This window comes from Rhodamnia argentea, chromosome 1 (assembly GCF_020921035.1).
Source record: "Rhodamnia argentea isolate NSW1041297 chromosome 1, ASM2092103v1, whole genome shotgun sequence".
In the NCBI taxonomy this organism is placed as follows: Eukaryota; Viridiplantae; Streptophyta; class Magnoliopsida; order Myrtales; family Myrtaceae; genus Rhodamnia; species Rhodamnia argentea.
The window spans coordinates 8,352,855-8,419,728 of record NC_063150.1 but is presented as its reverse complement, the minus strand read 5'-3'; the positions used below and the strand labels follow the sequence as shown (position 1 = coordinate 8,419,728).

Below are 66,874 nucleotides of genomic sequence, written 5' to 3'. Positions count from 1 at the left end.
GCGATCTCTTCCTTTTTTTGCAGCCGTTGTGTGTCCGAAGGTTTTGCAATTGCGATGGTTGTCTTGTCGCTAATGACTTGGGAGGGATGATCTTGATTGGTTCCTTTGAGAACATGTTCCGCGGAAATCTCGACGCTGACATTGAAGGGCAGCGAAGCGAAGTAATTGCAGCAGGATTGACGGGACAGGTGGCATTCGTGATGTCGTCGCGGCCACTAACGAATCTTCACCGTACGGTGTGGAGCCCTGCTGTCCTCGTCCTACTCCGATTATGGAAAAATTCCAAATAACGCTCGAAATGCAATTACTTTTTTGAATAAAAATTTGAAATGAAATTTCATTTCAATAGAAGAATGAAGTGCCCTCATTATTTTAAATGGAAGTCTGAAGTGGCCATTCTCATTAGTTGAGTAGGGGCATTTTCGTCATTTAAATTTTTTTCTTTGTTTTCACCTTTTTCTATTTTCTAAAATTTTAAAAAATAAATAAAGAAAATGTGAACACGGGCGGGAGTCTTTGAACCTCATTTTCAGATATTTTATTTCGTATTTGATTGGATTCCCATAAATAATTATAAATCTATGTAATAGTATTGGTAGAAAGTAATTCGTGCATCCATATTCTATTCCCATAATTAAAGAAACTATGCGTAAAATGAGGAAATGCTTAATACATTATTGTCGTTCTATTTCGGTTTAAACGTTTTTTGGTTTTTTGAAAAATATTTTTGATCTGTCAATTTGAAACATTATATATTGAATATTCATAATTTAATCCAATAATAATTGTTCAGTCTATCTAATAGAGGGAATTCTTTTTTTTTTTTATGATTGTTTTCTTAGTATGAAATGAAAAAAAATGAGCCTAAATCTTCCGTCGGGGTCGCCGAAACCTTGGCAAGGGCTGGCAACCAACAATGAGAGGCTTGCCGTCTCGCCTGTGTTTTCCCTTTTTTTGTATTTTAATTTTTAGTTTTTATTTTTTTAATTTCATTTCATTAAGAATTGAATTAAAATTGTATTTTGCCAAAAATGCCCTTGATCACTGGAATATTTAGCTTTGCCGGCAAGGTGAAGCCCTTATTTGAAATAGGTATAATCTCTTTATGTCCTTATTTGAAACAATGGGCAATTCATACCCTTATTTGAAACAATGATTAATTTAGGCTCTTATTTGAGAAAATAAGTACACTCCGAGCCTTTAATTGGAATTTTCTCTATGATTAATACGAGATTCTATTTATTTTTCGAAAAATGAATGATCTGAAAAATGATTTTTAAAAAATAGTTAATGAAAAAATTATTTTCATTACTAATAGCAATATATGTTTAGACATTTTGTTGTATGACGACAATATTTTTTGCCCATTCAACCTCGGCTTTGCGACCATTTGTCACGGGATGATTCTGTCGATTGTGAACCGTGCGGCACTTAAAATTCAAATCACTCGACTCGGCCTGAGTAAACCTTACTCTCGCTCGCCCTCTCACACTCTCGAAATGAAATTCTTTAGAGAGAGAAGCTATGAAGAATGCTTTATTGCTCGAAATGAAAGTGGATAATCTAAACGAGGGAGAGCTATCTTGTCTATGCAAGAATCTCTCAATTATAACCATTGATCTCTACATGATGTAGTAGCGGTAGCGGATTTTAATACTTGTCTAATTGATTTGACAATAGAGATCCACTTGATCCGACGTGGTGGATATTGATTCTCGACACATTAATCCAACGATGGAGATCAAGTATATCCAACATTTGTGGTCATCGATCCCTGTCAATTAAGTCTAATGATAGAGCCCCTTCATAATTTAACGGTGTTAAGGAATCCTTTGGATCGATGATGCAGCGATTCTCTATAAATGATACAACCAACTATTTTCAGGATCACTATTTTTCCTCCAAACAAACGGAGCCCGAGAATTATTGTTTTTTTTGTTGTTGTTATCTCTGTTTTTTACTACAAACACAGTCGAAGCTGGAGGTGGACGCCACACTTGTAGGTTCTTGCCTCTTTCTTTGAAGTGCAAGATTAAGAACATGTTATGTGTTTTGATCTTGTGGATTTTTTTTTTCTTTTTGCAATATACTTTTATGACCCTCGCTGGCGACCAATGAGGATCACCACCCCTATGGCCAGACATTGGGCTAATCCTAGCGAGGGTCGCTGAGCCCTTGCTGGCATTTGGACAACATCGACACAATAACCCATAATTTTTTTAGCCTTTTTCTTTTTCTTATCCAAATTTCACCACATAAGCGATGTCATATCAACGACTGGAGAATGTTACTACTAAAAGTATTGAGATATGTATATTAGAAATACTAAAACTTATCATGAAAGTGCAATCAAATCTTTAAAATTTGTAAAAAGTACAATTGAATGTTAAAATTTGTCAAATTGATGCAATCGAGGCCTTCCGTTAACTCCGTCCAATTTGGCTAGCAGAAATTGTTGATATGATTTTTTTAATATTTTCTCTCTCGAACATGGCAATGTGGTTTTTGTTCAAATCTAATTTTTAATATAATTTTATTTAAATTAATTTAAACGATAAGGTAAAAAAAAAAAACTAGAATCGGCGGCAAGGGTTTTGTAGCTGTCGTCGCGGCTACCCCACTACCGTTGAGAAGGATCGGCGGCAATGGTGGGGAAGTGGTCGGCTGGACTCGTTAGCCCTCTCTTGCTATTGGCAATTAATAACGACCTATGTCTCAGTATTTTTATCAATAACGACCTTTTTTTTTAGTTCATTTTTCTCAAGTGATAGAGAGCTGAACCGGAAAAGATCTTTTCCAAATTGTCGCAAACCCATGGAAATAATCCGACGGAAACTGCAGCAACTCCAAGGCCAGATCAAGTCAAGAGCCACGATCAATCCTAAAGTCATTTAGGCTGATTTTCCTGACACAATTTATACTTTATATTAAATTAAAGAACTTACTTTACCTTTATCTCAATTAGACAGCTTAACAATCCATATAAATAACATATCATAATCATCGGCGCGGTGGAACAGACTGATCAGTGAGCAAAACTATGTCACGCCGCTCACCATCTTTTTCTTTATTTTATTTCACGGGGGAGATTAATGATTTATTTGTCCCTTCTAATTATCATGCTAAACCAGTAACGGAACTTATTTTGAGTTCAATGTGCAATGTCGTTCATGAACCTTTTAACTGCTCAATGTGGTCCGTGAATTTTTTATGCATGTTCAATTTGTATGAAAATGTAAGTTTATGGACGATATTAATATGTTAATATAGTTTAGAGACTAAAGTGACACGTGGCAAAAGTTTAGGGAATACATTGAACAAATCAAAAGTTCAGGGGACCACATTGCACATTGAGGTAAAGTTTATGGACCCTATCAAACAAATTAAAAGTTCATGAATCACGTTGCACATTAAATCAAAGTTCAGAAATCATTTGTTTCATTATCCTCCTCTCTTTTGTTTTCTTTGGTGAATAACCACTTACATGTGCATGGAATGTTTCTTACGGTGATTGAATTGGGAATCCATCACTCTCTTTTGATTGTTTGCGTTCGAAAGTCTGACCCCAAAGTTTAAGCCAAATAAATGGAGGAAAATTGCAAGTATAGAGCATATAAACCCCACAGTCAAGCGACGTGAGATATTTTGACACCATTCTCACGTGCAAGCCAAATTAAGAACGACGCGTGAAATTTGATGAACGGGGTGGAGGCACACACAAAACAAGCAGAGACAAGATCCAACTACAATACCGGGTTAGATATTGTGAGACCAATACTAACTATTCTGTAGACTTAAATTTTTCGGTTGGATTATTTTAACATATTCAACCTTCGTTCGATGTCTGAGGAGTTCCATGGACTCGATTGAGAGCCAGCACAAAGCAATTGAGTTTTGGAAAACAATATGTCGATTCAACACCCGCGTTCTTTTAATAATAAAAGAAGGATGGTAGGCAAGATGTAGGTAGGCAAAGTTCCAATAGGATGAAATGATGACGTCCGGTGAAAGGTAGTGTAAGCCGGAGACATCAAATAGTGGGTGAAACCACATAATGCTAGGAGTCATCACAAATTCCAATTTAATGATTCTACTCGAGAGATGCCTTTTTTGTGTCATTTGAACTTTTTTACCACACATGTTGAAAACATCTCTACTTATAATCAAGCAAACCTATGTGAAATTTTATTCCCCGTTTAAAGCAAAATCGTTGAAAAGCCCATGCTAGATATCCGGTTGGAATAGATACATGAATTCGAAATTAATATCACTATCGTTAAAAGAGTCGGATAATGATGTTCTCATGATTGGTTTATGAGGACCTGGAGGCATAGGGAAGATAACTATTAAGAGATAGTTTCAGGGATCAATTTTACGGCGTGACTTAGAGAAATTTCAAACGAAAGCAATGGTATAGTTGCTTTCCAAGAAAATCTTCTATGTGAGGTCTTTCTCCTAGACATCTAACTGTCTATAGTGCCGACGAAGGAATTAATTTAATAAGGGAAAGACTTCGTGCAAGAAGGTTTTCCTAGTTCTTAATGATGTTGACCAGTTACATCAACTGAATGTGTTAGTTGGAGAAGGCAATTGGTCTGGCAAATGAAGTAGAATCTTTGTAACATCAAGATATAAACATTTGCTAACTTCTTCCTTACCCAAACAAAAAAAAAAAAAATGCATTTGCTAACTTCTCATTGCATAAATTATGTGTATGAAGTTAAAACTTTAGAAGACGATGAAGCACTAGAACTATTTGGTTTGCATGCCTTTGAAAAATTGCCAGGAAGTTGAAATAAGAGGGGGATCTCATAAATAGAGATCCTTGAAGTGTTGGGCTCATTCTTATGTGTAAGAAAAGTATTGCATGGGAAAGTCACTCTGCATAAACTCTCCAAAAGTCCTGACCAAATTATCAATCAAGCTCCGAAGAGGTCTTTGATAGAAAAAAAAAATGAGTATGTGACCCTACAAATGCAGGATTTGGTTTAGTCAATGGGTAAGGATATTGGTAATGGAGAATGTCAAATGATCGTGGGAAACGTAGTAGATTATGGCCTTTTGAAGATATTTTGAACATTCTATGTGAACCTCAGGGGAAAATTTGAGCATCTCAATTTTTATATTACTCTAATTTGAACAGTAGCATGTAAATCTCAGGGGAAATTCTCTATAACAACTGCATTTGCTTTATTATGGACAGGGAACAAATGAAGTCAAAGCCATAGTAGCGCACTTGCCTCCTAGAATATTTTTATCTCGACTATATCCCATTTATATCCCTTTTATCCTATCATGAACATCTAACAAACACAGGATAGTATAAAACACATCATATCCTGATTTTTATCCCGACGATCAAACGCAGTCTTAATGTCTTCGGTTGCGCTAAATTTGAGAAGTTCTCTAATATATAGGGAAAGATGGAACATCTAGAAGAACTTGATCTAGAAAGGACGGCTATTAAGGAACTCTCAACAACAGTTGAAAATATTATTTATGCTAAGAAGATATATTTAAGAAATTGTAAAAACCTCACAAGACTTCCATCAAGCGTTTGTAAGTTGCAAAATCTCGAGCATCTGAGTCTTCAAGGATGCTCAAAGTTTGTCATGTTTCCAATGAACTTGGAGGATTCAACTGATCCTAATGGAAATCCAGAATTCCCAAATTTTGAAAGGGTAGAACTTAATGGCTACAATCTATAAGAAGTAGAGTTCTCCTAGGCAGCGTTTGATCGACCGGATAAAACTCGGCATATGATATATTTTATTATATCCTGTTTTTGGTTGTTGTCTAGGATAAGATATAAGGGAGATACATGGGGATTTAGGGTGGATAAAATAATCACTGGGAGGGGGTGGGATAAAATCGGATATGATTTTTTTTAGGGCCTGCAAGGCAACAATTCGGGTTTTCTGATTTTGTTCCCCAGGATAAAAAAGGATGAGAATTATTTTTTGTAACGTAAATGATTCCGATTCTATTTTTAAAAACAACTTTGAAGTAAAAACAAGAACAAAAAAAAAGTTGATTCTGAAAAAAAGAATCACTTTTGAGTATCACCAAATAAAATAAAGTTTTTACAGTTCTCTTATCACTTTTTCCTTGACTTAAAATGGAACGAAGTCTTATTTTCAAAGAAAAATATATAAGATAATAAAAAATAAAATAAAAATAAAAAAATTCTAAAAAAATTCTAAAAAAAATAGAAAAATTTCAGAAAATCTCTAAAAATAGAAGAAGCTTAGATTAGGGTAGTTTGACCGTATTTTCATAAATTTGGGCCTAAATTTCATAGATTTTGTTCTTTTTTAGGAAAATCATAAACACATTTGAAATTAAACATGAACCACATTTCTCTAAACCCTTAGGACTTCATTAGGATTTTATGACGCGATTTACCAATGACATGATTCCTTGATTGTGCACTTCATTTCATTAGTTGTGATTTGGAGTAGGTTTAGGTACATTAGACTTAGTCTAGTCTTAGAAAATTTGAAAAAAGACAAAAACAACCTGCGTAAATATTTAGCATTGGCTTACCTCATATATTTATAAATGAATTGAAAATTTGCATGAAACACATTTAGAAAATACTTAACTTCGGTGGCGAAAGAACGCCAGTGGAAATACCGACGTAACCAAGTCCTTAGACTCTATAATCAAATGGTTTCTCTCGACCGTTTGATGAGGTTTCTAGTCTACCTTCCTCAAAAAGTGGTGGTGACTCCATTTGCATGTTTATATACACATGCCACCGATCACACCAAGATCGAATTTGATATTCCCTCATTGCGATTTGGTATAAGCTTGAGAGAGCCCGAGCTAATATGAAATCACACTTTAACCCAACATAACCCAACATGGTCTCTCATTTTTTAAGCTTAAAATGACTCGTTATGACATGACAATTAGATGGAATAGCACGAAAAAAATATTATATGCAATATTTTATATAAGAGAATAAATATTAATCAATCTTCAATTAATTCGAAATATATGATGAAATCTCACAAGTGTGTTTCTGTTCCAAGAGCAGAAACACGTTTTGATTTTCTAAAACTTATTTAGGAACAGAATAAGAAAAATCAATTCCAATCAGAATCGCTTTTTCGAATCAAAATCATTGTCATATAGACCCTTATCCATCACTCAAGCCACCCCTTCTTCATCCCCCCATCCGTCTTTCCGCCACGCCCAGCCTCTTCTCTAGTGGTGGGCCGCCACTCCGGTTATGGGGGTCGCCTCTCCGGCAACAACAAGCAACTTCTCCGGCAAATATTTCAAGCCGTAGATAAAAGCATGGATCGATGATACTGAGAATGAATATCATGCTACGCAGTGCCACTTAAACCGAACCAACATTGAACCAAAATCACGATAAGCGATTGGGTCGAACTTGCTTTGTGATCATTTATTGAAAACCAAATGGACCGAAATGTTGGCCAACATCTGCTTCTTGACCTAAGACAACTACGCTATTACCAAAACTAGGCAGTCTTTCGAGTTCCCAATTGATGACAGCATTTTTGCTTCCTCCAAGCAAATCAAATGGCGAGATAGCCTCATGTGATACAAAAAGCTTTCCCTTCAGAGAAATTGCTCCACAACTCCATTTGAAGAACCCGCTAGCCAGCTCAAATTAAGTTCTTAAGCACTGTAGAGGAGCTCCGGAGATTCAAGCTCAATCCGAAGTAGAAAGTGCCACAACGCAAGCTTCCCTTCTTGAAACTCGAATCCTGGACAAAAACTAAGGACCATGCATCCAATAAAACTCCGAACTCAAAACTCAAGGCATCAGTAAAAGGGAACAAAAATCAAGATACTTCCCTCGAAACCCATGTGAATCCAATCTTGGAGTAAACCTGGTTCATACTCCACGAACTACACTTGATGGAAGGGAAAACAAGGGGAAATTCAAGAGAAGCAGATGAGAGCAAGAGCTGCTATTCTATTACATTATGCTTGTTTAACTTCTTTCTTGAGCTCTTCCGAAAGTGAGAATACATGGGCCTCATATCTCGAGGTGAAGTTCATGTGGGAGAACCCGAGGCAGATGGTTGTCCCCTCGAACTCCGACCCGATAAGCAGCCAAAGATCCATTGCACCGACTCCGAAGAAGAGTCTCCGGATGGTACAAGTCAAGAATCATTATATTGATACCCAGTTTCTACCAAACAATTGATAGGATAGGTTATAAAGATATCCGACTTTAAATTCGCAAATCATCAAATGAGAGATAAGATGTGATCAAATCCCTGAATTTCTTATTATATCCTATTCAATCCTATTATGCCTAGAAATTCAAACGACCAAACGCAGCCTTAGCATTCTTCCATTTCTCCCAAAATGGAAATTTCCCAAAATTGGTGCACCTAAACTTATCTGCGGACGTGCATCAACAAACATGATGATTTGGAATACTTGTTCGCAAATAAATGCAAACAGCTACGAGAGATTACTCAGCTTGGGCCAAATATGCATATGCTAAGGGCAAATAGTTGCAAATCTCTTAAGACGGATCCATATGTTGCGGGGTTCCCCGGGACTTGTATGACAGGTTCTGAGAACTGGGACTCTGTCTTGTTCTTGGCCCGAAGGAAAAGCGGTCGATGCTACACGCGACGTCAAAATATTTGTTTCTGGTCACTGACTGTATTCAAGGGAATCCGATCACATGTGCCTTGAACATCTCCCTCGCTGTAGGCTGCACGACGTAAGGAAAGCTTCTGCGACACGACTGGAGCCATTTCCAAGTTTTTGTTCAGAGTCATCAGAAGGAAGATTCAGAGAAGTGTGGATTCCGTCTAATATGCGAGCGACGCGAGGGACGCGCTCCAACACCATCGGCGCCGACAGAAAACAAATTGGTCTTGCAGATACGAATGATCATGAAATGTCTCACCCCCAATCCCTCTAGTGAGACCAGCTATTCTGTCCGACCAAGCCGACTTCCTCAGGATCTTCATCCCGGTTCTCATCCGATCTCTATCGCCGTTCTCTCTATCTCTCTCCAGCATCGCCCCGGGATTCCATCATCTCCGTGCCAGTCGGAACCGAAGAGTTAGAGAGATGCGGATGATCATGAAATCAAGCCGTCGACCAGCATGATGGTGAGCAGCATAATTAATGCTGTAAGAGAGGAGTATATTCACAGGGCCTAAACAGATTCTGTTACTGTTCAGTCTTTTCTAAGTTAATATTGGCTATGGAAGCAATAAAATTTCATAGAATTACCAAGAATAAGAAAATATACAAACCGAAAAAAAAAATATTATCCATTTCAGAAAAAAAAAAAAGGGACATTATCCAGTCAAAATTGCAATGTCACGTCATCTCCACGTCAGATGCAAATCCGAACTCTTCTATTCTGTCAGACGACGTCGCATAAAGGCATCGCCCTCACCACTACTAGTCCCAAGCCAAGACCCCATTGACTTATCACTCTCTCTCTCTCTCTCTCATGCCTTCTTCAATGGCGTCGTTGATCCTCCGTCGCAACCTCCACAGTCGAGCCTCCTCGCTCCTCCAGGCGAGACTCTTCTCCCATTCGCCGGAGGCGGCGGCGGCTGCTGCGAAGCAACGGACCTTGAGGTCGAAGCCCATCGAGAAAATACTGGTCGCGAACCGAGGCGAGATAGCTTGCAGGATCATGAGGACGGCGAAGAGGCTGGGGATCCGGACCGTCGCCGTCTACAGCGACGCGGACGCCGGTTCTCTCCACGTCAGGTCGGCAGACGAGGCCGTCCGCATCGGTCCCGCTCCGGCTCGACTTAGTTACCTCAGTGGGTCGTCCATCGTCGAGGCCGCTCTTCGCGACGGGGCTCAGGTGAGTTTGAGAACTATCGGTTTGAAGTACGTGCGACCGCTGCGATTGGGTGGATGCGTGATTTCGCATGTGGAATGGCTGCTTGTTTGGTTGTGGTTGTGAGAAATGATCGTGTCCGTTACAGCAATCGTTGTTAGCTTGGAGTGCGCGGATTTGGTTATAGAGCTCAGTAATTCCCATCCAGTGTCTCAGTGAACTCACTACTACTCTACGACTTTGTGAGCTTTAGATGGATGATGAAATTATGCGCACTATCCTGATAGATGACGAGGGAGGATTTCTCTGTCTCAAATTGTTTCCGTGTGTCTGGACGATCTATCATTTCCCAATTGCTTCTTTGCCTTTATGCGTGCTGCTTTAAATCCCAAGTTAGGTGGCCTTCTGTTGGCTGAAAGAGCGGTTGAAGGGTTATGAATGTCCGCTCTATATTTAACTTAATTTCTGTTAATTCAGTAGATTGGAATTGCCTAATTTGTTAGTATGTGCGGGGCATGCTTTCAGCACGGCTATCTTTTTTGATAACTAGGCTATCCATCCAGGATATGGTTTTTTGTCGGAGTCGGCTGAATTTGCTCAGCTCTGTGAAGACAATGGCCTCACTTTCATTGGTCCTCCTGCATCAGCTATTAGAGACATGGGTGACAAAAGGTATGAATGAGGAACTTTCAACCATTGTATGTTCCCTGTCTTGTAAATAATTGGGTCTGTTTAATTGGTTCCATGTGGGAGACAAGAATTCTGTCTTTATTCTTTGACTGATAATATATGTTTATCTAGCGCATCAAAGAAGATAATGGGTGCTGCTGGGGTTCCGCTTGTGCCTGGGTATCATGGGGATGAACAGGACATTGACATTATGAGGTCAGAAGCGGGAAAGATCGGCTATCCCGTTTTGATAAAACCAACACATGGAGGTGGAGGTAAGGTATGTTTTTCTCTGTCAAATAGATCACTGATGAATCTAATGTTCCTGGAGATCTAGAGTTTGGCATGGTATGCAAATGGATTTAGCTTTCCTTTTCTTTTCTTATTACTCGAGGCTGTTACTATCTCACAACTTATTGTTGTTTTTGTCATGCACACAGGGTATGAGGATTGTTCAGAGTGAAAATGAATTCGTTGAGTCTTTCTTAGGAGCACAACGTGAGGCTGCTGCTTCTTTTGGCATAGACAAGATCTTACTGGAGAAATATATCACAAGGCCAAGACATATAGAAGTCCAGGTATCTATAATGCTGTTAAACCATGTTGACTACGAGAATTTAAACGAAAAAGTATTCAATCTATTTGTTGGTCATGTCCTTTAGGCCAAGTGGTCTCTTGCTGTAAACGGCTAAATTGTTTTGCTTATTGTTTTAGATATTTGGAGACAAGTACGGGAACATAGTCCACTTAAATGAGAGAGATTGCAGTGTGCAAAGAAGACATCAGAAGATTATTGAAGAAGCTCCTGCTGTAAGAATTGCATTTTGATTCTAATCTTGATTTCACGATTTGTAACAGCTAGACTGGACTGAGAATGCCATTGATGCAGCCGAATGTTACTTCCGACTTCCGCACCCACTTGGGTCAAGCTGCTGTTTCTGCTGCCAAGGTACTGTATCCAAATTAAAAAGAGACCTGCACTGTTGGTTGACTATATTAGGTTTGCAAGCTGTTTTCTCTCAATGCCTTTTTGCAAGCAAAGGACTACAATTGAGATAACTATCAAGTATAAAATATAGTCTATAAAATATCTGTTTCTCATATTGTCAGAAGAACCACAAGTTGAATAAAATGGCAAGATATGGCGTATATGTGTCAGCAACGACATATACTTGCAAAGTATGCAAAATTTATACAGGGAAGTAGTAGAACAAAGAAAAGGACCAGGTGCCAATGAGGACCTAGGCACCAGGATCTGCACCATATTGTAAAATTCTGTCTTCGTGGCTTTGGTGTCAGCTCAGTATAAAAATGGTCTTGTATGGACTTACGAGATTGACCTTTGCCGTCATTCTTTGTTTGAGTACCATTGCCTTCTGTCTAGTACATCTAGTCGCTACTACAATGGCTCTTGCCCATCTCTTACCAGGCTTCATGTGTACGCCATGAACTTCGAGGAAGTATCCTAACCTTAGGAGCAAATTGTCACTGTTGTTATCACTTACTTCAATTAGCTTTACCAAAGTCTATGGATCGTCTTTTGCTTTCATGACAGTATGGACTAGTGGCTCCTGAAATCAGGGTCCAACTAAATGATAGTGGATAAATAGTTTCCATTTTGACAAATGTCCCCTATGACAAGGGATTTTCTGTTTACTGCAAGTGAGATTTGTTGCTGCCATCATTTTGAGTCATGCAAGTAAGTCAAGAGTTTGATTCCTTGTGTTTGTTTGGAAGAAAATAATTGTTTTTTGAATGTACGAGTTTATTGGTGAACTTTTGTCCTTTGGATCCACCAAAGCCAAAGTTCCATTTTCTTGTTTACGAAGAACATAAGGCTGATGGATTTCTCATATGGGCGCTGAACGCTGATCTTTGTCAGTTATCAGTTTTCTTTCACTATGATTCGAATGAACCGCTTAGTGTTTCATGTTTCCTCTTGGAATACTAAGGCAAAGTTCCTTTACAATATGCGAAGGCAGTAAATTATCATAATGCTGGCACTGTGGAGTTCATAGTTGATACTGCTTCTGGCCAATTTTACTTCATGGAGATGAATACCCGTCTACAGGTGCTTTGATGCTTCTATCTGTCTATTTCTTGAGCTTATGTCTTGATGGAACCTTTCTGAAGTTTCTTTTGTACCCTCTGCCAGGTTGAGCATCCTGTCACCGAGATGATTGTTGGTCAAGACCTTGTTGAGTGGCAAATCCGTGTTGCAAATGATGAACCCCTTCCCATTGATCAGTCAGAGGTTCCATTGTTAGGTCTGTGAAACATTCCGTAAACTCATAACGAAGTACTTCCAATTCGTTCTCTGGATTGTGTTCATAATCAGACTTGTGATGATGTAAGTTGAACACTAGATGACCTGTGCAATGCAGTATTGATAGTGTTCGCCAGTGCACATGTGTGAGCGCGTGCATGCACAGTACACGTGTCCAGAGATGTTATTATGTAGATACATGTAAACATACGTCCATTTTCTGCTTTTTTGTTTGGAGGGGTGGCAATAGTAAGGGTTGCAGGTGGCAGGGAATAAAGAGTAGTTTATTTCTAAGTGAAATCTTCATTTTTCTTTTTTGCGTGGCCTAGTGTGTGGCAGCATATTGCTATTCGGTTGTTGGCAAGTAGAGGTACATAGCTTGGGTAAATAGTTTAGGTGTTCTCTATAAATAGTTGTCCTTGTGAAAAACCTTTGGTTAAGGAAAATATATTCAGAAAACAATAGAGTTAAAAGTACATGCTATCTTCTTACTCATATTCATGATGACAGGTCATGCATTTGAAGCCAGAATATATGCTGAAAATGTTTCTAAAGGATTCCTTCCAGCAACTGGAGTCCTTCATCACTATCGTCCTGTTCAAGGCACATCAAGTGGTCAGTTCCATTGGAGATCTAGCTAAATTGTCATCAGATAATTTGACATTGTTTGAAGATTTCTCTTCTTCTTTTGAAATAAAGAATGTTATCCATATATGGATTTTCCTTAAGAAACTCTTCCCTGTTTTGTGCTTTTGAAAAGCTTTAAAAGTGATGAATTCTCCATAATGTGCTCGATGTGTCATCTAGCAGTGAGGGTCGACACTGGTGTTGAGGAAGGAGACACTGTTAGCATGCATTATGATCCTATGATTGCGAAGCTTGTTGCATGGGGAGAAAGCCGCAATGCAGCACTGGTTAAACTGAAGGATAGCTTGTCAAAGTTTCAGGTATCTGTTATGAGGATATTAGTTCTTAGCTTAGAGCGAAGTACTGATAATGATTCTTTTAAACTATCACATTTATTTGCATGAATTGCTAGTTGGATAGGCCTTGGGTCTGGACTAAATTTCCTTCTCGAGGCTTATCCCATGGCATTGCAAAATGCAATGAAGGACAATAATGAGACAGATGCATGACATGATGAGTGCCATCCTTCTGATGATGACTGCTTGAGAATTTAGTTTGAACTTTATATAGTTGCTAATTTTACATTGTTTCCTCCTTTAGAAGTTTATTTTGCTTTCGCCTCAGATGATAAACTTTGACAGGTTGCAGGCCTTCCAACCAATATAAATTTTCTCAGAAAGCTTGCTAATCATTGGGCATTTGAAGAAGGAAATGTGGAAACTCATTTTATCGAACACTTTAAAGATGACCTCTTTGATGGCTCCTGTCATGAAAAAGAGGCATATGAGGAGGCTAAACATGGTGCAGCACTGGTTGCTGCATGCATTTGCAATGAGGAAAATTCAAATTTTAGAGAAGGTTAGCCTGGAGAATTCAATGCACTACATGATTGATGGTCTTTCGTTTTTTTTTTGTAATTTCTTATAATGTGAAATTTCTCTATTTTCAGGAGGCAATGGGTTAAAGTCCATATGGTATGCTAATCCCCCTTTCCGAGTCAATCACTGCGCGAAGCGTGTCTTTGAACTTCAGTGGGATAACGATTATGATAGCACTGGCTCAAAACTGCTGGTGCTTTCTCTTGCTTATCAGCCTGATGGGCAGTATGATATCGAGGTACTTTCCTATGTGCAGGGAGTAAATGTTAGTATTGATTGCAAAATCACTCCAAAAGATTTTAGGTTCTTTGTACTGTTGTTCTATATTCTTTATTCATTTTCAATTGTTCACAAGGAATTGCATTATGAAACTCCTAAATCTCTTCATCTTCTCACAGGTCGAAGGAGAAGGTGATTCCTTGGGCTTTAAAGTGAAAGTGACATACCTAGGCAACCATGATTTTAGAGTTGAAGTCAATGGTGTTAGTACTCAAGTTAGTTTAGCAACCTACAAGAAGGTAATCCCTTTTTCTCTTTCGCACGTTGTGCTATCTTGTGTAGTTGTATATTCAAATTCAAAACAATAATATGCCCCAAAATTCGGGTGGTTATAGTGTGTTCCTGTGAGTACTTTATCTGTCGAGATTGCACTAAACCCGTTGTTAAGTCTCCACTGAAAATAATTGGTTCTCCTTACTTTTCTTAACCTTCGTATTCCAAATTCACATGTAGTATTGTTTTTCCTTTTTTTTATGCTGGTGCAAACTAAAAGCAAGGTCCACAGTTTATCAACAAACATTTTTGCCACATGAAATTACAAAAGTGAAAGGATTAACAAACAATAGTAAGCAAAAAAAAAAAACAATAGTAAGCAAGAAAATGTCATTCACTTGCAAACGAAAATTATTAGTACCTCAGAAAATAACAATAGTAAAGATGAAGAAAATCCTCAACTAATCTTAACTTTTCTGTCTGAGTAGTTTTGAGTAGGGTGGGTAAACGTAGTCCCAATTTTTTTCTGCAGTTTAGACCATTATTGAATGCTTTACCATATGTCTAGCAAGTATATTTGCTTACGGCAGATTGAGTTGAGTGACACTTATACTCAACTAAAAACCATAAATCAGGGTGTCACGCCTTTTATATTATTGGAGGATTTACTGTTTTAAAATTTTTTATCAGCTCGACTTGTCACAATATTGTGTGCTCAAGATTGAGCTTAATTCTGGTTGATTATTCACTATGTTTTGATTGAAGTACGATTTAAGCTCGAATCAAGCTCAAGTTCTGGAGATTTATACGCTCCATCCTCTTCTTTTGATGAAGAAAATTTGTTTTGGCAGGATTTGGATAAGCATATACATATATGGCACGGGTCTAAACATCAACATTTCAGACACAAATTGGGACAACCACTGTTTGACGACGACGACAGCCAGCACAAGCCCAGTTTTGAGATGGCATCACATCCACAGGGAACTGTGGTGGCACCAATGGCAGGGTTAGTGGTTAAGGTCCTGGCGAAGGATGGGATGCGAGTGGAGGAAGGTCAACCTATATTGGTTTTAGAAGCAATGAAAATGGAGGTATGCGTCAATGCTACTTTCATCTCCTACATTTCATCTTTATCCTCCCCCGTATGGAAGAACTGAACGGTTATGTCGGTCACAGCATGTTGTCAAAGCACCATCTGCTGGGTATGTTCATGGGCTTGCCGTAACTGCTGGTCACCAGGTTCCTGACAGTAGTGTTCTCTTCAGCATCAAGGTAAGCAATTTCTTTACGACAAACATTTTCCACGAATCAACAGATCTAAATGAAGACAGGTTGACAATTTATCCTGATATTATTCACAGGAAGATTGTTCGGAGCAGAAAGAATAATTCAAGAAATGAACACGTCAGTGCACGCGACAACTTGTGACGACGACGGTGATCGTCTGTGGCTTAGTGTTATCGCTGCTGGTTCAATTAGGAGATGGGTGGTGCTCATTGTGACGAGGACGGAACGGGAGAGGTTAAGAGGGTGTTCACTCCATGCCGCCGGCGACGAAAGCCTGTCGACTAAATGTATTAAAAGTTTTTGGTTAATTCGTAAATTTAAAGAGCCAAATGCGGCTCTGGTTTATTGGTGGAGTTGATGGGACCTGTAAAACATGTACAGTGTTCGGGGTTCATTGGCTGATTGTTTCGTACATCGGATGGCTTTGAACTTATGTCTTGGTTTTTTCGGCCATTTATATGACAAGACGAACGGGTTAAACGGAAGTTCCAATGTTGGTAAAAAAAAAAAAAATGGTAGCTCAGACTGGTTATTCTAAATCTAACTAAGTTTACGCAATAGTTAAGCTAAGCCACCGATCAGAGTTCAGAGTGGTGTAACGAATACGTCGTCGCTTTAATCTGATTAATAAGAATCAAATGGATGAAACAAAGATAAAAGGGAGAGGATCGTCCCACTTGCATTTTAGATCAATCGAAGCTGTCAAGAACAACCCGCAAAGATAAAAGGGTGTTCTAATGGTAAAAAATAAAAATAATAAAATGGTGGTTCTAGTGCAGATTGGTTATTCTAAACCTAACTAATTTACGCAATTGGCTCCACACACACACACACACCAAAAAAAACCCCCTTAGTTTACCCAATGGTTAAGCTACGTCACTGATCAGAGTGGTATCTGTCCTGTCGAGAACGGACCTGTCCTGTCGAGAACAACCCACATAGATTCCCCCCGCTCTCTCTCATGGACAAATCACTATTCCTCGTCCACGTCAAGCTCCTAGCCTTCGACCTCCTCTCCCTGGCCCAATCCCCGACCAACCCCCCGACCTTCTCCCTCGACCACCGCTTCTCCATCTCGCGTGCCGAGGCCCTCGGCGTCGTCGTCTCCCGCGAGCACAAGCCCGGCCGCTTCCTCAAGTTCGCCGTCGACGACGGCACCGGCTGCGTCCCCTGCGTCCTCTGGCTCAACCACGCCACCTCTCCCTACTTCGCCCGCCAGCGCCCGCAAGGCGTTCGACAGATTGCCGAAGTGGCGAATGGCCAGGCTTCGCTGGTGAAGCTGGGCTCGGTCGCTCGAGTGCGCGGCAGGATCACGAGCTACCGGGGCGAGGTGCAGATCACGGTGTCGAGAGTCGTGGTCGAGAGGGACCCGAACGCGGAGGTCCTGCATTGGTTGGACTGCTTGAAGCTGGCTCGAAGGGTCTACGGTAAGCCCACGACCATGAGAAACACATTGCACGGTCTGTGCCCCATGGACAAGATGACATAGAATGCCCGCAATGTCGATTTGATTTGGACAGGTTTCCTCCATCTCGCAAAGTGCTCTGATCGGCGCTCCCAATTTATTTGCACAGCCTTTGATTGCAAATGCCAGTGATTGAGATAGATCGAGACCCTTATGAATCCGCTATTCAATTCCATTATGTGTCAACTAGATTTCACTGCACTAGCTGTCGAACAGTAACATGTAATGATCATGCATTTGTTACAAAACGTAAGAGGTCATGTCAAGTCGTGAAAACCGCCCGATCCTAGGGACTATTCGGTGAATTTGTACTTCCGATGTTTGATTCTACTATCTTGAAGTTCAACCTTGCTCCCCGACATATTCCAGGCACCACTCTTCTCGTCCTGGGTTCCTCACGACAATCAAGCGCGACTTGCAGTCTGAAGGCACCAGCACGCTGTAGTGGTCCGTGAATTTGCCATCGTAGTTATAGTTGTTGTCCGCTTTACGTGCCACTACCTCGGAAGAGATTGCATGGATCGTAGGTGTCGCCGTCGCATATTTTGTACACTTGATAAACATTTGGTGTGGCACTAATCAAAAGAAATGATAGGTTTGTGCAAATCAACCATGTAGAATCGTCTCTGGTTGCTCCCTCTGTGTATGTCCCAAGTTGCACTATTTATTTTGTGTTTCTTTTTTTTCCTGCACTTTGTCTTTCATTGTTTATCACTTGCTATGGCCAAACCTTTGGAGGACGATCTCTTTAATTGGAAATGGAATTCTCTCTCTCTCTCTCTCTCTCTCTCTCTCAACTTTGGTCTTGAGCAAACACAAATATGTGAAATTTGCCAAAAAGCCCTGAACCTATTACAATTGTGCCAATTCAAACGAAGATGAGGAAAAAAAAAATACGAAAAGACCAATTACAATGCAAAATACATAAGTAGATGATATATCAAGATCTCGTAAAAGTTTCATTATATTTTTTTCTGTTGAGATAGGTTGTTTCTTGAAAAATAAAAAATACGTATTGAAAAATTTGTTTAGACTTTTTCAAGCCAAATGGTACTTATTTTCTTCCCAATCAAAATGCAATATATATTCTAGAAAAAAATTAGATGGCGGCGAAAAAATAAATCATTGCACGAGCATGGTTTAAACGTCCACGCGCATAAGTAATTTTTATCATTGGGAAAGGAATTCCTTTCATTAGTAGATAAAGAGTTTCCATTTCAGAAATCATTTGTACAGTCTTACACCCTCGGTAATGCGTCGCTAGGGTCGTGCAACCTTAGGCGATGCCCGGCGGGTGTCGTGTCGCCCGGCAGGTGTTGTGTCGCCCTACCCCAATGGACCTGAGCTAGATCTGGTCTTCGTTCGGGTCATGGCACCACCCGTGATGCCTCGCCTTTACCAAAAAAAAAAAAAAGTTGGACTATTGCTCCAAGATCTGGATTTCATCGAGAAAAAAGTTGGACTATACAACAGATGTTTTCAGATACCTCTGTACTTCTATCACTTGCCATGCAAGATTTTCCATTTCATCAGAATCAATATACTAATTCGTTTGATCAATTTACAAATCGGCAAAACTTGGGATGTAAGTAAGTCCCAACCACTTCGAGAAACAAAAGGTCCATAAGAAAAATGGACTGAAGTACATTGTCATGGAGGAGTTGCCAGTTAAAACTCTAGCATTCCCATCCTCTAAACTCAAACTGGGAGCGAGCATACCAAAAGACAGGCAGTCACGTTTCTTTGAGGCCCGGGGCCTTCTTGCAGACTTGTCTTCACCCAAGCAACGGCGTATCGATTTACCGTACCCCCACAATATCTGCACATGGTTTAAGAAATTAAAATGTGTATGAGCAAACGAGCCTGCGTTGCTAATACAGCATGCTGCGTATGAAACATCTGATGCAAAAGATAATGCAATAGTTTCTTTAACAGGCGCTGTGCATGTGGACGTGTCAGTTGGCTTACCTAGAGTCCGCGCTCTGAAAATGCTCCAGCGTAATGTGTATAGCATCCCAACCGATTTTCCTGGCGGGTCTCGTGGTATGTCTAATTTATGGTCATGCATGTGAATTGGAGGTTGATTCGGTATCTTTCTTCCCCCTCCAGAGGATGATCTGCTCGTCCTTAAATAATATTGGAACGCAAGGTACCAAATCCTGCATGGATGTAGAACAGACATAATTTGATCTAAGCTCTCAATTAAAAAAAATACAGACCAAGATGTTAGTCAAAAAGTTAACATCCCAGTCAGAAAAGGAAGAAAAAGAAGAAGAAATTTAAAGAGCATACTCTAAGTTTCACGCCAATCAGCTTGCAGTCACTTGTACCCACATGTTTGCAGTCTAACCTCACAACCTCTTCAGTCTTGAATGCTTCCCTCACTTTCTCCACCACATTGACATACACGCCATTCCTCGCTGATATACAAGGAAAAGTTCATCACATCGTATTGAGATCGTTAATAGCAAGTAAGAAACAAGTAGACCTAAGTAAAAGGCTAAGCCATCGGGAATGAGTTTACTCACTAAGTTTCCCTACAGCAGGAGAGTTCAGTCCTCTGTTTCTCATTTCTTTTGTTTCTTCAAATGTCAACCCCTCCACAACATTCTTCACAAGCTTCGGGTAAATTGGCGCATAGGGCTTCCACAGCATGAGAGGTATAACTGGTCTATGCTTCGGATCATAATGTCGACCTCGATACAAGAGGAGGATGTTGACATTGCGGTAAATTACCTTCCCACCAGATTTGTCCTTTGAGAAACTGGTAACCCGTCAAATAATAGACCATGAAAGAGCAAAAGGGTCTTATCGATTCTCAATCAGTTTATTCAGTTAATACCTCAAGGTGAAAGCAAACATTGTCCATGTCAAGTGTCGGCACTCCCAGGCACTTTATCCTAACTGCTTCGGCTCTCTTCCAGTGATTGTGGATATCATCCAACATGTTGTGAGTAACTCCTCCTTTGCCTGTGCCAAAATAATGACATCAATCAGAGTGTAGTCAGACGTAAAAGAAAATTCTACAAAGCGCAAAAAGGAGATAATAACTGGAAATATCACTCGTTGACTCTTCTCAACATAACTTCCATGTTTCTGCCCACATCCCAAAACTGGGTATCTCAAACTAAGTCTCTAAATTCAGCTCCATGGAAGAGTATAGTTTGCATCCAAATCACTAGTTAGAATGTCAATCTGGTGCTGACTCCGCCACGTGTGAAGGATTCGCAAGATTCCTCATATCGCCCAAATGCATTCATATCAATATAAAAATATTCACAAGCAGCATTGGTACAGATCTCAAGTACAGCAAATATACTAACGCAAAAACTGCTAACCCAATTGATTAAGGCTCCTCCAATGAGTAGCCAAGCCAATCAAGAAAAATCACAACTTACTAAAAAGATCCAAAAACGGGTTAATTTCATTCATCAACACAGAAATTTTCACAGAAATTCTACGATCTACACTAGGCCGTAGTTCATCTCATCATTTGCCGCCTCAGGGACCATCAGAATTACGACTACAAAGAAAGGACGAAAAACACACACTTACCCAGATTAATCTGGCGATTGCAATCGCTATGCCGGTATCGCTCCACGAGCTCCGCGATTTCCTCCTCCGAAAGCGGAGCTCCTAGAACCCGATCCCTCTCCCCCGCCGCCTTATCCGGGTCCACCGCTTCCCGGGCCGGCGCGGAAGTCCCAGTCCAAGTCCTATCGATCCGGCCAGGCCCGAACGGAGAGAACCGCGGTGGCTCGCGGAACCCAATGGGCGCGACGGCGGCATTCGTCTCCGAGTACGAGTATCTGAAATCGAAGGGAAGGTCCGGCTCGGCTGGGCGTTTCGGGTCGCCCGGGCTTGATTTGGGGGGTTTCTTCCGGGCTTTGCTCTTCTGGGGTTGCGGGGTCCTGTCAAGGGGTTTGGGAGAGAACGGAGGGTCGTAAGCGGCGTCGGAGAGAGACCTTCGGAGGAGGGCGAACGAGTTTCCGGGGCGTAAAGCTAGGGTTTTGAGAGCGACGCGGCGCAGAGAAGGGAGGTTCGCCATCGAAGAAGATGGTTCGGAGATCTCTTTCAGTCTCTGTTATGTCTCCTACGCCTGCCAACGGGTGTATCGAGCGAGAGAGATGGTCAAGCCTGCTCAAAGTTCGTGTTTTTATCCTTAATCTAAACAAGCCCATTCGTAAGACCCCCACAAAAAAAAAAAAACAAGTCTTTTCGGGAAAAAAAAGTATTCTTATACTTTTTATGATTACATTTGGTCGCCAGACTACAAGACAAAATATATTATATGTTATTTCATGTTTGATAGCTGTCTAGAGTATGATAAAAGAGATATAACCAGGATAAAAAAAAAAATCACAAGAGATGGGGTGGAATAGATCAAGATAGGATTTTTCAAAAGAGCGGATACAAGGAGGATCGGGTTCTTTCTACAATAACCGTCTCTCCTCCTCGTTGGGTTGCCTCCGTGTCACGCCGAGTATCCTCTTTGGCGAGAGTCCATCTCTCCCGCGGTGACCACTATCAAGTATGGCCACCTCTCCAACGATGTCGGGTTAGGGTCTCCGGCCGCAAAGCCGGATATTTTCACGACTTTGTCTTTTAATATATATTGTTACGTTCCTCGTTCTTCAATTGTTCGATCCTTTCTAACATTTGCAATAGAGTCTATCTCAGCTGCACTTTGCCTTTGCTTATCCGACTTTAAATTCGCAATTCACCATACAAGAAATAGGATACAACAAAATCATTTGATTTATTATCATATCCTATCCAGTTATATCATAATTATAAATTCGAACGACCAAATGCAGTTTATAATGAAATCCCTCCGATGCCAAATCCGGCTAAATCCAACCAATGTGCCTATCAAAACAACGTCGCAGATTGACGGGATAAAATTTTCCAAAGTGCATGTTCACTTGAATGTCGATATTGGCTAAGTTTTATTCAAATCATACTCTTGTGTTATATACATTTACTAAATTTTTTCCACACATGCCCGCATGGGCATTGATATGTTTTATTCGCCTCGTCATAACTTTGACGGTCATGCAACTATTACATCAAATTTCGTCGGATTAATCTCGGAGAAATTTGATTAGAGAGTTTGTGAACCATTTGATAAGATAAATTAAAAGTATAGTAGATTTGGCCATCTCTAACGAGCCTCATTCCAAGTCCATCAAATAAAGAACCTCTGAATGACAAGAATAAGGCAGGCTATGTCACATATCCGAAGTCATTCTTGCATGGAGCAAACCTCGAGTGAAATAAACCTACGTTAAATCTGTGATGATAACATTTATCAATAAATTCAGAAAATCGTACCGGTGTATAATGCGTACGCTTTTCATAAATATGAACAGAGAAAACTATGCATCAACGATAATAAGGGGCAAAGACTTGGCGGCGAGACTTCTCAAGGTATCTTTCTTATCGACTAACTATATGTCTATAAAGAAAAAGTTAAATGCGCGTTTTAATATTGAAGTAGTTTAAGTTTTCCAAATTTAAATTGGAGAATCGGAATGACATTTTCTTTTTACTCCTTGACGGCTTTAAAATCTTAGATCTCGCGCAATTCGACTTTTATTTTGGAGTTTTCCTTTTGATAATGACAACAGATCTAAACAACTGTCCTGCTCCCGTGTCACTTGAACTTAGCAATTAACGTATAAGGATCAAAGAATCCGAGTGATGAAAGTGCTTTTTGTTTGCCTAATGGACAAGTGATAATTACAAGGAGAATCGGAGCAAAAAAACACTAATATAGATTAATAAAATGAAATAGAGGATTTGTTCTAAAAAAAAAAGATTAATAAAATAGAGGGTAGAAGCATATGACAGCCAACTTCGTGGTTGTGTGTGTGTATATAATGTTTGTGTCTGTAGTAAAGTGTAGAAACTTACTAAAACTCGATTCTTGTCAAGCTAAGTTAGACGATTTCTTAAGCTCCCAATCATCTTTTGTTTCGATTTTCCTTTTTATTTGTAATTATGCACAAGGCTTTCCGGACATGATTGTAGCAACATAAATATGCGATGGGGGAAGCAGGCGGTCTGCTCGGCGGCTTTCAATGGTTTAAAGATTAGGTGATAGAGGAGCTGATTGTCGAGATGATTCACGTCGGTTATAATATTTAATTGAATAAAGGTATGTCTTATTCATCAATGCCTTGCTGTGGTCATGCAGCAGGTGATGGAGCTTGGAGAGATTCAAATTGCATCATGTGTCTTGGCGTGGAAGAAAATGATCTACAATGAATGTCGATTAGCCCTCGGAGTCCAAGTGCAGCTTCAAGATTGCAGAATCGGATGTAAAGATGTCCATTTCATCGAAGGTTAAGTCTCCGTGTTTAACAAAGAGTTTCCACATGATTTGCACGCGATGCACATGTTTGCTCATTTTATAAGGAGAAAGACCAATGGTCACTTGTAAGAATTGAATACGAATATTGAGAAACGTTATAGCACAACACTTCGACATATGTTTCGCCTAGAAAGTGAAAGATTTTTCACCAAAAAGGATTGATTTGTTTTTTTTTTTTCATTTGTAAAGCAGAGGGGGGGTTTTTGGGTCAAAATCGATGCACCTTGTTTGTCCGCAAGCTCCAGCAGTCGGCAAAATCAGCAATAATGGACCGTCGATGCGATTTGTCGATCGGTGAGGGCCTTCTTTGTCAATAACTTTCACCGTATCAGTTGTCGATCGATCATATGGATGATTTATCGACTTCTTCAAGTAGATTTTTCTTTTTTGGGTCCAAAATTTCTTCAAGTAGATTACCATGTTCATTGATGACTTCTCCGACCTCACTCTGTTATGGCTGATCGAGATCACTACTTGTCGATGTCAACAACATGATTTGACCTCACTGGCAAGACATGTACCCTAAATATAAAAATATACTCTCATTGAATTTGGGAAATTGGAATGACTTGCTTTTTACTCCTTGATGGCTTTAGAATCTTCGATCTCGCGCATCTAAACATCTGTCCTATGTCACTTGAACTTAGCAAATCAACGTCCAAGCATCGATCAATCCGAGCGATGAAAGTGCTTTGTGGTTTGCCTAATGGACAAGTGATGATCACAAGAAGAAGGGGAGCAGATAATTCAACTACAGATTAATTAAATAGAGCCAAGAAGCAATATCACAGCCGGCTTCTAGTGTGTGTATATGTTTGTGTCCTGGGCATGGGCATGCATGGCTTCCTCTCTTGAGCTTGCGATCATCTTTTGTTACGCTTCTCTTGCTTGTAATGGCGCAGAAGGCATTCTGGACATGACGGTGGTGATGAAGATATGCAACGGGGACACCTTTAGTGAGTTCCGACGAATTTCATTCTCTCAGGGATCAGGTAGTGCAGGAGTTGGATGCCGAGGCATCCCGTCCGGATCATAATCTTCACGCAGCTCGTGACGGAGCTCTGGTGGAGTCGAACTGCGCTATGTGTCTAGCCATGGCAAAGGGCAGGATCATCGAACTATATCAGTCAGCTGTCAGAACCCAACTGCAGCTTCGAGATTGCAGTATCAGATACGAAGTGTATCCATTCGCCAAAAGTCGAATCTCCGTGTTCGGCAGAGCAAAGTGTTCTCCACTTGTTTTTGCTCGTGGTAAGTTCGCTTGCTTATTTCTTAAACAAAGATGTCCAACAGTCATTTGTAAGAATTGAATAAGAACGTTATGATGTAATCAAGTCATCGAAATCTAGAACTGCGTCCATGCTAATTGACTATAGTTTTATTTTTGTGTCATTATACACTTAGATTTTATTTATTATTCTAGTAACTTGTACAAAATACAGCGACAAGAAAAAAAATGTGGAGGTCATGTTGCTAAATCTCCTATTGTAGAAGAGTTATGGTAAATAACGTATCCTTAGGCTGCGTTTGGTCATTCGTATAAAACTCGGGATAAGATATATTTTATCATATCCCGTATTTGGTAGGTGTCCCGGATAGTATAATATCGGATATATAGGGATATAACCCGGATAAAAAAATCCTAGGGGAGGGGGTAGGATAAGGTCGGATAGGATTTCTCTTATCCGTCATATAAAAGCTAACTTTCTTGTCTTATTTGTTTCTATTTTCATTTTATTTATTTTTTTTGCAAAGAGGGTTGAAAATTTAATAAAATGTGTACATTTTCAAGGTTTTTTTTTTTGTGTGTATGAGAACATTATTTTTATAGTAATAAGATCGGAATATTTCATAGCATCACATAGGGCATATATGTCATTTATATTGATATACGCTTTCTACCAAATGCAGGATATGATAGGATATGAGAATATTCGACTTTAAATCCGTAGTTCACCAAATGATGGATGGTATATGGCCAAATCTCTAGATTTCTTTTCTTATCATATCATATCAAATCCTATCCTAACCGGAAATCCCGACGACCAAACGTAGCCTTAGTGTTTTTGAACAACTAGGCCGTGAAAATACGGGCCCAATTTATTGCAAAAGATTGACCTAATACTTAGTTGATACTATTGCAATAATTTTCAAGATATTTCAAATTTTAATTAAGGCTTCGTTCATTTTGTGAAAAATGAAGTGCTTTTGAAAAATATTTTCCAGAAAGTCATTTTTAAGGAAAATGACAATATTCCGGTGTTCAGCTAAAATTTGAAAATGACTTGAAATTTTTTTTCTGCCATTTAGTATGAAAAATTGAATTTTATTTTCCTCTATGCACTCATTTTAATGAATTTTACTTTTATTTTTATTTTTATTCTATTTTATATTTTTAAATATAACATTTAGTTTTTAACTTTTTTCTCTCATTATTTTCTTTTTATTTTTCCCCTCTTCTTCGGCCTGCGGTAGGCAAGTAGGCGAGGCCAAGCCTCGCTAGACCTGGCGAACTCGAGCTTGCCGACCTCGCGAACTCGAGCTTGCCGACCTCAAGCAAGGCTTGGCCTTGCTCGCCCGTGTTGGCGTCTGACCTAAGAAGAAAGGAACAAAAAAGAAAAGGAGAAAATAAAAAAAGGAAAAAGATAAGATAAAGTTTTAAAAATAAATTATTTTTTAAAAAAAAGTGAGCATAAGATAACAAATAATTAAAAAGAAAAAAATGTGAAAGAGTGGAGGAAGGAAAGATGAGGAAAAATGTTTTCCTCTTATCAAAAAGAGGAAATCATTTTCTCTGTTTTAAAAGTGTTTTTTATATGAGAGAAAAATGTTTTCCTTAACTTGTTTATTTTCGCTAAAATGAATGTCAAAAATTCAGAAAATATTTTTTTAAAAATTATTTTACGTAAAATGAACGGAGCCTAACTTGTGCTTGCTGATATAACGATTTTGTGCAACTTAAGAGTTGCTCAAACTTAGTTTGATGGTAACCAAAGTTTCTGGCCCTTGCTATAATTGTCTTCCATTTTTCTCATCTTTCTCCCCGTCAAATTATGATCATTGCACGGTCAATTTCGAACTCATTTCAATCCTTTTCCATGATATTCGAGCGTCGCGTTATGATCAGGGGTGTGCAACTAGACTGGATTTACCCGGTACCTGGATCGGCCCACTTGAAAAATAAAGTCGGGAATCGGTTCCTGTTCAAATCGGTTTGGAAACTGGTTCCAATTTTTGGAAATCGGTTGAAACTGGTCCGATTTCCGGTTCTAGATGAAGACCCACCTAGACCTATTCTAGAACCGGTTTTTGTAGCTTCAGTTTTGAAAAAAAAATATATATGTCGCTTGCCATCCTTACCTCACATCCTCTGTTTTGTGTTTCCCGAGGCCATCAAGTTGAGCTTTCTCTCTTGTTGTTGCCACAGTTGACTCTCTCTCTCGTTGTCGCCACAATCGGATCATTTCATCGATACTCATATTATTTTGATGGAAAAAATGAAATAAAAAAAGAAACCAAAGGAAAATAGGTTCTCTAGTAGATCTTGGAACAGGATCGAAAAACAGGGTCGGTTCCAAAACAGATTCCAGGACAATGGGATAGGTTCTCGGTTCCAAAAACTAAGAACTGGTTATAACGGGGTCGGTTTCAAAATTTAGGTTTGGACTCTACTCTCCCGGCCTATGCTCGCCCATAGTTATGATATGCTTTTATTCCCGTTTCCAAGTTCGAAAATGGCCTTATATGTTCACCGTTGGATCATAGTATTTATTCAACAAGAATTAATTTTAGCTTACACCAAATTATAGATGTCTAATTGCTAACTTTTTTTTAATTCCGTTGGATATACTTTCGGTGCAGCAAAATGGATATTAACATTATCAACTAATTTTTCTTTTTTCTTTTTTGGTCAGAACATTATCGACTAGTTAAGTACTAACAAAAGCTCCGCAACAGACACGTCCCTCAATGAAAAAAATAATGATAAGAGCAGCAATGTCATTTCTTGATGAAATAGCTATATTATTATTTTTTAATCAAGAAAGATGCCATCACAGTCGATTTTGCATTTGATAAAAGGAAAAATTACCAAAAAAGTTCTAAACTTATTGTAATGGTGTCAATTCAGTCATAAATAATGTTTGTCCAAATTTAACCATAAACCTTTTGCAATTATGTCATTTTAATACATCCGGTGACAAAATAATTTAATATTCTTTTCGGATTTTTTTGATTTTTTTGATTTTCTTTTTGATTTGTGCTCCATCCGATATCAGACAAGGCCATGTGATCCATCAGAAGCCCGAGAAGAAGTCGTGTGTTTACCTACTCTCCTGCTCCACTTTGTAAAAAAGGTCAAAGGAGGCAGCAGAGCTTGTGTGTGTTTGTCTGCAATAATGGCTTCCTCGGAAGTAATATTTGTCGCGTGTGCTTGTCGGACCTCTATTATAGAGGAGCCTTTGTGAGTTCGCCTTTATAAGGCTTGTTTTCCCCTTGTAAAAGCCAAGTCTTGGCTTCCTCTGTGAAATCCAAGTAAGAGTTTGCTTCATGAGTTTCTAAAAACCTTCTCTTTTCTCTTCGAGCGGATCCTTCTGTGCTAAAATGTTTCTACTTCTCTATTACAGTGGTTGGTTCAGTATGCTCTCCACTTGCCACAAATTCTGTGATCATCCAGAAAGTTTATTAGATCTAGTATTGGGTTAAAGCACGTGTAGAGTCCGGCGGAGCCTCTCTCCACTTGTTGATTAACTTCGCAAGTGAGTGCTGGATCTATCCAAGATTTGGTCGGGATAAGCCTATGGTGGTAATGGATAGTGGATTATGTGGATCAGAAATCGATGTCTTAAAGGATTAGTTCCAAGAGCGAGATCTAGAAACTAACAGGCGGTCCCTTGAGTGGCCAGAGAGCCCGTGTGGGATAGCATACTTGTTTCAGATCAAGTTCTTGCTTCCGCTCCTTGGAGGAAGAAGAGGGAAGAAAAAAAATAAAGAAAAATAAAATAAAATAGGAAAAATAAAATAAAGAATAATTTTTTTTAAAAATTATGTTGCCGGATGGCCGTCGCCGGCTTGTGTCCACTTCGGCGTTAGTCGATCAAAATTGGCCGAACGAACTAAATTGAGACAACTACAAAAGGTCTAAGACTAAATTGGTAAAAAATATTATAATTGAATTGATAGAATTACAGTAGGTTTAAAATTTTCCTGGTAATCAACTATCTATGAAAACTTGTGTCAATTTTATATTAGAGGGACATGAATTAATTCCGTGCCAGCCACCAGGTTTTCCTCCGATTTTATGCAATTTCAGATAAACAAGTATTTTAATAATTGATGTTAGCTTTTCCCATAAAAATATTTTTTATTTTTAAATAATAGACAAAACATTATACCCTGTAACTCAATAACTAGATGTTTGTATTTTTGTTAAAAAAATTGGATTTTTATGATTAATGTAATTTAAAAATCTAAATAAAAATTATAGTTGACCGTGCTTTTTCGTGCGTGAGACTTGGCCCCGTTTGATTCAGCATTGGAAATGAGCATTGGGGCTCTAAAGTCCCTTGGCCAAATACAAATGGTATGTGGTTCATTTTTTGGCTCACTTTGGGGATATGCAATTGCATCTTAAATGCTATCCAAAGCCCTTTACGCCAAAGTATAAGTACTTTGGGCTAAAAGACTTTTGCGAAATGCAATTTTTTTTTACTTTAACTTTGTCACATTTGTTTGTCGCCACCCGCCTGCCCACCGCCGCCGACGCCCACTTGCCCCGTCGTCGCCGCCCGTCGCTTGCCTCCCGCCCCCCGTCGCCCGCCGTCAAGCCATTGCCCGCCGTCGCCCGTAGTCCACCGCCCACCGTTGCCCGTTCATCGCCCGCCCACCAGCCCCCTGCCGTCAAGCCACTGCCCACCGTCGCCCGTAGTCCACCGCCCACCGCTGCCCGTCCGTCGCCCGCCGCAGCGTCCCCCCCGGGTTGTCGCACGCCGGCCGCCTCCTGTCGACCGCCGGGCGCCGCCGCTTTTTTTTTTCTTTCAAAAAGTAAAAATACTTTATAAAGTTCATTTTTCACCAAACAATATTTACGTCAAAATTGCTTTCTAAATGTGTTTTTAAAATATACTCTATCAAACACTATTTGTATTTTGAAAAAGACTTTTAACCCAAAGATATTTATATTTTCTCAAAGTTTTTTGGTCAAATACTGAGCCAAACATGACTTATATTTATATTTTCCTCGCTGCTTCTCGCAAGTCAGTCCAGTCACTCCCTTTTCTGATTCGTTTGGAAAGCGAAAAGGGATAGAGAGAAAGTGAAGGGGAAAAGCAGCGAGAAAGTGAGAGAAAAGGCGAGAAAATTCGTTTGAAAAAATCATTCCGCCTCTCAAAATTTCAGCTCAATTGTTCGGTCTCCTAGGGCGAAAACCCCAGCTGAAGGAAAAAAAGCCATGAGCATTCCTTTGCCTGCGAGGCACTTGCTGCCTCTCACCACCACCGCTATTGATTGTCCCTCCAAGCCCTTAAGGTCCTTTCACAGCACTGCGGTTGCTGCTGATTTGAGCGTCTCCTCGCTGGGTTGCTTCAATCCTTCGAGGAAGAGACCCTCGCTCTCCCAACAGACGGTAATATTTCTCTCTTTGTCTTCCCTTACTTTGATGGAGTTTCCCGGATTTTGGAGTGTCGGGTTTCGTTCGTTTGGGATGTGGGTTTTGCGGGCTCGAGCTTGTTTTTTGGGCGCCTTAAGTCTTAGGTTTTGAAATGTGATTGCTGGGGATGGGACTGAATCTTGGTTTTGATTGATTGTAATGATTTGCTGGTAGAGTGTTAGCTCGTATTTCGTATGTCAGCAGTTAAGGTTGGCAAAAGAGTGGCTGTGTTTTTTCCTACGAGGTATTCTGTTGTTAATCGCTAGGCTGCTAAAAGAATCATCTTGAGGGGGGGGGGCTATTTGGGTGAGGTTGTTTAATATGGAGTGACTTGTGTTTCCACACAGTTGAAATTGAGTCACCAGAGAAGATGTTTTTTTTTTTTTTTGGGCCACCCCTTATCTCTTTACCAAGTAATAGAATCTAATGTGCTGTCATCTTTGGTGGTTGCTCTATATCTAAGATTCTTTTGTGCTTGAGATGGTATGAGTCATGATACGGTCACACAAGGTATGCGGTACGCCCATGTGTAGGATTGTGCTTCTTGTTGCTAGCAAATGGAAGTTCTAAGAACTTTAAAAGGAAGGACGGCACGGTTCTTGCAACTTAATTATTCTCAATGGATACTGGTTTAATTACTGGGTTACTATCTGCAGTTTTCGGGCAGGGGCTTCTAACTGAACTGTGTAAACTGTGATGACTTTGCAACTTTCTCATGTCTTCATCCTTCGAAGTTGAGCTTCTTTTAGGATATTGAATCTAGCCAACTCATGTTCTCGTGAGAGTTACTGAGATTTGATTGTTATATTAATGAGATGTTCTTCACAGCTACCTTTTAGAACTCATTAATATCTGCGTTCAAGAAGACTAAGGCTTCTTCTGGTCAAAAAGAGAAGAAAAAAAGAAAGAAGACTCAAGTTTATTATCTTTTGCTAGATGTAGAAAGAAAAGAACGTAACGATTGCACATAGGATTGCTCCTAAACGGTTGTAAACTTCCTCATGAGCTTATGACCTTTAATTTTCTTGTATGACCAATCTTTTGGGCTGTTGGTTTTCACTAATGATTTACTAGCAGGGGCTCTGTTTTTATGTACTGGTATAGTGGCTTTGTGGGATTATGAGAAGGGATCAAGATGTCAACAATTCAGACTTTGGAGAGGAGAGTGAAATGCGGATACTCGGTCCTGAAGACGATGCTGGCACTCAAATTCCAACTCAAGCGCAATCTCTTGTGGAAGGATCTGGTGCTGTCATGGTATCAGAATACAAACCAGTTCCCGAAGTTGATTATTTGCAGGTCAGTAGTTTCCATTTGGTAGTGTACGTGGAGTTGTAATTTTTCCTCTTTTTGGCTTGCCCCTTCCTTTTCCATTCTTTTTTTTTTGCTATGTTATTATGTCATAGGAACAGATGCATCTTTGGGCAAATGGCCTGTCTCCTGTAATGTGCTAATGATATCTTCGCATCTGAACCTGTTCTTTTTATTTTAGTGATCCTTTTCTTTTATTGATCCTCAAGCGGGGTGAGATTTTGACTTTATTTTCTGGAGACTGTTGCCTCATGATAAAAATGATCATTCCAGTGAGAAGGTTGAAATTGAAATTTGGCTGACATAAGCTGGGAGCCCAAACTTGTCCTCTCTAGATTTATAACTAGGTAAGAAGTGGACATTTACTATCTCAATTGCGAAATTCATTGATTATTCTGTGCAATTATTCGGCTTTTATTGAGAGATGTGATAGCGAGTGAGATACCATGTAGAACCAGTAGTGTCGTGAAAAATCATTCGAAGAAAAAGTGATATTGTTGTACTTCTGTAAAGCTTGCATGATTTTTCAAGTTTTGACTGAAAACGTGATGGTATCTTTTCAGTCAAGTAATTAATATAAAATAGGTCCTACAATTGTAGGAAGAAAAAGGGGATGTGACTCAGCCAAAGACAACCTTGTCCCAAGTAAGATCAGGAAACAATTGCCTTAAAGGCTTCAACTAAGAGGTCCAAAATGACCTTAAAAAGTATGCGAATTCAAGTGACACTTGCCAAATGTGCACAGGCTTAAAACGCAACTTCAGAATAGAGTTAAAGATTACACTATTTTTGGAGCATTCGATTTCATAAAGGCATGTGCTTTGCCATGTAGATGAAGTTTTGGTTTGGTTCATGAGGAATCATCAGCTGCTCTAAATTGGTTGATGTCAAATTTTCACATTTGACAGGCTAGAATTATGTCATGTGGAATCAAGATCAGGAGATATGATTGTTCTTCCTCACCTCCGGATCTCCTTTTTGAAGGTTAAACAATATTGTATTAATAAAGTTACTGAAGGGTTGCCGTGCCTATACAAAATGAATTTAGAAGGGGAGTCTTCCATATTCACATAAGCAAAACTAGCAATCATTTCTATCATTTCCAATAGGCTACAAATATGATTTTGAACTTTCCCACCGTACCAAATGCAAAGAGCATGTGACCACATATCTTTAAAATAGTCTGAAGAGGATTTTTCTTGAAAACATTTCTTGTTTCTTTCTTTCCCAATGGTACAAAAAATAAGGAGAGAAATTTTCTTGATTATTTCTTCTTTCACAAGCAAGAGTAGATAGTTTCCCAGGCCCAAAGTTTGGCTTGTACTGTTCATCTTGTGCCGTTCTTCCTCTGTATCTCTTCAGTTATGGTATTGTTTCACTGTTCCTATCTTTCATTCTTTCTTTTATCTCTCCATCTTGGTTTCCTTCTCTTTTGGGCCAACTTTTTCCTCTCTAATTTCCTTTTGAGATGTCTCAGTAATACGATGAGGATTTATTTTTTGATTCAGATATAAGATGTTTTTAGTTCAAATCGTGTAGATTATATCTGCACTATCTTAAATGTACAGTATGCTTGGCACCTTGTCCACTGCATTTCCTACTTTTGTGGCCTGGAGGTCAAAGCACCATTTGAAACCAATGGAATCTTAGTGGCTTGAATCAACAGCAGATGGTCTGTAGTGTTATACTGGGCCACTGTAGCTCATCAGGTTTGTTAGGAAAAGAAGTTAATTCCATGTAAAGCACTCTTGGTCTCAGAGGATTAAACAAATTCTTAGACAATAAGTACATGCATACATCAATAATTATCTTTATTTAGAGTAGTTTTTTAAGATTAAAGAAAATTAGGTTTATGCTGTTTTCCATTGTTTCAAAAACAGAATCTGAGAACATCTTCGATTAGCCTTTTGGAAGTTTGAGGCACAGTCTATAGAGATCAAATCCAGTTTCCTAGCTTCAAAAGAGATGTGTGGTTACTAAAATTTGTTGGGAAATAACTAGGAAGTGTTTTGAGTATCCAGCGTAGCGTCATCCTAGATTCAGGACTCATGTAGGTTAGAATATATGTTCCCTCGTCACTTCTACCTACTTTACTTGATCTCAAGGGCCAAGTTGCTCTCCCCTTGTTTGCTAGTTCCTGACGTAGAATTATTCACATGAGAAAGGTTCTATTTCTATGCATGGGTCTCTGAATGTGGTGTTTTCTTTGTACTGCGACAAATTCTTCACCTAATTAGAAGTCCTATAGCCGAGGTTTGATATCTAGAATTTGAATTTTTGCTCTCTCAATGTAGCTCCTAACTTTTTTTTTTTCAAGCTTATTTGACACATTTTTTAAGCAATTTAATAACTGGTATTCGGAATTCATTGCAAATTGATTCTCTTCTTTGGCAAGGACTGCTGGGAAGAGTTGTGGTAAGTTAGACAGCAGAACCAGTGTGCTGGTTGATGGACTCATCGAATTACAGTCACTTGCATGAACTGATATGCATACTATTCCATTGCGTACTGCCTTGCTCTTTGACTGAGTTATTCTACTGCAAATGCTTGCATTATCGACTCTCTCTTATTCCTATGTTATTGAACTCACTTAAAGGAATCATTTTTGCAGGAGTTATTGGCCATTCAACAGCAAGGCCCTCGAGCTATTGGCTTCTTTGGGACAAGAAACATGGGATTCATGCACCAGGAACTAATTGAGATTCTCAGCTATGCAATGGTTATAACTGTAAGATGCTATGATTGTGATATGAGTCATGTTATATTGCATTTGAGTACTGTGTCTACTGACATATAGCGAAGTTGTATGTCTATCGTTTATGAGGTGGATACCCAACACTATAGATTGACCTTTTGACTTTAGGTTGGTGATTGTAGTTAGCTATGGTATGCCAGCACCAAATATCCATTTTCACTTCTTAGATAAGGTCTGTTTTCTTGAGACTACTACTTTCCCTTGTAGAAAAATCACATATATACGTCGGGTGCATCTGGCACTAATGCGGCAGTCATCAGAGGTGCTCTAAGAGCAGAAAAGCCAGAGCTGCTGACAGTAATCTTACCTCAGAGTTTGAAAAAGCAGCCTCCAGAGAGCCAGGAATTATTGTCTAAAGTAAGCTGCCTCCCGTTTTCAGCTATTCTGTAATTCTGAGTTCTATTTACTTTTTGCCTGGTAGAATCGTGCTTCTTTAGCCAATACATGCATGTGTGCATCTGTAGACACACACGCTCGTCATATCATAGAGTAGAATATACTTGGCTGTTTATGGGGCGGTATCTTCTTGTGGCTAACCATGGAGAAAGCTAAGGGATAAATTGTAAATGTAGCACTTATAACAGCGAAGCTCATTTCTTGAGATTTACCTCATGCAGAATTCTAAGGAGGCGAACCAGAATCACAATAAAACCTGCAGTTCTCTTTCTGGTTCCCTACAGTATGTTGTTATTTTCTAAAAACGAAAGTGTGAAGCTGTGTGGTGCTTGCAGTATGGTGACAAGAAATGTTGTACATTTTCATGGTATCAGGAATATGTAGTTCAATAGAACTGAGTATTTTGTGTAAGTTCAGTTGTATGAAGTTAAATTAGAATTCTGTTCACAGTTGATGTCAATTGCCAAAAGCTAAGGGGGCGCATGGTAACACTTCTCTACCAGAAATCAATTTCTGACTAGAAGTTGATTTCTCAACTTCTCCTTCAAAGCAGAAGCTGATTTTTCTACTTTTAATTCAGATTGACTTCTGATCAGAAAAATTCATTTGATCATGGTTGAAAATTTCTACTTCTAGAACATTATTAACAAAATCTTCGACGGCCGGCGGCTCAGACCGGCAAACCGACCTGCGGCAGCGGTCGGCGGTGGTCGGCGATGGGCGGTCGGTGGAGGTCGGTGTGATCGAAGAAGTGATTCTAAGGTGGAGAAGTAAAAAAAAATTGCTTCTCAAAGTTGGCCAAAAATCTTGCCGGAAGTTAAAAATCCTCCCAGAAGTCAATTTTTTTACCAAACGGATTTCTACTTCGGCAAGGTTTTTACCAAACGGATTTCCCTACCAGATTGACTTCTGGCAGAGAAATCCAGAAGTAGAAGCGTTATCATGCAGCTCCTAAATGAGCTTGAACTGTGTATATATTGGATCTAGTTGAAATAGATAGCTTAAGTGTGGGTGAAGAAGTTTTCACAGTCTACTTAATCTCACAGGTCCAGAATGTGATAGAGAAGCCTTATAATGACCATCTACCTTTAATAGAAGCAAGCAGGTATGTATTGCTTCCTGTTCTCATTGAGTTATTGCCTTTTTCTCTCTTGCTTTCACTGTTTGATGCGACAGTTCCATGGGTGGTAGACCTCATAAAAGCAGTTGGTAATGCTTCTACCCAAGTTGTACATCTACAATATTGGAAGTTTTAACTTGTTTCTATGGTATCTCCAGTTTCTTCCTGTAGTACATGCAGTAGCCAGCCTCATTCTGTACTTCCATGTTTTGTCAAGATACTGTGTTATAGGGTAGTGAAGGGTATTGGTTGAGATATGAATTATCTGTTAAAAGCACTGATTGAGAATGTCGGTACTATGGTCTAGGGGACTTGGAGGAGGATGGATGCAATTTAGTAAACAATTAGATCAAACACTTGTGCTTTCTTTGATCCTATTTGGTGTTCCTTTTCCATTTGCTTCCAATAGTTCGACCTACCCAGAAATACTTAGGTTAGAGCATGTATTGTGGTATATGTACAAAATAGACCAGTTGGCAGACTTATCAAGAGCAGAACTTGCGTTGTCAGCTCTGAAGGCTAGGGCATTGGAGTTCGAAATTTCATTGCCTCACATAACCAAATGTTCTTTGCTTATGTAAAATTTTATATGGTTAATCAACATAATATATATGGTTAGTCGTAGAAATGCCTGTTAGCTTTTCAGTTGGGCTGCATGGATTTCTTTTTGGTTCTGTATGCTTGCTTGATAAATCAAACCCTTTTGAATGAATTCTACTAGATGAACTTTGCACAACTTCGGTTATTTGTAGACTTGAGGAACTTGTCCAGATTTTAGTACGCAGTTCAGGCTATAATGTTGCTAACTGGATATACATACACCTATTTCATCTGCAGGCTGTGTAATATGGACATAATCTCACATGTACAGCAAGTTATTTGCTTTGCGTTCCATGACAGCAAGTTGCTCATGGAAACATGCCAGGAGGCCAAAAATCTCCGGAAGATAGTGACGTTATTTTACCTGGATTAGCAGAATTAATCCATGTGCAACATATTTTTTTGTCATGATGGGTGGGGAGAACACGCGGCATCGGGAAAGCACGATGTTGCTTATGGTGGGTTGGTTAGTGGGAGACAAATCTGTGGACATTTGAAAACTTGTAATAACTTGGAGGGCCAATTCGCTCCTCTCTTTTATCTAAGAAATAAAGTCAAGTATAGGAATGAAGCATGTTTATTTTCACCTAGCAAAGTTTTTGCGGCGAGAGATTTTGTCTGTGATTAGGCGCATGTGGCCACTACTGCTGTTGAATTTCGTGCTATGCAAATGATCGCAGAATGAGGAGATCGACGGGTGGGAATATTCCGATTGTATCTTTGTTGAAAGATTACTGTTAATCAAGGATTATGAGACTAAAGATTTCCCTGCTCTGTCTGTTCTTTTAGTTTTCCTAGGTTGTTATCCAATAGTTGTAACGATATTGAAACATGTATATCTTCAGAGGAACGGTCATACTTGCTCGGATCTGATGGATGTGATGTCGGTTTCGAGTATCCTTGAGTGCTCCCACCGGATAGCATTGCGATTTCATGTATTACCGGGATTTTATGTACTACCGGTTTTACTCGAGCTAGATTAGCTCGTGTTCATGTTGGTTTGCGTCTTGAACTGCGGGTTATCGGTATACCATGTTCAGTTTGAAATCATTTACGTGCATAGACAAAATGTAAGGAGGCGATTTAATGCTGTACTAAATGAGGAGATCTCAACGACATAATTAGACAAATTGGAATGTAAATTAAATTCGAACTACAATAACGGCATTAAACTTCCGAAAACAATTGAAACCAAAAATCGGGGGAGAGTTAAATCTTTCTCGGTCCCATTTGGTCCATCCGAACAAAGTCGTGACGGCAAATCGAATTTCAAAAATTTGTAGTTCGTTAGTTACAATCTTTTCAGCAATAAGGAAAGGTGAGAAGGTACGAGAATGAATGGAAATAAATCTATGAAAAAAAAGGGCGAGGTACACGAATTTGATCGTCAATTAAATGGAAAGACAAACCGAATCAGATACTTTCTCAAAGGGTCAAAGAAATTCGATTCCATATTACCTAAGTCATTTATTACCATGACTTAATTTTTCACCCCCTTGCTTGGTATATAAGAGGGTGGTCTGGTCTTCCCATTGGAAGGAAACGATCTTTATGTACAGAGAAGAAGATGGGCAAGTTCTCAGCAGCGTGCTTCATCGTCCTAGCTCTAGTTCTAATCGCAGGTGACTCTACTCTTTTTTACTCTCTCCACCATATGTTTCAATTCTCAAGTTGGCAATGGCATTCATCTTGATGACTTCCATCCAAGCCTGAAATCCATAGGACCATAACGAAAGCGTGCTGTTCGTGTTCCAGGCGAGCTAATGGTGGCCCCAAGCGTGGCGAAGCAACCCTGCCTGGAAGGCTTGCCGTGGGTGCATTACTACTGCGAGGACGGGAACCCATCCCGGGCGTGCTGGGGGAATTGCACGCAGCGGCACCCGAACCTCATCACCGCCTTCTGCGGAGGCGCCCAGTACCTCCAGGCCTGCATGTGTGAATATCCATGTTGACGCAAGTGCCATGTCGGAATTTAGAATTGAATCCGCTTGATCACTGCATCCTTTATTGGGGGACATCGTACGCGCTTCGCTTCGTTTGATCAATAAGAATTCTCGAATGGCTTTGTCGACTTGTTCTCCAGATTTTGATGGCGATAACCGATAAGAAAATGATATCAAAAGTTTGAAGCGTGCTTGATGTTACGTTGGTTCTTGTTTTCTGTAAAGACTAGCCCGTGCTGATAATTTCCTCGAAACTCATGTGAATTTACTATTTGCGCCGACACGAAGACATTACACGCGATGCAACAAAGTATGACGCAAATCTGATCGATAAAATCGTTTTATTATGATTGATCAATTCCTTGTATCGAGTGCAAAGGATTTCATTACATCATTTGCTCTCTTTTGGGGAAACAAAATATGTCAGGCAAAGTTCCTCGCTGCTTCGATCAAGGTAGCTTGATGTTGAGCTTATCTGCAAAAGAATAACCGTGGACGAGATTTAGAAGAAGAACCATCTCATATCGAAGATGTTTAACGTGAGAACATGAAAGGGATAATGCGTGTTGGATGCAGCGCAACATACCGGCGAGTTCCTTGGCCGAGCAATCAGCGTCGCACCTCATCTCGCAGACGGTTGAGCCGTTGCCCTCGGCTTTGCACTCACTCTCGCAGGTGTTGAAGCAGGACTTGAACTTCTCGTCGGTGGCGGCTTCCGCGGTGCGGATGTTCAACGCCGCGGCGACGACGATGCACACGAGGAAGGCTGCGACGAGCTTGTTGGCCATCTTGCTTGTTTATTTACTTGGCGTTGCAAAAAGAATGGTGCACCGGTTTGTCTGTTTCCCTGACTAAAAGAGGTCTCGGATGATGATCTTTTATAGACGGAGCTTGAGCCCCTAGAAAGTGGCAAGGCCATAGGACTTTCCGGTTGCTAAACTTGCGGTGAAATCAATGGACAGGCGCTAGACTCTCCATTAGCTATTGGATGGTCAATCTAACTTACTCATTGCTTATTCTAAATTAAGCCAAAGATGACAAAGTCAACCGCCCCCGTCACCCCCATCTCAATCTAATCCCCCCCCCAAAAAAAGGGGAGGAAAAGATAAAAAGAGCTACACCAATCTCAAAATTCCTATGCTGGAATACACACACAAAAGGATAAAAAATTGAAGAGAAATGCTTTCTTGACAAGACTGTCGGGGACGGTACAATCTTAACCATATATCCATATACAATCACCGCATGTTTTGTAAAAAGCACTCATTGATTGAGAGATTGTGTAATCAGAAATAATTGACAAAACTATCGGACTGTCATGCTAGCAGCTTTCAAAATTTAAGGTTCTTTCTCTATAATCCATCTGTTTTCTTTTTAATTTTTTGGGTTATGTTCTCTTACTTTCCTTTGGATTGAAGCTAGGATCAACTGGTACTCCTGGTCTTGAAGATTGTCTATATGATTCGGTTTAGTACATGGAAGAAGTATGGTCCCAACATTTATGTGTCCCCTTTTTTTTTTTTCTAACAGTGATTTGCATTTGATTTAGGCTAACATACTTAATATTTATCAAGCAATAAAAACAATCATTTTAAAGAAAATATATACCAAGTGAGTGATTTTTGGTGACACAATTGCACTCACTTTGCAAAGGTTTTTTTTTTTTTTTGTCAAAGTAGCATTTCATTCATATCCGCAATAAAATAGAGAAACGTTACAGTCCGATTGCTGCAACTTCAAAGCAAAACAAGATTCAAATAACAAAATAAATCATCAGAACAATGATAGGAGTCACATGCTCAAAAAATAAATCTATGAGTTCTTCAAATCAAAATCAACGGTCGATCACCGAATCCTTCTTCAATAATGAGCACACATCGATATTTTCATCTGTTGCTATGGTTTTGTCTTTGTAATTTTATTGAACTTTTGGGTTGTGAATGTGATTTTATTCTATTGACTAAATTAATTTGCCTTCATGTTTGATGAATTACTAGAGATCGTTGTGCATTTTTTGAACGTTGCACAAGAGGCGTTACCACAGGTTCCAAATTCATTGCCCTCGCGAGAGGCCCCATTGCTGGGTCTCGATCAAAACCCCTTTTCGATCGAGGATATCTCTCTGGAACCCGGTCTCGATTTTATCAAAGATGTATTAAGAAATGGACTTATTATACATCGACTAGATCAAAAGGGTAGGACAGTTTGAGATGACTGTTAGCGGAAGCCTCATGGTCTGTATTTGCACTATCACACCGTATTCTGACATGGTATTTAGGAGAAAACGTGTATCTAGGTCTGTACTTTGATAAGTGTGCAGTACTCTGTGATGACGCTATCATTGCCGATTAGGCTGTAGTGTTTGATAACTCGAATAAGTTTTGGGGTTTCTATAGCTAGTTTTGACGTAAAAAATGAAATTAAGTCAAGGAAGCTACGTAATTCACTAAGGATGAAGTCATCTAATTCATTAAATCGAAAAAAGAAACCAAATGAATTCTTGTCTATCATGTATTTCAGACGTAAAACCTGCCAGTAATATTATCAATTCCATGTCTGATAATAAAAAATTTTATTTAATACTCAATGTTCCATTATTATCGAACAACATAAATTAATTTTTAGCACTAAAATGGTCATCCCTTGAAATTCAGTACATAAACTTTCAGCACTTCATTTTCAGTTTTACCAAACAAGCAAATGCATTTGTAGTGACAGACACAGAATTTTCGCTAGATGAAATGTAAATGAGCCACGTTTTCTTGTCCGCAGAGTTTTTATCACAATATGTAACTGGATTGTATAGGGATTTATGGTTATATTATCACAATCTTAATTAATAGCATTGAGATTGCTCACGATGATTAAGAGCCACAAGAAACGAGCATATGGACAAAGATTGTCACTTTTTTTCAGCCAAATTTTAAGCATTATCGACGCTTCTACAAATACTAAGGGTGTGCTTGGCAGTGTTTCTGTTCTCGAGAATAATTTCTATTCAGAAATAGTTTTTTCTATTTTTATTTCCTAGACGAGTTTCTGAATAGAAAAACGCGTTTGATAACTGTATAAAATTACTATTCTCGGAGTAGAAAAAGAATGAAAATGCATTTGGTAAGAATCTAAAATTTTATATTCCTAATTTTTTTTATTTAATTATAAATATGTCAGTGGAGACTTAACAACTCATGTTTGGATAAAACTACACTTTTGTGAGGACTTAACTGATCAAGATATTTTAAAAGGGCGTTAGAAAATCTAACATAATAGTTAGTAGGGGTGTAAAAAATACTCTAGCGGGCCCTACCCAGCTCGAAAATTTTCAGGTTTTTTTTGTTTGTTCGGGTTAAGTAGGGTCGAGTAATGAGCAAATGCTTTTGAATAATTTGACCGTTCAAGTTGAGTCGGGCCGATTTGGGTGGAGTCGAGTCGGTTCAGTAATTAGCTAATAAAAGAACTTTTAACTTCTTAGGTCAAACTTGGGGATATTACTCAAAAAGTCATAAACTTATTACAATTGTGCCAAATCAGTCCTAAACCTTTTACATTTGTGGATCAATTTTGGCCAAAAATTATTAACGTGGCTAATTTTTAGCAATATTATTAATATTTGTTCAAATTTTTTATTTTTTATTTTCGTTTTCTTTTTATTTTTTTCTCTTCTTCTTCTTTCTCCTCCTCTAGGTGGCCGTCGAGCCCTGCGACAAGCTAGAGGTGAGGACCGATGAAGCTTATCACCACAGGCGAGGTCGACTCTTGCCCGGATCTGACGAGGTGCGACCTCGCCGTTACTAGGCAAGGTTTGCCTCGCCAAATTTGGGTGAGTTACGATGTCGCCCAACGACAATGAGGCAGGCCTTGCTATGGTCACACGGGGCTAGACCTCACCATTGTTGGGCTAGGTCAGCCTCGCCATGTTCGTGCGAAGCTTGGCCTTGCCTAGTGATGATGAGGCGTGCCTCGCCATGGCCGCGTGAAGTTGCTCATTGTCGGATTTGGGTGAGGCTTGCCCTCGTCATTGGCTTGCGGGGGCGAGCTTCGACGGCCATCACCTCCGGCCGGTCGCCGGGCTCGACGGTGGACTTGGGGAGGAAGAAGAAGAAGAGAAAAAGAAAAGAAAAAACTAAAAGAAATTTTAAAATTTTAAAATATTATATAATACTTTGCCACGTCGGCGCCGACCGTGCCATATTAGTGATTTTTGGCCAAAATTGGTCGAAAGGACTGAATTGGCACAAATATAAAAAATTTAGGACGTAATTGACAAAAAAAGCTTTATAAATGAATTGGCAAATTGCAATAGGTACAAAACTTTTTTGGTAATTTCCTGCCAAACTTCAAATGAACGGTTTCTATTCCCTCGCTGACACGACAATAAAAAAAGACAATTACTAGAGCCTAGGAAGTACGAACACTGTTCGGATGCGTGGTCAATGGGTCGGACATGCCATCAACATGCGAGTCCGGTTTCCAACATGCCATTTCCAACACATTGGGTCAATTTCTAAAATATTCAATATTGTAGGGGTGAAACTGTAAATTTATCAAAAACATATGTTTTCTCAAAAACACCATATGATAGGCTTGGCCATTTTGCCCATACCCTAATTGCGTCCCCTCACCATTTCGGCTCTCTCTTGCACGGCGTCGGGCTCTCACCCTCTCGGCTTTCTCTCCCACGTTGTCGGGTTCTCATCCACTTGGAGTATATATACATTTGTCCGAACGTGTTAGAATTCTTTATTTTTTGAGAAATGACGTATATACGTGTCGTGTCGCGTGTTGTGTGTCGGTGTTGTATAGACTAAACTTTAAGCAAGACACTATCCATGGTTGCCACATAATGAACATGTGCGTGCATGTGCATGCACTTTCGTACAAAGACGCATATCAACAGATGGGGAGAGCATTAGATCACTCAATCGGATTTGAACACAACAGCACCTACAAAAATTAGGACGAGGGATGGTAAAGAAAGGTGAGCTGGGCTAGACGCCGAAGAAAACGGGTTCAGGACGGGCCGGACACCGGGGGTTCTTGACGGGCCGACTGATCCCCCCGGCGAATAAGCCGGTGCCTCATCCGATGTCGTGTCGGATTCAGGCGCTAGCGTTGGTGGTGATGCTGCTACTGCTTTGGAAGCTGCTTGAAAGAGTAAAAAGGCTCAATCAGGTGAGTAGATCAACTAATCCGATCCATTGCATAAGCATGTAAAAATGTTGGTGTTTCTGTGAAAACACGCTTTCATTATGAAGGTGAGCAAACTGGACCAGCGTGTTTTTTTTATTCAACCGGAGGTATAGATTGTAAATTAACATGCAATCGAAGCATATTGTATTTCAAGCGTTAGATTTCTATAAACATATGATATTAGCGATTCTACTGGGCCGAAACCGAGACCGAACCGGACCGTTGGTCCTGGTCTAGTCCGGTCCTGGTTCGGTCCTTGGCCTTGAAAATTTGGAGACTTGGACTATTGGTCCTGCCCCCGGTTCCATACCAGGACCGGATCGATTCGGACCATGCACACCCCTATTATCAAAGTGGGTTTTGCTTAGAATTATATACTATCCGTTAAAATGCAGATACATAACAATGCGTCTATTTTTCAAAAAATGAATGATTTGTAAATTATTATTTTTTTGAAAATGATCCCTTTCATCGTTTTAAATAACCAATCAATGAAAACTTTTTCATTGTCGGCAACAATTTATATTTAAATGTTTTCGTGGAAAATGAAAATATTTTTCTTTCATTCATTTTTGTAAGTGATGCAATGGATCTTTTTCAAGCAAATGTTTTCGGTATTACTTATTTTTCGCGAAACAAACCGAGCCCAAGTGATCATAAGATGAGATGTTACCTCGGGAGCTAAACGATGGAGAAGGAGCTACATGTGGAGAACCGGAAACAGCTTCGTGATGATGGGGTGAAGAAGCTGCAGGTGCATGAGTTGGGCCAAACATTACTGGACCTGTCAATAAAATCATATTCTTTCCTTAGTAGTTATCAATATTTGCAAGAACGGTGCTAATCATGTGCATGGACATTACATGAACACATTCCGGTTTCCTATCTTCATTCCGTGAACTCTTGGAACTTTTTAACTTGGTGAAAATAACTCCTGTGCTCTTACAAATTCACTGGAAAGTTCCCTTCCGATTAGTTTCAGGGAGGTTTGACGCCAAGCGCAACCAATCGAAATCGATTGGGAGGGGTCCGAAATGATTTTACAAGTGTACATGGGCTATTTTCGCAAAATCAAAAGTACCAGTGGGTCATTGGATAGAAAAACCAAAGCACAGGAGTGTGTTTGGACAGTTTATACGATAATAACAGAACGTATACATGCGTGTCTTCCGAGGATATATCTGCTTGCTCAGAGTTTCATGATTCTATTGCTATGTCAGGATATAGTTTTGTAAGGAGTTTTAGGCATATCAACGTACCTGGAGCAGGAAGGGGCGAACCGGATGCTGCAAAATCAAATGAACAAATTACACCATCTTAGTCTTTCACATCTTTTTCCTTTGTGATTTTTGACGAATGAATTACAGCGCGGACCTAGAATCGTTACGCGGTACCTTTGCACTGCAATGGAAGGCCGCCGTTACAAGCTTGGGGGAGCGAGAGCACAAGGCTCCGGTTGATGGGCAGCGGGATGGGTATGTTGGCCGTGACGACGAGGCAGGTGCAGTCGAGGCTGCTCTGCAGGAGCGACTTGAAGGAGTTGCAGCAGTCGGAGGAGGGGGACCCCCCCTTCGCGCTGCTCCCGGTGATGAAGTTGAAGCAGGGCGTGAAGCTTGAGATCATGGACGCGGAGCACGGCGTGCTGATCTGGGCGCCGACCGGCGGGAGCGGAGTGATCGCGCAGAGCGCAGAAGCCATCACGAGCGCTAGCTCGAGGAAAGCTTTGGTGCCTTCCATGAGTGCGAATTTTGCAGATGAGCAGGAGAGGGAGATGGGGTTATATAATATATGGAGTTGGGAGGGGGTTGATTTTAAGTGACTTGGAGGGAAAAGACGAGTTAGATTTGAAGTGGTTCTGCAGTTGCAACTACTGGTGACTTTGACTAGTGTGAGTGAGGAGGGGGGGAGCATCCAATTGCTTATTCTCTTTGTATAAGGAAGATGTCTAGACAGGTTCAACAGTCTCAAAATTAGGTGCATGTTCACAAATTATTTTCCGAATGTGGTGGATTTAGCAAATTCCGATTTTTGAAGGGACTTGTTTTGGGCCTGGTTCTTTTTATGTTTCAGCCCCTTGCTTGAAGAGAATAGGCCCATCTCAGCAAGGTCTAGCCGAGCCTTCATGAGCAGTAAAGCTTGACTATGGATTTTGCAATCACATCCTTTTTCTTAGGACTATTAAGTGACGTTCATACATAATGATTGGACAACTCAATTTTCGGGAAGACATTTATATCATTCAATCGAGCGCTGGTATTGCTCTCAGTAGAGTTGATGATCGTATTTTCTTACTCTTACAAAAATGGGTGTTTGATTCGCTATCAAAATTCAGGTGTCGGCATAGTATAATTCCCTAGATACGAACAATGAAAAAGGATGTGAAGCGAGAGAGATGGTGACCGTTAATTACATGCCATGTCCTCGAATTCTTGTTTGACGTCGCGAGAGATCTTGAAAAGGCTCGATATGCTACTATATCATCTTTGGAAATGCGCAACATGCTTGGTCCAACATTCTTATTCATCTCACATCGAAGGAACAATTAAGTACTCACTTTACCCGATCAAGACAATAGGCCTACAGACAAATCTAAACTTTTGACAGAAGCTCTGGTGGTTTCATAGCTTAGGACTTGGCTATTCTTGAAATGGATGCTTCTCGTATCGAACTCTACAGTCTTGCATCTGGTATTGAACCCCGATCGAGTTGCCACATTCATCAGTCATCCTTGAGATGGTGAAACTTATGCAGTCTGGGCACTCATCATGCGCTTGCTGAATTGAGCATCAAGAGGACCATAATCGAGGATGCAATACACTCAAAGCTGGTCATTTTTTTTTTCTATGTTGTGTGGTCGATTTGATTTCGTTCGTTCGACTTTCTTTTGTACCGACTTAAAGCCCGTCTTGTGTTAACTCTCGGTAATTTTGCACACTAGGACGATGGATGTATAAACATGACAAAAATGTCTTTTGTGCACTCTCTTATCATGGACTACTGATGATTAGCAGAGTTGATTTCAATAATAGTTTTTTCCTCTATCTCACTCTCTGCTCTCGCGGATCTGTAGTACGTCAATACAAGTCTAGAGTTCTATCCAAAGGGAAGTGAAAAGAAAGAGAAAACCAAGAAATGAGCAAGAAAAAGGTTGATGGAAGAGGGAACGTTTAACTCTAATCTGCTAAAATTTTGGCATTTTATCGGAAAAAAGTTGGTAAATTAGTCAAACTAAGGTTGAGGGTTTTATTAATTAGTAACTTTAATAGGATGCGAAGCTCCGTAAGTAGATATTCTCATATGATAAGAATGGTGAATAATTTGGAACCGATGGATAAATGATAAGCGACTCAAATAGGAATTAGAATTGAATCGGAAAAAGTTAGCCGAATCACTAAAATTAAGTCAGTAAATTCATACAAAAAGTAATTTAACATTTGGTAAACTGCGGAAATAAATGTTGCTAAATTCTTTGTGTAGTTGCTAGCCTCGAAATAGTGAAAGAAATGTCAACTTCGAAAAAACAAAAACAAAAACAAAAACAAGAACAAAAAATTGGTAACTTACGAACAATTTGCCGGTCATATTTTTGGAGGCGGCAAGGACAAGATTTTTCGGTTTTGCTCGATCGGAACGCCAGAATTTTCCAATTTCGGTCTATTCAAATATTTAGTTTCTCGGTATGGCCAAAAAAGAAAGGAAAACACCAATTATTGCTGAGTTATGGCCCATCTGGTTTCAACTCTATGAAGTCGTCTCATCTCATGCCGAAGGATCAATAAGCACTCACTTTACTCGACCACGACAAACTTAAACTTTCGACAATTGCTCTGGTGGTTTCATAGCTTGGGACTCAGCCACTCTATGAAGTCTTCCATCTGGTTTTGAGCCCCGATCGAGTCGCCACATTCATCGGCCATCCTCGAGATGGCGTTGCCTATGCGTTCTCCTCAACCATAATGCGTGATCTCTCCACGGCAAGCACCATGGGCATAGCATGGCTCTGGCAACTTATCACCAGTGCTATAGTAGTTGTAACCATTGTGGGGCGTTCCAACGATCAAATCATCCAAAACCGTGTCCCGATTCAGCCCGAATATGTCACGAACGTCGAACTGATCTCCGTTGAGCATATGCCGCGCACCAAAACATTATCTGCAGCGCTCGCCGATTGGACTATTCAGCGATATGCACAAAGTTGGTCATTTTCTTTTGTTGGAGTGTGGTCTTTTTTTATTTCGTCGGTTGGACTTCCTTTTATATTGACTTAAAGCTCGTCTTCTTTCAACTCTCGATACAAAAAACAGGCGTTCGTTTTCTCTGTTTTCTCAGCTGCTTTGCCGGGTCTGGACAAGATTGTGGTGTCAATGTAGAGTCCACCACTTCGATGGTATTGGTCCTTGCACGGGCATCAACTTCAGTTTTAGCCAACCAAGATACACACCGTCCAATTCTAAGTGGACAGACAGATGGCCCCTTGATTTAATCAAATTCCGTTGTTGGGTGTCTTATTGAACTTCTTCCGACCTGCTAGATTTGGGAATCTTTGTCCGATTGGATTTAATTATGCATGCTTGGACGATGTGCACTCTCTTATCATAGATTCTGAGTAGCATAGTTAACTTTAATATTCGTTTTTCCTCTATGCCACTCTCTCCCTTCGCTGACCTATAGCGCATCAATGCGAGTCTAGAGATTTATGGGAAAAGAAGGGTAAAAAACAGAAGACCAAGAAATGAGGAAGAAGGAGGTTAACACAAGAGGGAATGTTTACTCTAATCTACTTATACCTTAGTCCGACGCATTTCGCTAAGTTGGCAAACACATTTTCATGAGTAGGACCTTAAGGAAGTAATTTTTTACACATTTTTCGCAAGACGAAAGGACCATTAATCTCAACATGGATGACTTCAACTAAGAACCGTCCAAGACGTCCCCGCACGCCCGCCGCCCCCCTCCCCCCACACACACACTCTGTCGTTCCAATGTCTATTACAGGTAATATTGCTTGTATTCTTTATTTTTGAAATATTAGGTGGTGCTCAGGAGTCTACTCCGTAATTAGTTGGATTATTTGGGTTTTTTCCGTTTTCGTTTTGGAAGTTCAGGTAAGTGGTTTCTACCACTGCTTGTTATTTTGCAAAGAAGAAGAAGAAGAAGAAGAAGAATTTCATGATTTTTGTCGTGTATTCAAATTGTCTGAAAAATCATCAATAAATTTGAGAGAGCATCAGCATCAAATCGGATCATGCGATGTTAAATTTGTGAAATGAGGTTCTGGTGCATAACGAGGAATTTGTATGATTGCAGATCATAACCCCACCTTCCTAAAGGGAGACCTATTGAACGTGTGGCTTGTGCCATCATGGCTCCACCAATTTTGGAACGTTTGGTTGTGTTGTGACCTGACTTTGGGTTATGAATTTCTTACTAGGGAAGTCGTGTGAAGTGTTATGAATCGTTCTGCTCTAGATTTTATGTGCATAAGAACTGATCTTGTTGATTTTGAATTAATTTCTGGACTATCTATGCATAATTAAGAGTAAATACTTTCTACTTGGTTATCATTGGGAGATGTATAGTTGATTATTCCATTTGAGGCGATTGATATTTTTGAGATAGATTTGTCATTTGTCCTACGTAGTGTATGTCAAAACAAGTTCAAGTATCCAAATCGAATATCTGTTTCAAAAGATCCCAGGAATACTTTGTCTGTAAAATCAAACGGGGTGTGCTCTCCATGACATTGACGAGGAAACAAAATAGGCTATAGTCTATAAAACATGTTAATAACGCGGACACAAAACGTACGAAACCTACGCAAGTAATGCTTGAGACGATACATGAGAGAGGGAGAGAGATTTATCCTACCTAGTCTATGTCAAATTATGTTAGGGTATTCCTAGTAGAATGAGGCAAAAACAAGTGTGTTTGATTTGTTAGCAAAAATTTACGTGTCAAGATAGTATAATTCCCCGTAAAGGAGATGAAGCCAGAGAGACGGCAAGTGTAAATGCAATTCCAAGTCCTCAAGCACTTGTTCGACGGCGCGAGAGGTCTTGAAAAAGCTCTATATGCCACTATATTATCGCCGCGCGGTTGAACATTTGTATTCATCTTATATCAAAGGAACAATAAATACTCACTCTACCCGACCAAGACATAACAGGCCGGCGGACAAATTTGAACTTATGACAGAAGCTCTGGTGGTTTCATAGCTCAGGACATAGCTAGTCGTAAAACTGATAGTTCTCGCACCGAACTCTGCAGTCTTGCATCTGGTATTGAATTCCGACCGAGGTAAGGCAGTCATTACTCATCCTTGATATGGTGAAACCTACGCAGTATGTGTGTTGACGCCTAAATTTTGATTAATCTATTTTTTGCATAAAAATTATAAAAAATCATCTCACATATTTATTTTTAGCGTACATTGCATTGGCATATAATCGGGCAAGCAGAACACTTAATTTAGCATGCGTCTAGACTAGGCACGGGATGGAAAAATACACCGAGAAGATTTGAAACTTCAAGGACTGTATTGCAAATACTTAAAATTTCAGGGACTGTATTGCAAATACCAAAAGAAGATGAAGAAGGGAAGATGATGAAGGGAAGATAATGAAAAGAAGATGAAGAAGGGAAGATGATGAAGGGAAGATAATGAAGGGAAGATGAAAATGGAAGGTGAAGAAATGAAGATGAAGAAGGGAAGATGAAAATGGAAGGTGAAGAAATGAAGATGAAGAAGAGAAGATGAAAATGGAAGGTGAAGAAATGAAGGTGAAGAATGAAGGATGAAGAACTTTGCCTATAAAAGAGAGAGCTCTTGAGAAGAGTTTTAGAAGGGGAAGTGGAAGAGAATTGAGAGAGAGAGTAGAAGAGAATTGAGAGAGTTTTTTTTAGGAAGAGTGGAAGAGAATTGAGAGAGTTTTGAGAGAGTTTTTGAGAGGAATTTTTAGAGAGGAAAAAGAGAGTTCTTGAGAAAAATCAGAAGAGAAAATTCGAGAGTGAAGAAAAGTGTTTTAGTCGAGCATCATCTTCGACGAGTCCCGACACATATTTCGCCCCTCGCAACCCAACAACGCCATTGCTTGCCATTTTCGACGACAGCCGCGTTCTTCCAGCTCCGAGATCTTAAAGGGAACTATAACGTGTATGTGAGTAAGATTTTGTGTAATAGAAGGTAATCCTTTCCATCTCGATCTACAAAAATGTAATCGTTTGGTGTGAACATTCGTTTGTTTATTTTAGACACGCCACGTGTTCCAAATTTTAGCATTATTACATGTTAATTTATTTCTGTAAATACTCGTGATTGGCTGCGTTTTCTTTCTTTCTAAATCACCCATGGTGTATATCGTACAAAGTTCAATGTTTTACATCCCCATAAAAAAGAAGAAAAAACCAAAAAAAATTGCATCTTTGAATTTCAAGTAAAATCCATCAAAATTGCCAAATCAAATATTTTTCATGAAAATGGTACCGAAAGGGCGTTAGAGAAATCTGACGTAACCAAATCCCCGAATTCAAAATCTCCGGTTCGCGGAAATAAGATAGTTTTCTCCCGCTATTTTATTTAGGTTTCTAATCAACCTACCGAAAATGATTAGTGGCGACTCCAATTCAAAACACGTTGCATGTTAATTATTTGAATCTTAAGTTGTGATTTGGTATGGACTTGGGAGAGTCCGAGTTAGGTTAGTTAATTAATTAACCTGATAATCCATTAGCCCGAAAATTAACTTCGTTTATTTTTTTTAGGTCGCGACAGCTTGGCGACTCCGCCGGGGACCCGAAGAGGACTTAGGCCAGATAATTTCATGAAAAAGAAATCACTTGATTTGGTAAACTTTGGTTGAATTCTCATTCTTAGGTGTTAAATGTTTTTACGGATTGGGAGTTATAAGGGGAGGAGTGATCGGCTAACCCTTTGTTTTGCAGGCTTGGTGAATTGGAATTATGATTTAACTTTTGAATCATTGAAGCGGTGTTTGCCTTTAATTGTTGTGCATGATTTATCGTATTTGCACTACACCGCACATAACCCGTGACCGGACCTGGGTCACACTAATAGTTTTAAGATGGTATTTAGATGGTTCTTTAACCTTGGTGGTAAGGTTTCGCTAAAGGTTATCCCATCTGGATCCCGAAAATTTTTTCAAAAAATGGCTCAAGGGTTGTTCTCATGCACGTGAGGCTACGATGCATGATAATTGCCCTTGTCGACCGAACCAAGCCGAAGTGATTGGACCCGACTAGAGTCATGATGACTATTGTACGCGAGGTTGCGACTAGTCATGATGACTGTGCGCGAGGCTGCGACATGTCGTTTCGTTCATCATTTCACTTTGCAAAAGCCTTTTGGATAGATAGAATAAGATTTAAACTCACAATTCATGCGCATGTCTTTGTGATTGGCATTTTCTTCGTATGAGAGGTAATTTCTTGTCTCTTGTACCCTGTTATCTCATTTTTATTTTGGCCGGTCCATGGTTTAGGTTGATTGTTTAGAAGTTTCATTGTCTTATTTCCAATTTCGCACTTTGCTTCCGTAGCTTTTACAATTTCATCGGTTGTCCTCAATTCTGATTTGGCTTATTCCTGTTGTGCGATTTTTACTAAATTCTACGATCGAGCTTTGAGTAAGTGCCAAACACGAAAGTTGTAGACCTATGTTTCAACTAATATCTTGCAAAATTTCAGAATTAAATTCATAATTTAAGATGGCCCTTCGTTTTTTCAACAACATGCGGTTATAACAGTTTTCTGAACGTGATTTTTTTGGAAAGACACATTAAACTGATTTGATCCGTGCATTTATAGTCTGATTGGCCAACATAAAAGTTGTTCATCACCTTCTCAACTATAAGCTCGTAAAATTTGGACATGTTTTGATCAACGTGCGAATTAATACGAATTTTTTCGTAAAAGCGGACAAACTGAAAATTACATGTTTCAATCCTTTGGTCATAATCACTTTGTTCATTTGAGTCTAGAGGGATGTCATGGGCCGGCTCGCTATTCTTGCTGACTGTACTCATATTGGTTTGTTACTATGTGCAGGTAATTTATCACGGATCCTCCACATATCACCCGATCAGTAGCAAAAAGGATGGCCGACATCAACGCCACCGTTAGTGCTGCCCTGGATGAGAAACTTGGCTCCTTGACCGAGCGCTTTGAAGGGATGATGTCCCGAAAGATGGAGGAAATGATGGCCGCCTTTGCCGCCAAACTTCAATCATCCACCTCCAGCCCGTCGCTAACCATTCCTGCTCTAATTCCTCCTACGGACAATGTCGGTAAAGCCCTAGAAGCTACTCCATATCCGACAATGCCGCTAGAGGATGTGATCATCACAGGCGTGAACTCGAGCACGCCGCCCGTAGTCCCAATCCCTCAAGCCAACCTTGTGGCCCCCGGGTTGAATGGTGATACGGTCAAACTGTTGGCCCAAATGGAACAGAGGATCCGAGAGGTTGAGGGGACTCACAACATACCCCAGATTGACCTGTCTGTCTTTTCAAAGGTCACGGTGCGGGAGAAGTTCAAGATGCCCGACTTTGAGAAGTATGATGGAACTTCCAACCCGGTTCAGCACGTCCGGATGTACCAGGCAAGAATGAATAAGCATGCGACCAACGGTCCCTTAATGGTTCAGACCTTCCAGGCTAGTTTAAAAGAAGCTGCCATGAGATGGTATACGGACTACGAGATCTACCGGATGGATGATTGGGAGAAGGCAGCTAATGCTTTCATCAAACATTTCAGCTTTAACTTGGACGTGCTCACCACCAGAGAGGACCTTGAGCAGCTTGAGATGAAAAAGGAAGAAACAATCAAGCAATATGCCACCAGGTGGAGGAACGTGGCATCTCAGCTGAAACCAGTCCCTCCCGAAAGGGAACTCATGAAATTGTTTGTTTCCACCCTGCCGCCGATTATGAGAACTCGAATTTTGGGATCTGCTTTGCCACGTCATTCAGCCATCTCATCGCAATGGCTGAAGAAATCGAGAACGGCATGAAGAAAGGTTGGTACGGTGATGTCGCCATGACGACTAAGAGGTTTGTGGTAAGGAAAGACAAGGAGTCGGCCCCACAAGTCAACATGACCTACGGCCAAAAACCCACGACCCGGACGCCGGTCGTACAGATTCCTAATCGCAGCGAGGCTAATTTCGGCATGCAACGACAAAGAGGGAATCAACGGTCTCCTCGGCGGTTTACCCCTCTACCGGGAACCCCGTCGCGGTACTTGCGGTTCCGCGTAAGAGAGGTTTACTCGACTTCCGAGCCTCTACGACCCGATGATACGAGCTTGCCGAGATATGATCCATCGAAGAAATGTGATTACCCTTGCGGGGAGCTTGGACATGACACCGATGGCTGTTTTGTCTTGAAGCATCGGATTCAAGATCTCCTGGATTCTAAAGCATTCTCATTCCAAGGCAACAAACAGCCAAATGTCCGAGAATAATCCTTTGCCGGATCATTCCGGTAAAGTTAATGCTTGTATTCGGGCTGGGAATCGAGACAGGTTGGTGCTAGTAAGGATGAAGGAGTCTTCGATATCGCCGGTTGTTTTGATGATGTAACCATTGCTGCTATATCCGAAGACGGAGCGCATAAGGAGGAACCTTACCTGGCGCCTAAACCTTCCAAATCATTCATTAATGCCATATGTGATGATCCACTTGGAGGGTTTAGATTCGAGTAACATCTTTATGTTTATGCAATCCCCTACGTGGGACATTTTCTGTTTCCTTTAGGTTTTGGATCGCATTTGGATTTCTATTCTGTCTTGCACTCTTGGATTTTCTTTCCTAGAAGATGTAATTTCATATCAATAAAATTGCACCATTTTTCGAATCTTGTTGAAGTATCCCAAACCAACCCGATGACGATAACCAACGACCAACAAGTTTGTCATCATGGTAAGAACCGAGGGTTGGGCTTCTTCAAGAATTCATGTCCCACGGTTTTGAAAAAAAAAAAAAAAAAAAAAAAAAAAAGTTCTTCAAAAAAATCATATCGCAATTAAGCCCTGTTTGTCCTTTTGATTTTGTTACTTTATGTTTCAAGGGGAGGGGAACTTAGTGGATTCAGAAGTATACGACCTAGATGAGTCCAATCCAGATTATGAGGAAATTCGTCGGGATTTCGAACGACATGAGGAGATCAAGCCCTTGACCGGTGAACAAACTGTCTCGGTCAACCTAGGCGATGCGGAAAACCCTAAAGATGTTAAGATCGGAGCAAACCTTTCCAAAGAGATGACCGAGCGCTTGACTAAGCTCCCGAAGGATTACCGGGACATTTTCGCCTGGTCCTATGCGGATATGCCCGGTCTTGACCGTTCCATTGTCGAACATTGTTTGTCGACGGATCTTTCGGCTAAGCCGGTGGTGCAAAAGTCAAGGAGGGCCGGACCAGAATTGGTCTAGAAGATCAAAGAGGAAGTCATGAAACCGCTTGACGTCGGATTCCTTGAGACCACAGAATATTCTGATTGGTTGACAATATAGTCCCGATCATGAAGAAGGATGGGCGTATTCGATGCTGCAGAGTTTGAATTGTTCTCATTCATGGACGGTTTCTCCGGGTACAATCAGATCCCGATGAATGTCAATGACAAGTTGAAAATCACCAACACCACAGCCTAGTGGTTGGGGGAATGACAATGGTCCGAGGCGTCCCAAGTTCGATCCCGGGATTTGACATCAATGTACAAAGATTAATAAAAACTTTTTTGCTTCGCAGTTTAATGCCGATTGAAGCTCAGCCCGGATGGTTACAAAACCGGAGAGATAACATCCCGGACATACAATCCGATTCAGATGAGTTGATCTTTTCAATTCAAAGTTCACAAGAAAATTCGTACAAGGGTAAAGCGGTACCGTTTCAACTCGTTTAGAACATGAGAACGTACATTGATGCTTTCCCTTTTGATTTTTACAGGGGTCACTGCCTTTCCGGATAGGGAAGTATCCATTCTCCCCGAAAAATTAATGAAATAAGAAATTCCTGGAGCCTTTGACAATCTCATATCTCAAACTAGATAATGAAGTTTTGCAACTCATTTGCATGAGCAGGGGCAACTCACAATTCACGCCCTTAAGAATTTTCTTACGTGCTTGCACCAAGATAGAAAGTTGCTACATTTTATATGCTCGAAAACACTCATACATTGCATAGTTTGTGCATGACTGTTCCTCATATTTAATTTACCAACTCTGAATAAGGAACATGAACTACATAAGATACATCAAATGTATGGAATGGGGCATGACAGAATGATGAAAGGCAATCATTTCCCAAACACGTCCAATTTTTTCAGGCGAGATGAACGGTGGCAAAATTCCGCATTCCCCGAGGTAAAGAGTTTTCTCGCGAAAGGTACGATAACCGAAGTGACGGAGGCATTCATTTCTCTATCCTAAACACTACAGGTTATCCATTGATTGACCATTTTAAGCGGTGGTTTCATTTCTTTACCCCTGTCAAGAACCACCCCATATCGGGGTCCAAACGAGTTAATTCCAGCAGCAACACGAGGTAAATGGTTAGAAATTTTCTTGCTCGGACTAACATTAATCTGCGGGTGTTTCTTTGCATTTATACTCGAATTTTAATTCAAGTGCCTTAGGATGATGAAGAGCATTCACTTCTCTATCCTATACACTTCATTCTTTGCATAGCCCACTTGAGCCTGCAAATTCATTTCTTAAACCCTTGTTGGTGATCATTTGCTCATTCCAAAGGCGAAGATAGCATTTTCCCAAGGATTAGAATTGGAGATGGTCGAGTCAACAGAGAATTCCCGAATGATCATTATGCTTGTTGTAATTCCCGGTTCAAAGTCATGGGATTGTAAAAAAAGGAGAGGCAAACTCGGCATTAAAGGAGAAGGGCCCGCTCTAAAAAAAACAAAAAAAAAAAAAAAAAAAAAAAAAAGCAAAATAAAGAGATGTCGAAGGGCTCTCAAAGAAAAAGGAAAAGAAATCTTTTCTCGAAAAAAAGAAGAAAAAAAGAAAAATGAGAGTCGGGAGTAAGAAAAGCAAAGGCCGATCTCATATGAAAATTTCAAGCATAGGAAAAGCAAAGTGCCTACCAAAAGTAAGGCCAATGCACATTCATTTGTAAAGTACTTCTGAATTTTGAATGTACATTTTTGCATGTTAAGTTGTAAATTCCATGTACATGTTTGCATTGTGTCTCTTGCAAATCCTTGACAGACACTTGTTATGAAGAAGACTCCCCAAGAAATCGGTTTGTAAAGTGCAATTTTCAGTAGAAAACTACCATCCCTCATTCAATGATGGTATTCTTTCTCAAGACATTTCCGGAAGACCAAGATCGGTGACTAGTCGGCGATGATCACCAACGTCAAGCCCCTTCTCATTTAATTTCCGAGCCAAAACGAGCCTTTTCGTTCCTCGGTCCCCAATCCTAGCCTACGTTATAACCCTCCAAAGTCTCTTCGATTAGGGCACTTGAGTTAACGTAGAGTTAAATGATTTTAAGCATCACTCGAAGAAGTTCGAGCAAGATTATTTCTCTCTCATTTTTGCGGGATTCTTGACTTGTAAATCCGGAGCAAATGATGAAGAAATTCATTTCAAGCAGCCTTGACTCAACCTGGAGTCCCCTTTGTAAACCTTTGACCTAGCTCTCATTACGGTCCTAATCAAGACCTCCCGGATCGACTCGGTCGTATCAATTGCGAGATTACTTGGATCCTTATCGAATGCGATGATGGAAAGATTGAGTGATTTCTCTTGAATCCTCGAGACAGGGATAAATAGCTTTTCTCGAGAGTGAGAGAAAGCCCTTTCGGACTGAAGTCCCCCATTCAGCTCACATTCGAGGTATTCGTAATGTGAGAACCTCCCTGGACAAAATTGGTAATGCAAACTTGACAGAATGGTTATGCATGAACCATAATATGAGTGATTGCATTATACTCATTGTTGAATATGTTTGTGTGTGTTACCTCGACATTCTATGATAGGTAATACATTCCCGATGTTCGAGTTCCCTCCCAAGGTCTCGAAATTCATCCAAGGATTATTGAATGAGCAAGTTTTGCTTTGGCAAATGCCTACCAGTGCGATACAGACAATCTGTTTCGTTCCTTGATTAATCGTTTGGAGAACCCGGGTAAGTTTTCCGAACCCCTTTTCAAATTAACAACTCCTCCGATGATAGTTGTTATGATTCAATTCGAGCAATATGCCCCTTTTGTACTTATCGATTCCATTCGATGGTGCTCCTATCAAATATTGTTCAATTCGGGCAATATGCCTCTTCCGTCAAGTCGTGTAGACATATGCACCGGCGATCTTGACATCTTATCAAATCACAACGACGTAGCTCTTATGGTTTCAATCTCGGGACGTGAAGACATATGCACTGGCGATCTTGACATCTTATCAAATCATAACGACGTAGCTCTTATGGTTTCAATCTCGGGACGTGAAGACATATGCACTTTGGCGATCTTGACATCTCTTCAAATCATAACGACGTAGCTCTTATGATTTCGAGTATCGAATCACGAAGACGTATGCACCGGTGATCTTGACCTTTAGTCGGCTCATAATGACATAGCTCTTATGATTTTCGGCTCCTTTATCAAATCATGAAGACATAAGCACCCATATTTTTTATCCAAACCAAATCATAACGACGTAGCTCTTATGATTTTGGTTCCCCTTTATCGAATCGTGAAGACATATGCACTTGGCGATTTCGACATTTAATCAACTCACAACGACGTAGCTCTTGTGAACTTGATCCCACTTCTTTCGACTCACAACGACGTAGCTCTTGTGATCTCAAACGACACACATATCTTGCGCTGTCTTGCATTAGGGAGAAGTCTCCGATAACAGATAGGCCAAATACCTTAAAATCCTTGCATCTGCAAAAAGAAGCTTGGAAATTAAGAGAACCATTAGCTTACGAGAAATTTGGTAAAACAGGTATTCTTGTATGCGATCCATGTGCGAGGTTTCTCTAACATGAAAAAGGGAAATTATGACACGTGTTATTTACGAGTCTTGCATATCATGCATCACTTCATTACATAAAAAATGGGATTAAAACTCCCGCCAAAAAGTTCATCCATAATTTGCACTGTCAAAATTTAGGATTCAATTTTGTCTTTGAGCGGAACCTCTACGAGCCTCCACTCAAAGAGGGGCAGCTGTTGACGCCTAAATTTTGATTAATCTATTTTTTGCATAAAAATTATAAAAAATCATCTCACATATTTATTTTTAGCGTACATTGCATTGGCATATAATCGGGCAAGCAGAACACTTAATTTAGCATGCGTCTAGACTAGGCACGGGATGGAAAAATACACCGAGAAGATTTGAAACTTCAAGGACTGTATTGCAAATACTTAAAATTTCGGGGACCGTATTGCAAATACCAAAAGAAGATGAAGAAGGGAAGATGATGAAGGGAAGATAATGAAAAGAAGATGAAGAAGGGAAGATGATGAAGGGAAGATAATGAAGGGAAGATGAAAATGGAAGGTGAAGAAATGAAGATGAAGAAGGGAAGATGAAAATGGAAGGTGAAGAAATGAAGATGAAGAAGAGAAGATGAAAATGGAAGGTGAAGAAATGAAGGTGAAGAATGAAGGATGAAGAACTTTGCCTATAAAAGAGAGAGCTCTTGAGAAGAGTTTTAGAAGGGGGAAGTGGAAGAGAATTGAGAGAGAGAGTAGAAGAGAATTGAGAGAGTTTTTTTTAGGAAGAGTGGAAGAGAATTGAGAGAGTTTTGAGAGAGTTTTTGAGAGGAATTTTTAGAGAGGAAAAAGAGAGTTCTTGAGAAAAATCAGAAGAGAAAATTCGAGAGTGAAGAAAAGTGTTTTAGTCGAGCATCATCTTCGACGAGTCCCGACACATATTTCGCCCCTCGCAACCCAACAACGCCATTGCTTGCCATTTTCGACGACAGCCGCGTTCTTCCAGCTCCGAGATCTTAAAGGGAACTATAACGTGTATGTGAGTAAGATTTTGTGTAATAGAAGGTAATCCTTTCCATCTCGATCTACAAAAATGTAATCGTTTGGTGTGAACATTCGTTTGTTTATTTTAGACACGCCACGTGTTCCAAATTTTAGCATTATTACATGTTAATTTATTTCTGTAAATACTCGTGATTGGCTGCGTTTTCTTTCTTTCTAAATCACCCATGGTGTATATCGTACAAAGTTCAATGTTTTACATCCCCATAAAAAAGAAGAAAAAACCAAAAAAATTGCATCTTTGAATTTCAAGTAAAATCCATCAAAATTGCCAAATCAAATATTTTTCATGAAAATGGTACCGAAAGGGCGTTAGAGAAATCTGACGTAACCAAATCCCCGAATTCAAAATCTCCGGTTCGCGGAAATAAGATAGTTTTCTCCCGCTATTTTATTTAGGTTTCTAATCAACCTACCGAAAATGATTAGTGGCGACTCCAATTCAAAACACGTTGCATGTTAATTATTTGAATCTTAAGTTGTGATTTGGTATGGACTTGGGAGAGTCCGAGTTAGGTTAGTTAATTAATTAACCTGATAATCCATTAGCCCGAAAATTAACTTCGTTTATTTTTTAGGTCGCGACAATGTGCACTAGTCATCCGTGATCCCTGGACGGCAGGTGGCGCTGTGGAAGGTCGTAATTCGTACCCTGAGTCGTGGAACAGTAGTCGAAAAGGTTGCTGGCCGTAAATCCTTTCAAATCCTTGAGAACCCAATCCCTATTGAGCGCGAAGAAGTCTGCGGCGGTGTACTTGGCTACGCTGCACAAGCCGGACACAAACGTTGTATCAACTGCAGCGCTTGCCGAAACGAGCATCAAGAGGACCATAATGATGGAACCGACGCCCTCAACGTGGGTCATGTTTTTCCTTAGTTGTGTGGTCATTTTGATCCTGTCGGATCACTTCCTTTTATACCGACTTAAAGCTTGTCTTGTTTTGACTCTCCATAAAAAAAGGCGATTGTTGTTTTTTTATTTATCACAGCTGCTTTGCGAGGTGGGTCCATCATGCTTAGCCCTACCTTTTATGGTGTAAACTTCAATGACTAGGCATTGGCCCCGTCGGGTATATTTAGCGGAGACAAAATGATCTGCGTATCCTCTATTGCTATGTTCACGGGATCCAATTCCAAAATATTGTAATTAAGCAAGCGTTTTTCCAAGTCTATCTTTCCCAAATCTAAAAAAGAAACGAAATCAAAATATATTTTCCAATAAAAGAAATCGGCCCATCCGTTTCCCTCATTCACGATTCGAATAAGGAAAGAATCCGTGATTAACGGATAGTTTCAGTAATAGTATTGTAACGAGAAAAGCTGGGGGTTGCGCAAGAAAGAAAAAAAATAAGGCGCAACGAGTTAAAAATAATGAATTGTCTATTGAGCTTCTTAGGAACAAGGTTGCTAATATTTGTCCCATCGGATTGTAATTATGCGCAAGAGGATGATGGATTTATGGCCGAACATCTCTTGTGCTAATCTTTGCCCCATCATTAGCATAGTTAATCTCAATATTAGCATTTCCTTTCTCTCCTACTCTCCTCCTTCGCGGAACTACAAAAAACTAATGCATCATCATAGCTAATCTTTGTCCCATTATGTTGTCATCTTCGGAAAATTATCATGTGTTGCTGTTGCGAGGGGTGGCGAATGTGTTTTGAGTGATTTCGAAGGAAGTATGGATAGATCATAATGTATGGGATGAATAACGATGGATGAATGCTAATGCTCGATAGAATTTCATTACCATCAAGGCCTAAAGGATGTACCACTAGCCAAGGACAAAGATTGGGATTAGCAAAGTTCACCTTCAAAGCTTAAAGGATGAACCACCGGTCAAGAATGAAGGATAAGAGCAGCTCACCACCATGACCTACAGGACGAACCATCAGCTGAGAATAAAGGGCTTCTTGACTAACCACCAAGAAGTGATTCATTCTCCGAGGATAAAGAAACAAAAATGGGAGTTATCTACTCTCTAAAGATATTCGCTCACACATAAAAAAATCCCATATATTCATTTACTCAAATGGCTATCTGTCTTTTACATTGAAATTACACCTCTATTTATAGAGAGAGATATAGCTAAACAGAAGAAAATACTCTTCGAATTCTCGAAAGCCGAACAAACTCTTCGGAATTTGCCTAATAATGATTCTTAAAAGCAATACCACAACTAAGGCTCACAGAAAACTGTGAATTGAAAGACTCAATAACTAAATGCAATTAATTAGAAGCATTGAAACTTAAAGACTCTCTAAATTCGTGCACAAGTCTGGGCTGCCCAAAAGATATCGTAAAAGGTAGCGTTGAGCAAAATATACCGACTAGACTGGAATGAACCGGCAGTCCGGGCAGCCCAAAAGACATCGTAAAAGGTAGAGCTAAGCATAATGGACCGACCAGACGGGATCGAACCAACCGGTTCGATCCTGTTCTTTAGGGCTCCGGTCTAGCTCTTGGTTCCTAAAAGTGGAACCGAGGTATGGCTGGTCCAGTTCCCAATTTTAGTGTGGGAACCCGACCGATGGACCGCCTTATCGGACCCACAAGGTTCTATTTAATTAAATCTATGGAGTAACGGAATGTTTAACTTCAAGAACTCTTTCCATTCCAAAAGCACCTCAAAACACTTCTGAAAGGAAGAAGTCCACATGAGATGGGATTGCATGGTCATGCAACAAGAGGCATAAGTTAAACTAGATTTACCCCTGTTACAAAGTTCTGTCCCCCATGGGGACGGGAACTGTCGATGAATTTGCGTCCAGTGATCAGCTCTAAATTTAATACCACGAAAACTATAGACGTCAGATTTAACGGTTAATTGTCGTCATTGCATGCTCTGGAGGACAATGTCCATTATTGCCCATGACCAACAGGACCAAAATTCACAAGACCGAAATCTGAGAGGTTTAGATGAAACCCTTCATCCAGCAATATATCGGATGACCTGAATCTCTATAAATAACCGGGGGATTTGCTTATGCTCCAATTTGGCAGCGGCCAACAGAAACGAAGTACTTCTGTAGTTGCAGAGTGCAAATAGTCTGAAAGTTTGGGGTTCTCATGCAATGGGTAAACAGAAGTCTTTTGGTTGCAGTGTACAGTCAGCTGGAATTTTAGCAGGTAGAAACCGGTGCTGAATTTGGAGTAAGAGTTAGATGCGGATTTTGCGGATGGATAGGCTTCAACAAGCAGTCACAGTGACGGTGGACATATCCGCTGAACAAGCAAGTGCTTTCACATTTGGTTGCAATAATCTTGGGGATGCTTTCAGTCTTCCCATTAGTAGACTGGTTCCACTGGATCGCTCGGGAATCGGACTGGATTGGTCCTCGGTTCCGAAAATTAAGAACTAGGACCTCCAGTCCAGAAAGATCAAACAAGAATATTTGTTTCCACAGACCCCCAGAATATTTTGTCTGTAAAATCAAACAAGGGTCCTCTCCATGATCTTGACGAGGAAATAGGCCTAGTAATTGGAGAATGAGCCCATTAGTTTCCTTGGAATCATTCTCTGAAGTGCACTTTGATTCTTCTGATTGTAATTGTTTTGTGACAAATACATGGGGCATATAGTCTATAAAATATGTTAATAATGTAGACTCCACGACGAAACCCATCGTAAGTAATGCTTGAGATGATACATGAGAGAGAGATTTATCCTAGTTAGTCTACGTCAAACTATGATCAGGTATCCAGGTGGAATGTTCCGGTGCAACAGCATATAAAGAAAATTTATGTAAAATCAAATACTGTTTAGGAATGTGATAATCACTATGAACAACTACGTCTAACACCGAAGCATTCCTAGAAGATGCCGGCAATGGAGCTACCGACTTCTTCGTAACCGACGATCCTCTTTGCCGACAATCCTTGTGACCAACGATCCTCGTCGTTACCAAATTCGCAAGCGTCTATCGGTAATCGGTCTCTTTGTGATTTGGAATGTTCACATTCATTGAAGGTCATTAATGCGGCAACTTGGGAATATTCAAAGTATGAAGACCTTAACCAACTATCTTTACCTTTCATGTTTTTCAAGGTCTAGTAAATGTTGTTTAAGTTTTCAAAGAGTCCAATTTGAGTCTCTAAGTATTTAATATCATTTTATAGTTTCTAGGGCTTTATTACTTTTCAAGTTCCTAGGACTTAGTCTCTTTCCTATGAAGAGTCACCTATGATTGGAGGGTCGTTTCATGCTCGCCTATGTAATCATACTAGGATGAATGTAAAGGAAGATTTGATTATTTTGATAAACTTTGCCTTTGGCTTGAGAATAAGGAGTTGTTTTTATTTTACTCTTATTCCTTATGTGGGTTCCTACAGTTGGCAAGTATTATAGCCTTTACTCCTATCACTTAGGTAGATTTCTACGGGTGGCGAGCATCCTATCCTTTTTCGTTCTCACTTGTGTTTACCTTCAATCTCTCTATGCTCTCTCTCGATGTCAACATCCAAGAAAGGAAGAGGATAAGAGGATAATCATCGAAGAAAAACAATGACCAAATCTTTTTATGGAAATTGGGTGAACCAAGAAGACCCCATAGTATATAAAAGCTAAGGGGAAAACATCAAAAAAATTGATGAATTTATTGTATGGATGTCAATTCAATTATAAAATTTTTTAATTTGACCAATTTAATCCTATACTTTTTGACAATTTGACAATGTAACCATTCCGACCAAATTTAGCCAGAAATTACAGATGTGGATGCCAACCGTTCTACACATATATTTCAAATTTGGACAAGGCAAGACAAGGGCCTTGACCCTCGCCAGCATGTTGACGGCTACAATGGGAGGCCGCGACACGCTGGATGTCTCGCTGGTTTTGATAGCATGCGGGAACAAGACTGATGTACCGAAGTGCAAGACGTATAGAGGCTGCAAGGGATAACGGCGTTTTTTCTTGTACGGATTCTCCACTGTTTATGGGACGACGTCCTCCATTTTTGTCGAATAATGTTGATACCTAAAGATTGAACAGCTCGATTTTCGGCAAGACATCATTTGAATAATTCAATTCAGCGTTGATGCTACTCTCAATAGAGCCGATGCTGATATAGTTGTTCTCATTTTTTTTTTTTCAAAAAACACGTGCTTGATTTGTTAGCAAAAATTCAGGTGTCAACATAATAGAATTTCCCATAGTTGAGATGAAGCCAGAGAGACGACAAGTGTTAATCCATTTGCCAAGTCCTCAAATACTTATCTAACGGCGCGAGAGATCTTGAAAAAAGCTCGATACACCGCTAAATCGTCTTGGAAATGGGCATCATGCATGATCCAACATTCTTATTCATATCGCATCGGTGCGCAGACAAATTTAAACTTTTGACAAAAAAGCTCTGGTGGTTTCATAGCTTAGGACTTAGCTATTCATGAAATGGGTGCTTCTCATACCGAACTCTACAGTCTTTCATCTGGTGTTGAACCCCGACAGAAAGGATACAGTCCTTGCTCATCCTTGATATGGTGAAATTTATGCACTCCGAGCACTCTTCTTTCGCGATCCTTGGATTGCAGCTGCCATGGCCAAAGCAATGGTCCGGATTGGGAACAACAGAATCGTCAGACGAGTTTGCATATAGGTCGTAATAGTCACCTATGTTAGCCTTCAAACGCTCCAGCATCAGTTCCCTACGGATCGCGTAGAAGTCTGCGACGGTGTACTTCTCTATGCTGCACAAGCCGTACACAAATGTTGTATCAACCGCAGCGCTTCCCGAACCGAGCATCAAGAGGATCATAATCACGGAAGTGATTTGCTCGAAGCTGGTCATTTTCTACTTTGCTGTGCGGTCATTTCGATTTCGTCGGTTCGCTTCCTTTTATACCGACTGAAAGCTCGTCTTGTTTTAACTCTCGAGATTAAAAAAAAAACAAAACGGCGATCGTTTTTTGTTTTTCCTTTTTCACAGCTGCTTTGCGAGGTGTGGACAAGACTGCCTTGTCTATGTAAATTTAATTAGTAGGCATTGGTCCTGTCACGTACATTTAGTGGAGACAATTATCACCGTATCCTCTATTGCTATGTCCCCAGGATCAAATGCCGAAATCAAATACCGTAATTTAGCAAGCGTTCTTCCGGTCTATCTTTCCTCAAATCTTTTAAAGAAAAAATCAAAATATATTTGCCGATACAAGAGATGGGCCCATCCATCGCACTCATTCGCGATTTCGAACAAGGAAAAAGTCCATGATGTGAGTGATAGCTTCGATGATAGTATGGCAATGAGAAGCGGGGGTTACGCAAGAAAAAAAGAAAAAATAAATAAGATCACCGCTAAGGCCTAAAGGACGCACCACTAGCCGAATGTTTATGAACTGATGTTGAAGGAAGTGTGCATAGATCAGAGTATATGTGATGTATATCAATGGATGAATACTAATGCCGGATAGACTAAGATCACCATCAAGGCCTAAAGGACACACCGCCAGCCAATATCATTTGTTGGGAGCGTGCAGCAGCATAAGTCTGATATCTTTAGATAGAGAGATCGCCAAGAGGGAGTTTAAGTCCGAGCTTGTCAATATATTCAATTGGATCCACATCCACTCAAAAGTTTAAGCCAATGAGTTATAGACCAACTAAAATATATTAACGGCTCCACACCGTATCAATTTTTCGATGATAATCATAAGAAATGAAGAGGAAATATGATACAATGCAAGAGAAGCTTATTCTAATCAAATATAGTTTTTAAGTCAAAAGAATTAGCTGACTTGGTAAAACGGTAAGAATTCCATCGTTCAAGAATTGTGATATCTTATGTTTGGTTTTTCACTTCGATTCATGTGCATTCTCGTGAATGAGACAAAGAAAAAGTATTATACGAATTATTTCCGCGGATAAGAACGGCTATATACAAAAGAACATTGCGTGACTCATCCATATGATATTATGAACTTGTTCATCCTTTGAAAAATACAAACACGTCAAACCCTAAAAAACACCCTTATGTCGTAAGAAGTTGTTCAAAGTTTTCTTA

The 66,874-nt window shown here is 40.0% G+C and overlaps 7 protein-coding genes across 14 annotated transcripts in view; 3 read left to right on the top strand and 4 right to left on the bottom strand.

The window, feature by feature from the left end:
• The first annotated feature begins 9,414 nt into the window (after window positions 1-9,414).
• Window positions 9,415-16,481, top strand: LOC115740124 (methylcrotonoyl-CoA carboxylase subunit alpha, mitochondrial). Of its 4 annotated transcripts, none has more exons than XM_048284780.1 (16): window positions 9,415-9,832; window positions 10,359-10,480; window positions 10,610-10,757; window positions 10,918-11,055; window positions 11,192-11,287; window positions 11,367-11,426; window positions 12,456-12,548; window positions 12,633-12,744; window positions 13,254-13,358; window positions 13,551-13,690; window positions 14,012-14,232; window positions 14,315-14,486; window positions 14,647-14,766; window positions 15,592-15,834; window positions 15,920-16,015; window positions 16,105-16,481. In XM_048284780.1, exons 1-16 carry the CDS (start codon window positions 9,467-9,469, stop codon window positions 16,129-16,131), a joined length of 2,259 nt encoding a protein of 752 aa, XP_048140737.1. In that variant the 5' UTR covers window positions 9,415-9,466; the 3' UTR covers window positions 16,132-16,481. The 4 variants fall into 4 exon arrangements, with proteins under 4 accessions (XP_048140737.1, XP_030529374.1, XP_048140741.1 ...); XM_030673514.2 differs by having other exon boundaries at window positions 9,416-9,832; window positions 13,554-13,690; window positions 14,012-14,228; window positions 14,320-14,486; XM_048284784.1 differs by having other exon boundaries at window positions 9,416-9,832; window positions 13,554-13,690.
• Window positions 16,482-16,967: 486 nt separating this feature from the next.
• On the top strand, window positions 16,968-17,996 carry LOC115740279 (CST complex subunit STN1). Its single transcript, XM_030673766.2, has one exon. It carries the CDS (start codon window positions 16,992-16,994, stop codon window positions 17,517-17,519), a length of 528 nt encoding a protein of 175 aa, XP_030529626.2. The 5' UTR covers window positions 16,968-16,991; the 3' UTR covers window positions 17,520-17,996.
• Window positions 17,997-19,016: 1,020 nt separating this feature from the next.
• Window positions 19,017-21,632, bottom strand: LOC115740126 (CRS2-associated factor 2, mitochondrial). Of its 3 annotated transcripts, XM_048272623.1 has the most exons (7): window positions 21,051-21,631; window positions 20,338-20,465; window positions 20,024-20,249; window positions 19,788-19,915; window positions 19,556-19,654; window positions 19,355-19,360; window positions 19,017-19,215 (listed from the first exon to the last, which is right to left on the bottom strand). In XM_048272623.1, the coding sequence occupies exons 1-5, from the start codon at window positions 21,541-21,543 to the stop codon at window positions 19,556-19,558; spliced, it is 1,074 nt and encodes a 357-aa protein (XP_048128580.1). In that variant the 5' UTR covers window positions 21,544-21,631; the 3' UTR covers window positions 19,017-19,215; window positions 19,355-19,360. The 3 variants fall into 3 exon arrangements, 1 of the variants encoding a protein (XP_048128580.1); XR_007196930.1 differs by lacking the exon at window positions 19,355-19,360 and having other exon boundaries at window positions 19,017-19,314; window positions 19,464-19,654; window positions 19,830-19,915; window positions 21,051-21,632; XR_007196929.1 differs by lacking the exon at window positions 19,355-19,360 and having other exon boundaries at window positions 19,017-19,314; window positions 19,464-19,654.
• An 8,479-nt stretch (window positions 21,633-30,111) lies between these two features.
• On the top strand, window positions 30,112-37,326 carry LOC115740127. 3 transcript variants are annotated; one of them, XR_007199703.1, is made up of 7 exons: window positions 30,112-30,493; window positions 31,622-31,816; window positions 34,440-34,556; window positions 34,791-34,940; window positions 36,026-36,084; window positions 36,171-36,458; window positions 36,538-36,930. XR_007199703.1 is itself a non-coding variant. In XM_030673520.2 (6 exons), exons 1-6 carry the CDS (start codon window positions 30,320-30,322, stop codon window positions 37,070-37,072), a joined length of 831 nt encoding a protein of 276 aa, XP_030529380.1. In that variant the 5' UTR covers window positions 30,112-30,319; the 3' UTR covers window positions 37,073-37,326. The 3 variants fall into 3 exon arrangements, 2 of the variants coding, with proteins under 2 accessions (XP_030529380.1, XP_048141230.1); XM_030673520.2 differs by lacking the exons at window positions 36,171-36,458; window positions 36,538-36,930 and adding an exon at window positions 36,937-37,326; XM_048285273.1 differs by having other exon boundaries at window positions 36,171-36,930.
• A 1,627-nt stretch (window positions 37,327-38,953) lies between these two features.
• On the bottom strand, window positions 38,954-39,486 carry LOC125316071 (major pollen allergen Ole e 6-like). Its single transcript, XM_048283089.1, has 2 exons — window positions 39,229-39,486; window positions 38,954-39,117 (listed from the first exon to the last, which is right to left on the bottom strand). Exons 1-2 carry the CDS (start codon window positions 39,428-39,430, stop codon window positions 39,092-39,094), a joined length of 228 nt encoding a protein of 75 aa, XP_048139046.1. The 5' UTR covers window positions 39,431-39,486; the 3' UTR covers window positions 38,954-39,091.
• A 3,966-nt stretch (window positions 39,487-43,452) lies between these two features.
• Window positions 43,453-45,594, bottom strand: LOC115740180 (non-specific lipid transfer protein GPI-anchored 16-like). Its single transcript, XM_030673624.2, has 4 exons — window positions 45,227-45,594; window positions 45,092-45,118; window positions 44,506-44,616; window positions 43,453-43,784 (listed from the first exon to the last, which is right to left on the bottom strand). Exons 1-4 carry the CDS (start codon window positions 45,567-45,569, stop codon window positions 43,561-43,563), a joined length of 705 nt encoding a protein of 234 aa, XP_030529484.1. The 5' UTR covers window positions 45,570-45,594; the 3' UTR covers window positions 43,453-43,560.
• Window positions 45,595-65,257: 19,663 nt separating this feature from the next.
• Window positions 65,258-66,874, bottom strand: part of LOC115739969 (plasmodesmata-located protein 7-like) — a 6,843-nt gene continuing 5,226 nt past the window's right edge. The window contains exon 2 of the mRNA XM_030673287.1: window positions 65,258-65,564. Coding sequence (XP_030529147.1) covers window positions 65,258-65,564 — 307 coding nt within the window. The remainder of the gene's footprint in view (window positions 65,565-66,874) is intronic.

Excerpts from the sequence above, each read along its gene's own strand:
- LOC115740127 (XM_030673520.2), top strand. The coding sequence starts at position 30,320 with ATGAGCATTCCTTTGCCTGCGAGGCACTTGCTGCCTCTCACCACCACC. Across the intron at positions 31,817-34,439 it reads CCGAAGTTGATTATTTGCAG|GAGTTATTGGCCATTCAACA; the intron begins GTCAGTAGTTTC and ends TCATTTTTGCAG. Across the intron at positions 34,941-36,025 it reads GCCAGGAATTATTGTCTAAA|GTCCAGAATGTGATAGAGAA; the intron begins GTAAGCTGCCTC and ends TTAATCTCACAG.
- LOC115740180 (XM_030673624.2), bottom strand. The coding sequence starts at position 45,569 with ATGGAAGGCACCAAAGCTTTCCTCGAGCTAGCGCTCGTGATGGCTTCT. Across the intron at positions 45,119-45,226 it reads CCTTCCATTGCAGTGCAAAG|CATCCGGTTCGCCCCTTCCT; the intron begins GTACCGCGTAAC and ends TTGATTTTGCAG. Across the intron at positions 44,617-45,091 it reads TTCGCCCCTTCCTGCTCCAG|GTCCAGTAATGTTTGGCCCA; the intron begins GTACGTTGATAT and ends TTTTATTGACAG.
- LOC115740279 (XM_030673766.2), top strand. The coding sequence starts at position 16,992 with ATGGACAAATCACTATTCCTCGTCCACGTCAAGCTCCTAGCCTTCGAC.
- LOC125316071 (XM_048283089.1), bottom strand. The coding sequence starts at position 39,430 with ATGGCCAACAAGCTCGTCGCAGCCTTCCTCGTGTGCATCGTCGTCGCC. Across the intron at positions 39,118-39,228 it reads CTCGGCCAAGGAACTCGCCG|ATAAGCTCAACATCAAGCTA; the intron begins GTATGTTGCGCT and ends ATTCTTTTGCAG.
- LOC115740124 (XM_048284780.1), top strand. The coding sequence starts at position 9,467 with ATGCCTTCTTCAATGGCGTCGTTGATCCTCCGTCGCAACCTCCACAGT. Across the intron at positions 10,481-10,609 it reads AGAGACATGGGTGACAAAAG|CGCATCAAAGAAGATAATGG; the intron begins GTATGAATGAGG and ends ATGTTTATCTAG. Across the intron at positions 13,691-14,011 it reads ATAGCTTGTCAAAGTTTCAG|GTTGCAGGCCTTCCAACCAA; the intron begins GTATCTGTTATG and ends AAACTTTGACAG.
- LOC115740126 (XM_048272623.1), bottom strand. The coding sequence starts at position 21,543 with ATGGCGAACCTCCCTTCTCTGCGCCGCGTCGCTCTCAAAACCCTAGCT. Across the intron at positions 20,250-20,337 it reads ATGTTTGCTTTCACCTTGAG|GACAAATCTGGTGGGAAGGT; the intron begins GTATTAACTGAA and ends AGTTTCTCAAAG. Across the intron at positions 19,655-19,787 it reads TGATTGGCGTGAAACTTAGA|GATTTGGTACCTTGCGTTCC; the intron begins GTATGCTCTTTA and ends ACATCCATGCAG.